General features: G+C 55.3%; 2 protein-coding genes across 6 annotated transcripts in view; both read right to left on the minus strand.

Moving 5' to 3' along the window:
* Positions 1–10,838: 10,838 nt before the first annotated feature.
* ASPG (asparaginase) lies at positions 10,839–46,989 on the minus strand. Of its 4 annotated transcripts, none has more exons than XM_074326811.1 (16): positions 46,609–46,984; positions 29,797–29,905; positions 29,020–29,131; positions 27,221–27,346; positions 25,548–25,631; positions 25,057–25,183; positions 21,205–21,317; positions 19,032–19,214; positions 18,843–18,956; positions 18,152–18,268; positions 16,680–16,772; positions 16,295–16,458; positions 13,812–13,898; positions 11,998–12,097; positions 11,572–11,652; positions 10,839–11,084 (listed from the first exon to the last, which is right to left on the minus strand). In XM_074326811.1, the coding sequence occupies exons 1-16, from the start codon at positions 46,688–46,690 to the stop codon at positions 11,064–11,066; spliced, it is 1,713 nt and encodes a 570-aa protein (XP_074182912.1). In that variant the 5' UTR covers positions 46,691–46,984; the 3' UTR covers positions 10,839–11,063. The 4 variants fall into 4 exon arrangements, 3 of the variants coding, with proteins under 3 accessions (XP_074182912.1, XP_074182911.1, XP_074182913.1); XM_074326810.1 differs by having other exon boundaries at positions 16,680–16,775; positions 46,609–46,982; XR_012494489.1 differs by lacking the exon at positions 10,839–11,084 and adding an exon at positions 12,394–12,472 and having other exon boundaries at positions 11,634–11,652; positions 16,680–16,775; positions 46,609–46,989.
* A 14,899-nt stretch (positions 46,990–61,888) lies between these two features.
* TDRD9 (tudor domain containing 9) overlaps positions 61,889–70,083 on the minus strand; it is a 92,866-nt gene continuing 84,671 nt past the window's right edge. For both annotated transcript variants that reach the window (XM_074326815.1, XM_074326814.1), the window contains exons 33-36: positions 69,013–69,151; positions 65,397–65,515; positions 64,086–64,158; positions 61,889–62,608 (exon numbers count right to left, since the gene is read on the minus strand). In XM_074326815.1, the coding sequence (XP_074182916.1) occupies positions 62,507–62,608; positions 64,086–64,158; positions 65,397–65,515; positions 69,013–69,151 (433 nt within the window). In that variant the 3' untranslated portion in view covers positions 61,889–62,506. The remainder of the gene's footprint in view (positions 62,609–64,085; positions 64,159–65,396; positions 65,516–69,012; positions 69,152–70,083) is intronic.

Here is a 70,083-nt window from a genome sequence, read left to right on the forward strand (position 1 = left end):
AGAGGAGGGGGGAGGGAAGGAAGAAATAGGTTATGCATTTGAACACATTTAGAAGAGATTTAAACTTCCATCATAGAGCATGGAGTCACAAGTATGTAGAAAACTATGCAACTAAAAAACAAGGCAATTATTTTTTGAAAAATGAAAAGCTGTGCCAGAAAGGAACTGTACTCATAGTATGCTAACCTGGAGTAGCTATGAGGCTCCTGTTTTTCTTACCAAGCCGTATAATTATTACCTGACTTTTAAATCATATCTATGATTAAACTTAATTTTTAAGGAAATTATTGGCTTAGGAATGTATATGAAAGTAAAAATATTATTCTGAATAACTCCTAGAGAAAATCCCAATGGAATTACAAAGAAAGCAGCTTGAGTGAGTACTGTGTCACCATCCATGATCAGAAGCCAAAGGGACCCCAAAGGAAAATTCTATCCTCATATGTATGTGTCATAAAACAAGAAGAGTAAAGATTAAATAGGCCAGAGTCTTCAAAACGTATGGCCAAGTGTTGCTTTGGCCACGAAGTGTCACCTTGGCTGTGGGGTGTCACCTTGGCTGTGGGGTGTCACCTTGGCTGTGGGGTGTCACCTTGGCCTATTGTGTTAGGGTGTCTTCCTAAGACACTATTCAGGCATAAGGAGGATTTGGTGAGATTTGGCCTGGAGCTAGAGGAAGGCCGAGGAGTCTCGGAGGAGGGGAAATATACCTGGAAAGTCCCCTCAGAAGGAGCCGCGCTGGCCTGACACTCAGACATCACCAAGCAGCCACCGCTGAAGGCAGCCACCTCTGTGAGGCACTTGTGCTGACCTCAGGCCTTCAGGGAAGTTGTGTGTAGATGAGAAGTGCTATACTTGGATAGGTGCTGGCTACGATGGAGGCCACATGCCCATCCCTGAGCTAGTTGGTATCTGAGCCCCCAGGAGAATCCAGCATGGGGGGTGGAGTTAGGAATCAAGCAGCGGTCCAGCTCCAAAGGAGGGCAGGGCCACAGTACCACGGTATATCTGTAACAACCCCCCAGGACTTGGGGACAGCCAGAAACATCTCCAGGAAAGGAATGTGGCAGAAGAATAGCCACCGTCCACAGGTGGAGGCTCGAGCTAGTGTTTTGGGGGGAATAAGAAGGGGGAGCCTTTCACTTTGGGCCAAGACAGAGGGACAGGCATCAGGTACACACTCCTATCAGAAGTAACTTTAAAAGTGGACAAAATACATGCGACGACAGTTCACAGACACTGGATATTGGGCAGGACAGGAGAGTGAGCCCTACACTTGCCCCGGCCCCCTGCCCACAAACAGCTGACGGGCCTCAGCACAGGGAGGAAGCACCGGGACGAGCCCTCAGGTGTCCCTGGACAGAGGGCCCACCAGGCTCCGAGCCAAGGTTGCTCAAGGCTGCAGGGCAGAGCGTCAAAGAGAACACAGCTGCTCTGACCCAGAGCTCCGGAGCTCCCCAAAGGTGTTCCCCCAAGTCTTTAGCTGAGTGCACATCAAGAACACATGAAGGAAACTCCCCAAGGCCAGAGAAGGAGCCACGTGGAAGGAGAGGACAGACAGCTGCCTTCCCAACCACACTGCGGACATGTACCTCCCACGCTCAGGGCAGCACCGTGCACAGCAGCCAGAAGGTGGCAGCAACCCAATGTCCATCCACAGATGAATGGATAAAGCAAACTGTGGTCTGTCCGTGCCGTGGAATATTGTCCAGCCTTTAAAAAGAACGAACTTCTGGCACCTGCTGCAATATGGTTGGACCTTGAGGACATTACGCTGAGTGAAATAATCCAGTCACAATAGGAAAAAGACTGTGTGATTCCACTCATATGAGTTCCTTACAGGAATCAAATCCATAGAGACAGAAGTAGATGGCGGTGCCAGGGGCTGGGGGAGCGGGTGGCGAGTGAGTATTTAATGGGGACAGTTTCATTTTTGCAGGATGAAAAGAGTTCTGGAGACAGATGGTGGTGATGGTTACACAACAATATGAGTATACTTAATGCCACAGAACTGTACATTTAAAATGGTTAAAAGAGTAAATTTTATGTATATTTTCCAATAATTAAAAAATTTTATTTAAGCATGCTGGGAATGGTGTGTTCCCACCAACGAGAAGGACTAAGCCTCATCATTCATGAGGCATGAGGTGGAGTCCTCTCAAAGGTCACCTCACTGTTGGGGAAGTAGAATAAAGTAGAATAAAATGTGAACTTGTCCTGCCTAAAAGAGAAGATAAAAGCAATCTTTTGAAGGATCAAACCCTCTACAAGAAGCTTAGCCATGACCCAGAGCAAGGCTCACATATATTTACAGGTTACAAAATTATCCAGCAAATGTTAAAGTCACAATGTTTGGCAACGAATCAAAAATGACCAGACCTACGAAGAAGTGGAAAACTACAGAATGAGGAGAAAAATCAATCAATAGAAACACAGATGATAAAACTAGTAGACAAGACAGTTAAAACTATTTCCGTAACTATATTTCAATAAGTTCAAGAGGATCTAGGAATGCTTGAACACATTCAGCAAAAATATAGACACTATGAAACAGACCCCATCAAACTTCCATATGTGGGAAATATAACGTCCAGGAGGAAAATGACACTGATGGAAGTAATAGCAAATTAGACACTGCAGAAGAAACAGTTCCTTAGATAGAATTCTTAGAAATTATCCAAAATGAAACAGAGAAAACAAAAGACTGTAAACAATGACTAGAGCTTCCGTGAGCTTCGGGTCCACGTTGGGTGGCCTAATACACACCATCTGAAGAAACTGGGAAAGAAGAGCAAACAAAACCCAACGCAAGGAGAAGGGAAACACAGAGATCAGAGTGGAAATCAATTAAACAGAAAACAGAAAAATTATAGAGAAAATCAACCAAACTAAAAGCTGTTTTTTTCGGAAGATCAGTAAAAATGATAAGCCTCAAGCCACGCTGAGAAAACACAAACCGTCAATTTTAAGAATCTGCCGCAGATTCCACAGATATCAAAAGAATAATAATAGAGTACTATGCACAACTTTATACCAATCAATCTGACAACTTAGATTAAGTAAACAAATTCCTTGAAAGATATGAAATACTAAAACTCACCTGAAAGAAAGACACCTTGAGTTGTCCTCCATCTATTAAAGATGCTGAATCAGCAGTTGAAAACCTTCCACCAAAAAAAACTCCAGGGGCAGGGGGTTTGGGAGGGGAGGGGGGGATTGCGTGAACCCGCTGGGTGGGGGCCTGCTCGTTACTAGATTGTGTGACGGCTTCATGGATGTATGCACATGTCAGTCATCACCTGCACACTTTAAACACCCACGCCTTCCTATATGTCACTTACCCTTCTATAAGCTGACAAAAACAAAGAGAAGGGTCATCGCCAAAGATTGGAGGGCTCAAGGAATGCTCGCCAGGTCATATGCCCACCTATCCGTGCCTGGGTCCCCCTGTGGCCTCTCAGAACCATGGCGGGTGCTCAGAGAGCCAGTTCCAGCCGGCCCCAGAGCCCTCCTAGAGTGGACAAATGTTTTCCCATGGGGTTCACCTAGTCACTGAGTGTGTGGAGAAAGTAAAGAACCATCATTTGTCCTTCCTTTTCTCATGGAGAGTCTCATGCAGAGGCATGTGGCATTACACTGGCAATCCCTGGTGTAAGCCCTCACGGGTTGCCCGGGTTGCCCGTGTGGTAGGGGCCCGGCAGGGGCAGCTGTGGGCTCCTCTGCTGAGGGACAGAGGGGCTGGCAGGCAATTTCTGTTCTGGGCTCCTGCTGCCCTGGGGATTAGAGACCCAGGATGTCTCCAAAAGCCACAGGCTGGGGTGTGTCTCCCCTTCTTCCAACCCTTTTCTCTGGCTGAGGTCTACTACGTAAGACCATGGGTCTCACCTAGGGCCTGTCAGTGTCACCCTGGAACTTGGCAGAGCGCATGGTGGGCCATCCTACGCTCCTGAGCCTCCATGCACCTCACCAGCTTTCCCGGTGACTCAGCCAAAGCTTGAGGAACCACTGGCTCAGAATACTGGTTTAGCTACTTTAATAGAGACCAAAATAACAATGGCTTTAAAAAGACAGACAGTTTATTTCTCTTGTGGAAAAGATAAGCTCGTGAGTGGTACAAGGAGCTAGAGCAGCGTGTCCCCTGAGCTGGTCCAGGATCCGGAAACTGCCCCAGTTTTCCCAGGATAGACAGGGCTACAGCTGGGAAGTCCCAGGCACCTGTGAGGAGTTTTCGGCCCCACCTGGGGTGGCCCTCCATCTGCATAGCCAGAGCAGGCTCTGCTCCTCGATGGCCTGGTTTGGCCCTGAAGGGGGAAGTGGAGGTGGGGGCTGGCCTGAAGTTGCAGCTGCGTCTCCTGTTCACCTCACACTGGGCAGAGCCCCACACTCGCAGCCCAGGGGACCATGTGCCCAGTTACACCCGGGGCTCCCATTACTAAAGAGAAGGGATAGTGGGGAGCCTCCCATACCCCGCAGGAGTGAGTGGGCAGAGAGCAGAGCGGCCGGCAGTGGAAGGGGGAAGGATGTCCGGAAGGACAGGGCTTGTCTTTGCAGACGCAGAAGCCACACCCCAGAGGGCCCAGGGACCAAGGGGCCTGTTGCAAGACCCTCCCCCATTGCCACCCGGAGCCTTCCCCCCACTGACCCTCCCACCATGACGTAATACCGTCCCCTGATGACTTGGAGCTTGGCCCAGACAGCACTATGAGAGTTGGGGCTCACCTCCCGTGAGCCCCATGAGGTGGGCCCTGCTGCCCTCTTTGCATAAAGGAGAAGTGCAGCTCTGAGCAGATGAGGGCCTTGCCCAGGTCACCTGCTTATAGGCAGGAGGGCTGGGGTTTGAATCACTGACTGACAGCTCTCAGTCTGTGTCATGCTGGCTGGAGGTAGGGGGTCTGCTGAGGACGGTCCTCTGTCACTCCACCCCGAGCCCTCCAACCTTGCCCAGGGCCTCCAGCTGGGCATGGGTGGGAGCAGGCCAGGGGGCAGTAGGGGCAGAGGCTGGGAGCAGGCCAGGGCTGGGGGCCCTGGGGACCAGGTCTTCTCCCCAGCCGGCTCAGAGGCAGCAGCAGCTCCAAGCAGAAGGGAAGGCCTGGCTCAGGGAGGAGGGAGGCGTCTGCTGGGTCCCAGAGTGCCCCTCCGCAGCTAGGGGAGACTGGCAGCAGGGCTGGGGGCCTCAGGGAGCCACAGTGCCAGCCAGAGGCAGGGCTGAGCCAGACCAGGGTGAGGACCATCCTCATTTCTATTCCTCTGGGATTAGAAGGAAGAGGGGAAGAGACCGCCATGATGCCTGTGGGGAGAGACAGCAGTCCCAGAACACGGTGAAGCTTTGAAACAAGTGTTTATTTTCATCAATCGTAATGTGTCTATCCACAGCGGACAAAGTGATTCCAAGCTACAGAATAGGGAACCCCATAATCCCCAGCCCGAGCCATAGCAAGGAGCCCCTCTCACTGAGTTGCAGAGGTCCAAGCAGTGGCACAGGGAGAACTCTGTAGGATGAAATCCGTACCACGTGGCTGCAGAGGCCAGGGGCAGTATCCCTGCTAAGACCCTCTGGACCCTTCAGAACACCAGGCACCAGTCCTGACATGGCTGCTCTCCCCGGAGGAGTTTGCTGGGAAAGGGAGGGTTCCAGTTAAGAATGGACACTACCCCTGGAACACAGCCCCTTCCCACCCTGATTCTGACCACAATCCTCCTGCAGCCGACAGCCAATGCTCCCCCATTCTCCAGGTACAGCTGTCCACATCAGCTCCTGTCCTCACTCCAACCTGAGACGGTGGGGCTCAGAGAGGGCAGATGACTGTCCCAAGGCCACTCAGCTGGGCAACGCCCTGATGGGCCTCACACCCAGACCTGTCTGACCTGCCCCCCAACCCCCGTAAACACTACACCAGGGAGGCAAAGACCTGAGGGGGACTCCCTTCTCCCAGAGGGTGCAGCCAGGCCAGTGGGCCATGCAGGCCCAGGGCAGGGCGTCCTCATGCGGAAGGCACAGGAGACCTCGCCCTGGCAGGAGGTGGGAATGGAATGACACCGCTGAGTCACTCCCAGGGTTTCACAGACAGGCTCCTCTGCTCCCACAGGACCTCTCGGGACCCACTTCACAGGGGAACCTGGGGCTCAAGGCAGTCCAGCAGGCACACCGGTCTCCCAGCCTCTTCCCTACCACCACCCCCGTTTCTGTCCCTGGGGTCGTTCATTCATTCAGCACGCTCTCACCACCCTCCCCACACCCCACTCCCAACCCACTGGGAAGTGACAGCTCCTACTGTACAATTCCCAGCTTTCTCCTAGCAAGCTTGAGGGGAAAGGACTAACTCCTGGCCCGGCTGCCGCATAGCCACCAAGAAGCCAACGACAAGGGGCGCGCCTTCACCCTGCGGGGCCCACTGACAGGTCCCGGCTGGGAATTCGGCAGAGTTTCCAGAAGGGTGGGGCCCACGGGGCGCAGGAGGGCGGCAGTGGCGTCTCCAGACGGGCAACATGCCAGGAGCGTGGGCCGGCCAGGCCGCCCGCACCCAGCGGTTCCCAGCGGTTCCCAGTGGTCACCGCCGCCACACCGGGTCACCTCCCGGCAGCGCAAGGTCGTCAACCCTAGCCCGTGGTCGGCCGGCGCGGCGGGAAAGGTTCGGGTGGACCGAGGTGCGCGGCTGCGGATCCGTGGACTCCTCCTAGAGTCCCTGGTGTGCCCCTGCCGCGAGCAGGGGCCGCGCGTGGGACGCCCCCTCGGTGTGGTCGCTGCGGTCGCTGCCGGGCCCGCCGGGTCTAGTGGTCCTAAACATTTCACAATTGCGCTACAGAACTGTTGAAGTGTTAAGAACCACTGGACCCAGCGCGCGAGTCCGCGGTCCGCCGCGCTGTGGGGGGGCCGGCCCCGCGGGAGCCCTGCCCCGCGCTCCGCTTGCCGCCCGCCCGGCGGTGCACCCCCACCTCCGCCGGCCCCGGACGCCCTCGCCGGCGCAGAGGGAGCACAGCCGCGCCTCCTGCCCCGCCGGCCGCACGGCGTCCACGGAGCCCCCGCGGTCCCCGAAGTCCGGCGACGCGTCCTTTCCACCCGCGGCCCCGCGTGGCCCGCGGTGCGTCTGTGCCGCCGCCGCCAGCGCCGCGGCGCCTTTTAAGCCGAAGTCCGCCCTTCCCCGCCGCCGGAATGCGCCCGCGCAGCGCCGGCCCGACCGGTTCTTCCGGGCGGGGCGGCTCCCGGCCGGCAGGTCGTGCTGCGGGTCGTCCGCGGCTGGGTACCTGTGCGGCACACCCGTGCGGGGGTGTCCCTGAGTCACCGGCCTCGCGGCCCCGCCCGGCGCCCCTGCCTCCAGCCCGGGCACACCTGGCGTCTCCGGGGTCCCGCTCCAGGTCTGGGGGCCACACCCGTACTGTCCGGCCTAGGACCCGGGCAACCACCCTCACTGCGGCGGGTGGGGAGTGTGACACCAGCCGAGTCGGTGCTCAGGACGGCCTGGGCAGGGTAGGACCCGAGCCCGCAGGAACCCAGGGCCTGGGCCCAGTCTGTGGGCGGGGGTGAGGGCCTGGGCTGCAAACACCCATCCCGGTCTGTCCACTTCAAAGGGAACGTCGTGGGAGGGGGGAGGAGGGGGAACAAAGAGAAAGTGAAAGTGGAGGGAGGGAGAACGTGCCTAGCAGGTTTCTGGGGCTCGGACCCAGTGTCTTCCCAGAGGGTAGGGTGGCAACCAGAATCGCACCCGCCCCCCAGGGCCCACACTGGAAGCCCCATCTTGCCCCCCCCACACAGAGGGGTCTCATCCTTGAAACCCCCTCCACACCAGGCAACAGCCCTTGCCCTGCCCCCATGCGTTCTGGCCTGGCCACTTAGTCACCTTGGAGATGTTGGGGCCTGACCAGCCAAGCCTCCAGCCGCCCCCTCACAACTCTGTCACAACTGAGCTGCCCATTACAGGCAAATGGGACTAGTGGGGGTTGGGGGTCAAGCTTTAGGAAAGAGAACGTTTGGAGAGAGGTGGTCTCTAAGGTCCTCAGCCCACATCTTGAGCCACTGTGGAGCCGCGTGGGTTGGGGCTGGGCTGCAGGGTCATCATCACTTAGCTAAGTCCAGGGCAACTACGCACTGGGGAAACTGAGGCTCAGAGAGCAGTGACTTCCTGGAGGTTACACCGCACCCAGTAGTGAAGCTGGGCCTCCATGCACTGAGCGTGTGTGGGGGGTCAGGTGCTGGGACAGGGTGGGGCTGTGATACGGACAGAGGTGTGTGACCAAGAACAGGAGTTTGGGAACTCCTGCCCCCCCCCACATGGGCCAGGAGACCCCCCCCCATTTATCCCCAGTTGTATGTCCTGATACAGCCCAGTTCAGGGCAGAACCCTCCCTACACAGTCACTGTCTCCAGCACGAAAGGGATTGGTGAGAGGGAAGAGGTGACAATACGTGTAGCAGGAAGTACTGAGGTGTGACCAGAAGGGGAACTTCCAAGCATGAAAGAGAAACCGGGTTACCTGTAGCTGGGGTGGGTGCATCCCTGGGGGCAGCTTGGTTTTATGATGGACAACACTGGGTAAATGTAGTGTGGCCTAAATCAGAGAGACAGAGACAGAGCGATCTCCCAGAGATAACCCTGGGATCTCAGCGATTTGAGATGAGCCAAGGCCTCACCCAAAGTGAAATGACTGGGTGTGAGCTCGTGTGTGTGCATGTGTGGGGGGGTCTGGCCCCCCTGAGACCCTGCGGGGCTCAGGCTGCCTCCCACATGTATCCAGCACTCGCCATGCCCAGTCTTGCTCCCACGTCTCACGCCAGCCCACACCATGCCTCCTGGTGGCACCACCTTCAAGTGAGGAGGCTACCTGGGTTGGTGCCAGCTGTGCCCACGGGCAGTGTGGATTGGGCCTTCGTGTCTTCAGCTATAAAGTGGGAAGGAGGATAAACCTGGGAGCTGGCAGGGGCGAATGTGCCCTAACATGGCATTGTCATCTGTGTGGCTATCCCACCTCACGTGGTACCCTTGGAGCCCAGGGTGCCAGCCTTTATCCCGTGGCTACTCGGTGATTCTCAGAGGAGCTGACCTCGCCCCAGGAACACAAAATGGCCCTGAGGAACTTTCCAGAAGTGTGCCTGCAACTTCCCAGAGCTTCAGAGACATGTGCCCGGTCTAGGAGCTGGTCACCTCAGGGCTCCACGTCCCACAGCGTGTGGAGGGGCTCAGACTGGGGGCTCGGCTGCCTAGCCCTGGTGGGGAGCTCCCTGAATCTGCCTGGCTGGCGGAAGCCTCCCCTGCAGTCAGTGACCCACTTGGGGAAAAGCCAGCTCAGCAAGTGTTCTCTGTGGGACACGCAGGACACAGTGGGTGTCTCTACGCTGGCAGGGTGTCCTCCCAGGATGCAGTATTCTGGCTGGCAGGCTGGCACCTGCTTGGGGAGGGAGGAGCCATGTGGGGTAACGTGACAGCTTTCACAATCCCCAGCTCCATGGGGCCTGGGAGAACTGCTGAGTGTGACACGGCCCTGAGCGATAGGCTGGAACAGAGCCAAAGGGGGCGGGTGCTTCCGGGGAGCACCAGACAGGACATGGGGTGCTCAGCTGTGACACATGGGAGGTGGCCTCCACCAGGCATTTGTCTGCTTGTCCCATCACCCCTCTGGCCTTCTGAGGGCCCCAACCCACCAGCCAGCAGGGGCTCCTGGCTCTCCAGCCCCATGGCCCCTCCTTCCCCCAAGTCTCCCACATCCCCCACTCATGAGGTGTGGGGCAGACTCCTGGGACCCACCATGCTCGTGTGGCGTTACCTGGTTGTGCAAGGCCCTGGCACACCCGTGTCTGGGAGAGAATCTGGAAGGCTGCCAGCCCGGGCCTGGGAACTAGGCTGAGAAGCCTGGGGGTGTGGGTGGAGCCTCCCCCAGCCTGGCCCACCTGGGAGAGGCCCCAGCTACATGGTGGGTGCCTAGGGTAAGCTCCCGTCCTTGCCCATTATCTACAGGGCACATGCCCTCAGCCCAGGGGCCAGAAGGACAGACAGACGGGAATCCTCATGTGGGCAGTTAGAGAGGTACTGAGGTGGTGGGGGACCCGGAAGGAAGCAGCCCCCAGGTTCCTCAGGCCCAGCAAGGAAGGGTCAGGGACGGCGGGACGGGGTGCGGTGGCAGGCCCCTGGCCCATCTAGGCCTAGATTCACATGGTGGGGCTGAGCCTGGGGTGTGCCCTCGCCCCACTGGGCTCTTCCCAATTTGGGCAGAGGACTATCTGGGGGACAAAACACTTGATTTCAGTCTCAGCAGGGCCTCTGATAAGGCTGTGGCTGCCCACACCCACCAGGCCTGGGCCTGCCCCACCCATTGCACACCTGTCCCCACCTGCCCAGCTGCAAGGCTGCTGCTGCACCTAGGGGGCTGCACAGGTCACTCCCTCTCTGGCTCCCTAGGCAGGTGGCCTGGACGCGCCTGGTTCACAGAGACTAGTGGGTCAGGGGCTCTGGGCGCGTCAGGGAATGAAGCGCGCCAGGAGCCAGCAAGCTGCAGAGGCCCCTGTGAAAACCAGACAGAGGGCAGGAGGGACCATGAGGACTAGAGGAGCAGAAGTGGGTGGGGGCTGCCTGGAGGAGGTGACTCCAAGCTTCAAGAATGAGAAGGATTCAGGACAGAGGAGATGGGGCAGAGGTTGTCTGGAGCCCAAGCCAGCAGGAAGGCAGGACAACGGGGTGGGGGAGGGACAGCATGCCCTCCCCACAGGGTCAGGCTCACACACTCATGCTGCTTTAGGACACACTGGCTGAGTGGCCCACACCCCTCGGCTGCCGAAGTCACGCCTTTGAGCCAGAGCCTCAGCCAGTCTCCCCACATGTATACTCACTCCTGGGGGACAGGCAGACCCACTTGAGCAGGGCTTTGGGGACCTAGGGAGGCCCGGTCCCCAGAGAGACTTTATTCACTCTGCCTGAAAGGACATTTAGGCTGTGTCCTGGAAGGAAAATGGGAAGCTGTCCCAGCAGCGGGGTACGTCACAGTCAGAGCCATGAGTGGCGGGGTGGGGGGGGCCTGCGATCCCCAGCAGGTCACGATGGGAAGGAATGGCTTATGCTGCAACCAGACAGCTTCAGGTTAGACACCAGGCAGCACTTCCTGAAAAGAGAGGTCTCCTGAGGTCCCGGTAATGTGTGGGGCAGGGCAGGCAGACAAGTCCAGGGCCCCTTCAGTGGGGCCCAGCCTTTCACAGGGGAGCTTTGAGAAGCTTCTGGAGGGCCAGATGATGGAGTGGGGCTGGAGGTGTCAGCTGGTGCCTGGCCCCCACAGCTGGGGAGGTGGTGGGTCCTGGGGTCGGTGGGGCAGGGTGGGCAGGACATGCAGTAGAGACATCTGAGGCCCGCTCTGGGCTTGAGGAACTTCAAGGGGCGGCCCAACCAGACAGAATGCAGGTCTGAGGTCGGCTCTTCCCTCAGGAAGCCCTCCCTGACTGCTGCCATCTCCCTCCAGCACTTTCAGCGTCCCCTCCACTGTGCACGCCCCGCACACAGGAGGGGCATTGGCCCTTGGACACACGCCCCCAGCCAGGGTTCAGCCACAGGGTGCGAGCTCCTGGGAGCAGTCAGCCCTGCCTGGGGGGACTTACTGGACTGCGGGCCAGGTCATCAGCCCTAGTCTGGAGGTCCTGCAGGAGAGTCACCACTTCCAGGTTCCCAGCAGCTTCTGCCTGTGGGAGGGGCACAAGGAAGGGGCTGTGTGCCACAGGAATGCTGGCCAGCCTGGCCCTGCTGACCCTTTCACTGCCCCTTCTGTCCACCAGGACGCCCTCGCTGACTCTTGCACGTGCACACAGGGCCCCATGTCTCCTCCATTCTCCTCGTGCCCAGAGCTCTGGGCCCAGAGAGGGGCCAGGACTTCCAGGGGACAGCTTCCTGGGCTGCTGAGTGTCCACCACGAGAGCGAAACCGGGCTTTCGGGGGAGGGGCAGAGAGGGGAGCTTCTGGAGCTGTCAGGGAGGCCTCCCTGCAGGACAGCACCTTGGAGAGGGCAGCAGAGCACTGGTGGCACTCACCACGAGCAGGGCACAACGGCCGTCATAGCCAGGCTGGCCCAGGTCAGCTCCCGCCTGCCACCACGCCTGCAGACCTTCGCTGTCTGCCCTGGATGCCAGCCTGGGAGGGGAGCCAAGGAGGGGGAGCCATCAGGCCTGCTGGGCACCCATCCAGTCCATCTGCCCACCTGCCTGCCTGGGGGTGCCCTTGGTGCCTTTACAAAGCCAGCCCCAAACAGCTGACCCAGCAGCGCTGGGCCCTGGGGCAGGAGTCAGGCAGCCTGGAGCCTGGTTTCACCCAATGGGGGTGACTGACTCAGGTCGAGGGTGTGCGCACACGTACACACATGCACGAGCATGCACACGCACGCATGCACACACATGAGCAAGCAGCACAGACACACGCATACACCCCACCTGCTTGGTGCTGCATGCCAGTTTCACATTTCACAACACAGCTCTCCCCGGGCGGGGCCCACAGAGGCAGCAGGAAAGTCTGAAGCAGACCAGTGGTTCAAAGAGGACACGGTGAGGGGGGACTGGGACCAGCAGGCTGCCTGGGGGGGGGGGGTCTTGGCTGGGAGCGGGGCCTGGACCTGCCTGCCCTGGGGAACAAGGTTACAGGTGGGCACAGAGCACCTCACAGGCACTTACCAGGGTCCTCCTCACCTTCCCACTCTCTCGGAAGAGCCCACTCCCCACTCTGGGACCTGGCAGGGTGTGCTGGCCGGGGATGGAGGCTGGGAAGGGAAGGGCTGCCCCCCAAAGGGACCCTAGTGACCCCACTCTAGTCAGGAAACAGCAGCAGCAGCAGCCTCCTCAGAGGCACTGGGTAACAATGGGGTGAATCACTCTGGATGGCACCTCTAGCCTTCCTGGGCCTGACCCCAGGCCTGATGCACTAGCTCCCCAACACACTTGATCTTGGGAAGGGTGGACCCCCAAATCTAGCCAAGCCCCTTAGGTTGGGCTAACCCACTTCCGTGGGATCTGGCTGTCCCCTGCCCTTTCTGCCTCAGTATCCCTATCTGTCAATGGAGCCAACAAGGCCCACCTGGGGTGCAGCCCTGAACCGAGTCACCCCAGTGGTTGTGGGCAGGCCCACAAGGTCAGCACAATCCCTCTGTGCTGGGCCCTGAGAGCCCACCTCACCCTGTATTCTCAGAACAGTGGGCAGGGGGCGGGCCAGCCAGCAGGACACTGAAGGCCAGGACTGGAGGGGCTGAGGCTAGGGGCTCGGGGTCTCTCCACCCCACCCTGTTACCTGGATTGGGTGAGGCCTTGCTGGGACCAAACCATGGAGGTGGGGTGAGGGGCCAGAGCTGCGTCTTCCCAAGTGGGCCGCTCATCCCTCCCTCACTCCCAGCCGGTCATGCTGAGATCCCTCCGTCGTCACCCACCCCATTGGGCCTGGGATGCAGACCCCGGCTACTTCTAGCACCAGCCCCGGCTACACCAGGCAGTCCTCTGCCCTCCTGTGACCACTGCCCACCTCGGTCCCTTCCTCCCGCCCAGGCTGGACACAGGAGCTGCTGGCGGGCGCAGGGGAGGCACAGAATGGGGATCAGCCAGCAGCACCATGGGCCAGGGCATGGAGGAGGGGCCTGAGCTCCGTGGTGCTGGCCCGTGGCCCACCTGGCCCCCACCAGGGCCCGCACCACCCTGGGCCTTTGTGCCGGCCTGCCTTCATGGTCACTCCAGGCAGCTGTGAGGTCAGAGCCCTGTTGGCAGCTGGAGGCCATGCCCATGAAGCCCCCACCCCGGCCCACAGTTCCTCCCTGCAGGCCTGGCTTCCCTTCTTGGAGCCCCAGCCCCATATCCCTGGAGGCCCTCACCTGCACAGCTCTGTCCCAGCGTCCTCCAGCTCCTGCGGGGACAGGCAGGCCCCAGCTGCCCGCAACAGCTCAATGACGTCCCGATGCCTGTCAGGGGGAAGGGTGAGCTGGTGGCTGCCCTGCTCAGACACCCACGGGCCCCAGTGCCAGGAGCCCACCTGCCCCAGGCTCGACTCCCGCCCCTGCACTCGGCCACAACAACCTGGGTGTGCAGAGCGGGGCCGAGCCCAGGACACCCCAGCACCTGGCCCCATTACGGGGCATCAGTCAGCCCTGGCCACGCTCCTCCATCTGCCCCACCATGGTTCCGTCCCACCCCCTGAGGGCTGCAGCACTCCCGTGGGTGCACAGGGACAGCCCACCTGGAAGACAGTCTCTGCACTGAGCCACCCAGCCCCACTACACACACCTGCCCTGACTAGGGCTGGACCTGGGGAAACTGAGTCAATCGGGCCCAGGCTCTGCCCTTGGGGGTGGGGTGGGGATGAGACACAGCAGACAAATGTGAACAGTGGGGACAGCTGGCCCAGAGCAGGGCCTGGACGTCTGCAGGTATCCAGAGGCCGTATCTCATGGGCCAAGCTGGGCTGAGCCAGCCATGGGCGCAGGTGGGGTGCAAGCGGGGCTCGGCAAAGCCAAGGAACAGAATGGGCGAGGCCAAGGCCACACTGCCCACTGCAGTGGGGGGACACCGCCCTTGCCACGTAACTACTGACCGGCCTGTCACAGTGTCAGGGTGGCCATGAATTGCATGGTCACTCTTCTTTTAGTGAGGCTGGGACCCCTAGGCTTTGCTCCTCACCCCTCCCCCAAAGAGCCCTTCTTGTGGGTTGGCCTCTCAGGGCCAGGTAGGGGAGTGAGGCTGGGAGACCGGTTTGGGGGGTGTTGTGACAGCGGGGCGGGTATGAGGGGGTGGGACCAGAATGAGGTGAGCTCATCATGCTATCCACCCACGCCCCAGGACGCACAGCCTGCAAGCTCCAGCCACATCAGCCACGGTGCCGGGGTACACCCTGCACAGCCCCTCACCCTCTGGCCAGCGCCAGACCTGTTCTGGGGACCCCACGCTCACATGAGACTGGGAAGGAAGGAGTGACCAAGGGTGAGCACCCTACTCCAAGGCTCATAGCAGACGAGGGTGCCCAGGACAGTCGGTGCCCAGCGTAGACAACCCTCGCCTCCCCAGAGTAACTCCCCAGGGCCCTGCAGGCCACGTTCCCCACCCCCTCCCCCAAGGAGAAGGGCCGGGGCGGGGCAGGGTCTGGGAGCTGCCACAGACACTGCCAAGACTGACTTTGCCTTTGGGAGCAGGAAGACTACCCAAGGATGAAGAGCAAAGCTGTGTTCCCCCAACACGCACACACGTGTTCACACATGCACGCGCACATGCACAGACTCTGGTCTGAGGCTGCTCTGGGCCTCCGGACGGGTGATGAGGCAGAGGGCCCTGCCCCACCCGGAAGGTCTCCCCAGCAAGGTCCATGCTGGGGAGAAACTAGAATGTGGGCCCTAGTCCCCGAAAGCCCTGTCCACCTTGTGTGTGGCCACCCCCTCTGCGTTTGGACTGGTGTCAGAGCAAGAGAAGCCAACCCTTAGAGAAATGCCAGGACCTGCGGAGGGCAAGGAGACGCCTCAGCAGAGGGCACACAGGTGGCCTCAGGCCCCCACGCGTGCTCCCCACACCCAGGGGCAGGAGTCGGAGTTGGGCAGGGCGGGGCCAAAAGTCTCATGGACCTCCCGCTGGATGGCAACCCCCGCTTGTCATGATTTGGTTCAACATTGATCCTCACACACACCCTCTGCAAGGTGCAGCCCCCAGCACGTATGCCTGTCACAGAAGCCCCAGCAGAAGCCTCTGAGTGACCCCAGCTGCAGGCCTGGCTGCAGGGCAGGGCGTCCCATTGCCTCTCTGCCCACTTCTCCAAGGAGACCTCAGCAGGAGCTCAGCTCTGCAAGGCGCCACTAGGCAGCCCCCACACCTCCAGCCAGGACCCTACCTGTAAGAAGCAGAGGGTGGAGCCAGCTTGGGGGCTCCCCTCCCACTACTGTGCAGGCTAAGCCTGCCCTGAGGGCACCTACCTGTGCCAGTCTCAGCCCCACGCCTGGCACTGGGCAGCCTGCTTTATGCCTCCCCCCTCCCCAGCCCTCCAGGTGCACGTAGACGACTTGCAAAACACGTGAGACCCCTGTGCTTTGTCTGTTTTCCTATTCTAGAAACTGTTCCAGGGTCTTTCTTGGCCTGCCTGGCTCAGCTTGGAGGTTCCCCTCTCCAGTAAGCCCTCCCTGACCACCCTGCCCAGAGTCCGTCCTCCCTTTGTGGGCCCAGGCACGGTCACCACTAGTACCTGGGGCCCAGGGTGGGGATGGGTGAGGCTCTCAGAAACGGATGTCCTCAGCCATCCAGCTCTGCCTGGGCAGCGGTGTGACCACAGGTAAGCCTCTGCACAGCGCTGCAGGCCCCCATGCCCCTGCCCACACGGTACCTGCCCCGTACGGCCAGCAGCAGCGGGCTGAGGCCGTCGTTGTCTCGGGCATTCGCGTCCGCCCCTCTCTGCAGCAGCATGGTGACCACCCCCGCGTGGCCCCCCCGGGCGGCCGCGTGCAGTGGAGTTTGACCGTTAAAGTCCTCTAGGCTCAGCTCACTGCCCTGAGGTGACACAAGGACATGTCCCCCACTGAGGAAGGGCTGGGCAGGGTCGAGTAGGCCATCGGGAGGGGACGGGAGGGGTCGGGGTGCACCCCCCTTTAGCTGCAGTGAGGCCGCACAAGCTGGCTGCCCAGCCTGGTGGACCCGGGCACAGGGCAGTTATCGGGCCCTCCCCGGGCCTGGCATGACTGGGGCTGGTACCTAAGGGAGTGGGGGCTTACCCGCTCTGCAAGCAGCTGCAGGGCCTCCAGGTCACCAGCATGGGCTGCAGCACAGGCCAGACTGGGCATCAGGGCGTCTTGAACAGCATCAGCCTGCTGGGTGGGGGGTGGCAGCACCCTGGGACTATGCCTTTCCCTGGGGTCCTCAGCACCCCTTCCACCCCAGCCTGGGAGCAAAGTCCAGAACGTGAGGCCACCATCTGGCTCTGTGCTCACCAGCTGTGTGACCAGGGCCTGCCACCCGCCCTCTGTGACCCATTTGTTGGTCTGTCTCCACCGCTTTCAAGGACACAGGGACACAATCTCCACAAAGAACCAATTTGGCTCAGCATGGGAAGAGGTGCCAGGCCCTCTCCCCAGGAAAGAACCCTCCCCTGCAGGTCTGCCATGTCCCCCCAGCACCAGGCCTGTGGTGGGCTGTCCAGGAGCTCCCCAAGATGCCAGAAGGTCAGGGGTCCCAGTACAGGCCCCTGCAGGTGGCCCACACTTGGCCCAGCCCCTCTCAGCCCCGCGCCCAGCACCCACGCTGGGCCTGCCGCAGGCTGCGGTGGCCTGTATCCAGGTCATTAAGGCACGACGCAGCCACCTAATGACAGGCTGCATGCATCCCGGCCTTTCATCTGACCAGCACCAGCGCCAGGCAGGCAGCAGTCACCACCACCGAGCTCTGCACAACAGGTTTGTCCCCACCCTTGCTCTGAGGAGGGGAAACTGAGGCACAGGGTGTGACCCCGGACAGCACTGGACTCAGTGCTCTGTCACCTGCTGGGGTCAAATGCCAGGCCTGGACGCTTTACCCAGAGGGCAGGTGGTTATATGATGAGGGCACCAGGAGGCCCAATCACCCCTGTGGGCCTGGTACAGCCTGGAGCGCCCACCCCAGAGCCTGAAGCATGTCCTCAGCTCCCCTGCGCCTTCCTGGCTCTGGGCACCCTGGCAGAGAAGCAGAAGGGGAGCTCAAGGCCAGCCGCTGCTCCAGGCAAGGTGTGAGGCCTGGGGCCACTGCCCTGTGAAGCCCCAGTATGCAGGGAACCCAGAGCGGGTGGCCCCTTCCTCCTGGCACCCAGGACCTGAGTGCTCCCCTCTCACAAGACAGCCCTGCACCCAGGGCAGGGCCAGCACGAATGGCCAGCCTGGCACAGCCCCCAGCTGCCCCACCGAGTGACTGGCCATGTTCTGCCCAGTCTACAAGATGCAAAGGCTCCCCTGACTGCCTGCACCTCCTCGAATGCTGCTCCAGGAACTTCTGGAAACACTCCTGCTATGGACTCAGGCTTAGAACCAGGTGGACCCAGGGCCAAAATCAGGTGGACCCAGGCCTAGAACCAGGTGGACCCAGCGCAGAACCAGGTGGACCCGGCCAGAACCAGGCTGTGCCTGGTGGCTTTTTGCTCATGCACTGGAATGCGATGGCCAAGGCTGGCACCTGGCACATCCAGCAGGCCCCCTGCTGCCCATCCACTGGGCAGTACCTGAGTCAGACTGAGGAGCTGGGCGACCCCGAGGCCCAGCGTGCTGCTCTGAAGGGAGGGCTGGCACTCGTCTGACACGGGCAGCGTCATCTCTCCCCGAAGGTCCCTGGCCAGCAGCTGGGGGAGAAGCACAGGAGAGCCAGGGCCCCAACTCAGCAGCCACTAGGCCTGGAACCTGGGTGGACATGTGACAAGGGCTGCCCCAGGCCTGGAAACCCTCTGTCCAGGCTTTACCCCATCAGGCCTGAGCATGGTCCAGACCAGGTCCCCAAAGGCCAGCCCTACCCTCCATCTCAACTAGCTCAGGGTCCCCAAGACTCCAGTGGCCGCTGCCCAGCGGAACTGGCTCTGGCTGTGTCTGAGGCCTGCCTGAGACGGGTGGGGAAGGAGGAGCTGTCTGGCAGCAGTTTGGGGACCCTAAGCATATGCCAGACCTGACACCCCCCAACAAGGTATGACAAGCCGGGCCTGGGCTTGGGGTCAGCAAAGGCGGGAGTGGGGAGCGGGCAGCCCAGGCCCCAGAACTGGCCCTTTGCATCATGGAGACCCCTAGAGCCCTGCCCCCTTTTCAAACCTAGGCACACACCCCTGGACTGGGCCCCACTGTCTGCCCGCGTCACACCCCCGCACGCCCGCAGGGTCCCACTGACACATGTTCCAAGACCATGCCCACAGCCCGAAGGGCACGCACCTCCTTCTTGCTGTGCAGGCTCAGTCTGGGCTGGCCCAGCACGTAGGACAGCTTGGCCAGGGCAGCCTCGGATGTCATGTCAAAGCCTGAGACGATGCCAGCTCCTACCGTGGCCTGTGGGGAAGGGACATGGGTGGGAAATGGGGGGTGGGGTGCCCTCCCTCTGCAGCCTCCATCCCCCACCCCTACCATGCCAGTAGCGTAGTCTGAGGTCACAGTGCCCTGCAGGCAGTGCGTGCAGTTCAGGATGATGAGGCCACGCTCAGTCGCTGCCCGCAGCTCCCACAGCAGGTCAGGCTTGGTGGGCCCATTCCCTGAGCCGAAGGTCTCCATGACCACACCCTTCAGCGGGGGCTGCAGGAAGGCCCGAACCTGGGGGCCGGGAGAGCATGGTGAGGGCCTCTGCTTCCTGCTCCAGTGACAGGGACCAACAGGCTTGCCAGAAGCAGCAGGGCCGCCCAGCGCACTCCAAGCGGGCCACGTGGAGAGCCGTAAGAGGCTGCTCCCCACCCAGTCCTCCCAGGGGAAACCCTTGTCCCTCTTAAGGATGTAAGACGGTGTCTGGTGTGGAGAGAACCAGAACACGGTGGAAACCCATCAGGGGAGGTCGTGGGGACTGGCTGGGGATGAGCAGAAAGGCCCCACCCCCGCCCGGCTGCCCCACCATCCTTTCCGGCCCAGCCCATCCGTCTGCCTCGGCTGGCACACGACACGATGCTCCTAACAGCTGGTATTTGGGGAAAGGGTCTTGCAGCTAAACATAAATGCAGGGCTCCTGTTACTGCCACAAGCCAGGGTGCTGGCCCACCCACATCCCTGGAGACTGGAAGTCTCCACTCAGAAGACAGGACGGGCTTTGGGTCCACCTCGCACAGGAGACCTGTCCCCAGCTCAGCCTTGCCCAGCTCTGTGAGGGTATAGGATGTCAGGGGGGCAGGGCTGTGGAGCCAGCTCTGTGGCCCTTCGTTTTCCAGGCTGCAGCGTGTTCTAGAAATCTCCTGAGTAACCAGGCCGTGACTTCATGGACAAGCACGGTTTTCCCTGACAGACGCTGTGCAGCTCGGTCCTACTCCACGTGGCAGCCTTGAGCGCTGACCTCTGGATACGATAAACGTAAGACCCGCCTCACAGGCCAGGGCGTGCCCGGTGGTGAGAGGCCTGTGCAGCCACCCTGCCACCAGTGTCAGCTCCTGGGAGGACCCTGTCTGCAAGGCCAGCCCCACTGTGGCTCTGGCCCATGAGCTGCTGTGACAGCGAGGCCACGGAGCCCGGCCTCAGTGCCCCAAGGACCCACCTCCTATTCTGAGGGTCTCTGCTTTGGGGAGAGCAGAGGCCATCATGGACCTCAGGCTGCAAGTGACCTGAACCTCAGAGGTGAGTGATGCCAGATGGTAGGGGACACATATGCTGGTGGGTCTGTGCCTCCATCTGCAGGGGGACAGGGCTCCTGGGTGCATGTGGCCCCACCCTGGCTCCCAGGAACAGTGTCAGGACGACCTCTGGTCCCGGCCCCGCAGGCTGTGCCTACTGCTTGAGCAATACCCCCTGCCTTCCCCACCCAGCCTTCCCCAGTGCATGGCCACACTGCATTCATTCTCCAAACGCCACGGGTCACTCGTCCTGGGCTGGGCACAAGGGTACATAGTGAACAGACTGCCCGTCTGTCCCCAGTGCCCCATGAGAGGGCTGGGGACCGGTTCACAGACTGCCGCTGGAGGTTGGCAGTGGCCCGGTACCGAGTCCTGGAGGCTGGGACTCCTGGTGCTCTGCCGGGCCACCCAGTGTGTGGGGACGCACCATGAAGCCACCTCTGTCCAGACAGAAGAGGGCCACAGTGCCTGGACAGTCACAGCCCGCCTACAGCCACAGTGCCTTCGGGTCCAGTGCCAACGTCCCTGTACTCACACCAGCAATGCCCGGAGAGGCTTTTAGCTCAGAGACCCTCTATGCCACAGACCTCATGGCATCTGAGCCCAGCTCACAAGGCAGGACAGAGGCAGGTGCTGCGGCCACCCAGTGACAGTGAGTGGCTGAGGGTCAGTGGCAGACAGCAGCCAGAGTCCTGTGTCCACGCCCCATCGTCCCCAGAGGAATCACCAGACCAGGGGCCATGAGGCCAGGGGCATCCAAAGGACAAGCCCACATCCCAGAAAAGATGAACTTGGGCCCTGAAGCTTCAGCAGAGGAGGCAGGGGTGGGGCATGCAGGGCCCTGTGACGTGTGCTGGGGCCGGGATGAGGGGCTCTAGCTACGTGACTGTCACTGTCTATGAGCCTGGTGTGGCGGAACGGGAAGCTGGTGAAGCCCCTGGGGAGCCCTGGGGGTGCTGGCTGGGCCGGGCTGGGCCGGGGCGGGTGCCTACCAGGGTGGCGGGGATCCCGGGGTAGAGACGCAGTAGGCCCACGTCTTGCTCCATGGCGCTGTGCACCACCAGCCGCAATTTCCCTCGGACCTTCCGCACCAGCTCCCGGTTGACTGTGAGGACAGATGGACCGTGTGGGCCCTGCAGGCCACCTGCCAACCAAGACCCCTGCCCAGTTCCTCCAGCCCCCTCTGTGCTGCCCGGCCTCCCTCTGGCGTTTTCAGAGCCCCGTGCCTTCGCCTGGCACAGCCTGGGCTCACTCATGCTCTGGCTTGTGAAGGACTCCACGGCGGGGCACCGGGCTTGGGGGGCAAGGAGGACCCCGCAAGGACAGAGGCCTGCCTGAGCCCACAGGCTGCATGGTGGTGCTGGAAGAAAGGCATTCAGCCAAGGGAACAGCATGTGCAAAGGCTAGGAAGCACAACAGATGCAGCACAGCTGTAGGATCGAAAGAGATGTCGGGGTGGCATTCTTAGAACAGCCAGCCTCACCGGCCCCTTACTGGGCACCTACCATGCCCACAGCTCAGTGAGCCAATGAATGAATGAATGAATGAATGAATCTATTGGACCCCTCATCTCTGGGGAAAGAAAGCCTCCGTCTGATTTAGCCCAAGGTCTCAGAGGCCTAATGTGTGCCCATCCCGCTCCCCACGACAGGGAGAATAATGGTGGGTCCCAGCCCTGTGGAAAATGGAGAGGGGCATATACTCGGGGTCAGTGCCCTTGAGCCACCATGCAGAGGAGTTCCCCAGAGGGTCAGTCTCTCCATGGTCTGAAGGCTGCTGCCCTGCCAGGCCTGAGCCCTGGGTGGTACACGGGTGGAGCTGGGCAGCAGGTCTGGCACCAGGCCCCTCTCAGCCCCTCAGCCACACAGGCAGCCTGGACGGGCAGAGGTAGGCACAATGGCCCTGGCACTGAGCGTCATTAGAGCCTGCCCAAGGCACAGGCACCATGGAGACCCAGTGCATCCCAGGGAAACGGTTGTGCCTGAGGCTGACCAGAGAATCAGGCGCAGAGCCAGGAGGGGAGGGGGCCCCAAGGGAGCTATAGGCCTGTGTCCCTGGCTGTATCTGCCAGAGCGGTTCACACGTGATAATAAACAGAAGAACATTCCAGATACATGCTGCCCTCTCCCAGGAGTTAGAGGGGGCGGGTGGGAGACGTGGGGGCTCTGGGGGGTGGGCGATGGGGAGGAGGTAGCGAGGCCCTGAGACCTCCCCCACCCACCAGCCGTGGCATTAGTCAGGCGTCCTTTGACTTAGGGCCCTGTGCCCCAGCTGGGCAAGCAGATAAGACAGTGACCGGTGAGGGTGCTGCCACTGCCCAGGAGTTACGGCTGCAGAGAGGTGTACAGACAAAGAGGGCCTGCGCCCCCAGCAGCTGGCCCATCCTCAAGAGCCCGTGGAACCCAAGTCTTCTGCCTGGGCCTGTGGAAGCCAGGGGCTGGCTGTCCTCCGGCCAGAGGGGCCAGGGGAGCAGCATGAGGCCAGGGCATCCGTACAGAAGGCACGGAGTCCTGCAGGCCCAGTGTGGACTGCACTGCCTCGGCCACTTGGGGGGCAGGGCCCGCAGGGCCAGGCCCCCAGCACCACCACCACACCCTCCTCCCATGGCTCACACTACCTTCTGAGCCCCAAGCCCCTGTCTGCAACAGTGTCTCTGAGGGAAGCCCCTGACAGGGGACCGGAGGGCTGCCGTCCCAGCTCCATCTGGTGGTGTCACCCACCAGCTGCCCTGCTTATACCCTGCTGGCCCAGGTGTCCCTCAGCCCCCCAGCCCCTCCCCAGGGCCTGTCAGCCACACCCTGGGTAGAGCTTGATGTTTCCCAATACCAGGTGCCAGAACCGGCCCGGTGCAAGTTCTCACACACCCACATGGCCCTCCTCCCCAGCCAGCAGGAAACAATGGGGTTATCGTGGGCCTGGGGGCCCAGGGAGGCTTCTTCCCTTGGGGCAGCCTCAACCTGCACCCACCAAGCTGCCGGGTCTGGCCTGTGCGGGCATCCCTATGCCCCGTGGCCTGCCCGGGCTTGGCGTGGCACAGGCAGAGGCCCTGGGAATCAGTGAACTCCTCGGCACCTGCCAGTGGGCTGGTCCCAGATAAGGTGTGACTCAGTCCCCGTGGGGGAGGGGTTGCCCACTCCTTCCTTCCTCAGGTGGCATGGGGTGGCCCATGTGGGACTGGAGGGGCTAGGCGCCACCACCTAGCACGGGTAGGAGTGCCAGGTCCTCTGCCAGTGCCAGCACATGTGCCACCTCCTTCCAGAAGCTTTCTGGACTGCTCTGACCCTCAGTGAACAAGTGGACGCTGCCCAGTCCCCAGAGCGCTGCGCATGCACTGAGGTGTCCTGACCCTTCAGTGCCCAGGAAGGCACCCTGGGGTAGGGAGGCGCAGGGTCAGGACACTGGAATGGGAGTCAGGGCTCAGAGCCAGGCTGCTCCCCTGTGTGGCCCTGCCCCTCTCCACCTGGGTTTCTCACCCTGGTGTCTCCTTCTGCCCTGGCCACCTCAGCCCCACAACCGCCTGGCACAGGGACCTGGGCCGCCAGCAGGACGCCCCCGTCACCTGCCCGTCACCACGCCTGATCCTACAGCTGTGTGTCCTAACATGGGATGGGATGGCTCTGGGGGCTTTCGGGGTCACATGAGCAGCCCACCCTGCAGGGAAAGAGCCCAGAGCCTTCAGCTGCTGCACAAGGAGACCCCCAGGGGCTCTGCCTGCACTGGCCTCCCAGGACTGGCTCTCTAGGCCCCACAGGTCCCACCTTGGCCAGACAGAAGCCCGGATGGGCAGGAAGCCACCCCCACCATCCCGAGGGCTGGACACTGCAGGCAGGCAGGCAGGCAGTCCACCACAAGAGCCGCCTGGGTCCTGTGGGTCCCCGAGAAGCAGCCCCTCCCCGAGCAAGGCTTCAAGGCCACAAACTTCCACCACAGGAAGGCCGGCTCTGCCAGGTCTGGCACTCCCCCACCCTGGAAGTGTCCCTGGGACAAGGTCCCACAGCTAGGGGATGGGGACAGGGGCTGCAGGGCCCCCAGCTGAGTGAGGAAGACACACAGGCCAGGCTGGGGGCTACCCTTTACATCCGGGGTGGGGAGGACAGCTAGGCCACTGGAGAGAATCCACACGTCACAGGAGCATGAGGGTACTCCTGCCTGTTCCGGAGGGCGGGGGGGGGGGCTTCCAAGGAGTTGGGTGGGAGGAGAGGCTGGCCATGCCCACCTCAGACCCAGAGGGGTGGGGCTGGGGAGGGGCCAGGAGACAGCGCAGGAGGGCGTGGGAGTGAGTCCCCATGGGCCATGAGGGTGGCCCTGGGTCAGAGGACGCCTGAGCTCAAGGCCCAGCAGCCTTGCCGACAAGGTCTGAGGCATCCCACACCCAGGGCAAGAGGGGTGTGCTCCCCAGGGGTTTCAGGGCAGATGACCTGCTGGACACAGGGGTGCTGGGCAGGGGACAGAGAGACGCCCTGGAAGTCCCAGGGACAAGGGTGCACTGCTAGAACCACATCACTGGGGGACCAAGCGGTGTGGCAGAGCCACAGGCAGTCACTCAGAGGGACTCTTGTGCTCAGGACCACGTGGCCAGAGGGGACACCTGTGGAGCAGACCCCCCAAATCAGCTCCTCCTGGTGGACCCCTGGCTCTGAGTTGGGGCCACCTGCTGGCGCCTCCCACCCCTGCGGCCTTGCTGCCCCCTGTCCCCCAGCAGCCACCTGGCATCCCCGGCCCAGGGCAGAACCAAGGCTGTGCTGTCCAGGCCCGCGAGTGCCCCAGGCCCACAGTCTCCCTACACAGCTCCTTGCAGGGACCCGGCAGGGACCCTCACTGCTGGCCGGGCTCACGCGGCTTACTTATGACGTCAGTGCCCACGACGGCCAGAGGCGGCAGATTAGGGGAGCAGAAGGCGGCGAACCTGCGCGTGTCCACTTTGGTCACCCGGGTGCCCCGAAACAGCTGATTCTGGAAGAACAGGCAGACCTGCAGGAGGGAGGGACGGCGGCCGTGAGACCAACCTGAATGCCCCTCCCTGGTGACAATCTGTCCTACGGAAAGTTCCACACACATAATGTAAGTACAGTAACCTGGAGGGAGACGCACCACATACTAACAGCGACGTCTCTGGGGAGTGAAATGTGGGTGACTCCTACTTTCTCTGTTTTCCAAATATTTTCTATGATTGTGCATTTCACTTGAAAGATGAAGGATGGATCTTTAAAACCCTACCCAACCCCTCACCTGCGTGTCCCACCTGAGGGCCTGGGGAACACACAGGCACCCACCTTTGGACCCTGGACCCACGCAGCCGAGCCCCCACCCACCACGCCGGGGAGGAGGGTGATACCTCAGGGATCACGTACTGGCCGGCCATGAGCAGGGCCCCCAGCAGGTTCTCGCGACCGTCATTCCACAGGGCGTGGATGGGAACCTAGGGAGAGGCCGCGCAGAATGGCTGAGGTCGAGCCCAGGAGCTTCCAGTGGGGGTCTGTGATAAAGAAGGGCCAGGGCAGGCTGGGACTGGTGGGAGAGGGGGTCTGCAGGGACGGGCACTGGGGCAGCTGCTCTTGCTGACGATACCAGCCTGCTCCCCCTGCAGGCCCCAGAGCCCACTGCTGGTGGCCAGCGGTCAGCCAGTCCCCACCCTGGGAGGAACGCACGACGGGCCTCCCGCCCGGGGACCATCCCACTGCCCAGCCTAGCTCCCTGGCCCCAAGGGCACATCGGCCTCACTCCCTCACTGCCCAAGTCAAATCATGGGCCAGGCAGAGGGTGGCCAAGGGGCGGCAGGGGAGTGGGCTGCAATGGAAAGAAAGCTCACATGGGGTGCCCGAGCCTCGGTCACAGACCTGCTCCTGTGTCTACCAGGACTCCAGGGGTGATGCTAACTAGTGGCCAGCCCCACTCCCCTGGCCAGGAGGCTGAAGAGGGGCTGGGCTACTGTGGACGTGCCTCCATAGGACACAGGAGGGGATGGCTGGGCACTGTCAGGGGGGAGAAACTGACCAGGACCTCCAGAGGGACAGAGCCTGGGCCTGGGGGCCACGGGCCTGGGACCCCGCCGAACTCTGATCCTCCTGAGGTGTGTGGCCGTGGGTGAGCAGCCCTGGGCCCCTGAGCCTCAGTTTCCCCTTGGGTATAACAGGAAGGATGCTTCATAAGGGCCAACGGGCTGCAACACCCATGTGATCCTTTCTGGGCTGCAGGGCCCGTAAACCTACCCTGCATCCCCCCAGGAGACTTGGGTCTGGGAAGAGCCAGGGTGAGCCTGGGCCCATCCCTCTCATGTGAGCTTCGAGGGGGAGGTGTGCAGCAGCTAAGGGGCATGTGCGGTGACGCCCTGAGCTTCCCCGAGTGGGCTGACACACTGTGACACCCGCTGGGGAACCAGGGACACAGAGTAGGGCAGGCAGCTGGGTCAGCACCTGGCAGGCCTGGCGAGAGGACTTCCCAGGACCCTTTCAAAGGGACACAGTTCTGGCTACCCATGAGAAGGCCTCAGCCTCCGCCCCTGGGAAAGGACCCTAAGAGATTCGTGCAGGGCTGGCCCCTATGGCCACTGACCCTGCAATGCCACCACAGGCAATGGGGACCCCATCAGCTTCTGCTGCAGGTGCTGATGGGGATCCAGACTTCCCCTGCCGCCTCCCCACAAATCCAGCAGTTTTCTAGAACATTCCACCAGCTTTGGCTTTGGGGATTGTGCTGGGTCCAGGTGAGAGAGGAGGGGGTGGCATGTGCCCGAGGATGGCATCAGCACCGCAGTGGGGAGAATGGCGAGAGGGACAAAGGCAGGGCAGCTCGACAAGGCCGACCGCAGGGTGTGGGCCCTTCCCCCCAGGATGGCAGGGCTGGCACTGGGCAGGGCCCAGGGTGCTGACCAGCACTGGTCAGATGGCACAGGCAGCGGAGGACCCGCTGTGGGACCTGCAGGACTGAACAAGAAGCCGGGGTTCCAGCTGGCTCCCCAGCAGAGCTGACTGGCCCTGTGGCCTCAGGAAGGCCAGCCTGGGATGTTACCTGAGCACCAGTAAGGATGACAGTTTTCTGCAGGTTTTCCAGCACAAAGGAGAGCACGGAGGCGGCAAAGGCCATGGTGTCGGTTCCATGGATGACCACGAAGCCGTGGTACTGCTCGTAGTGCCTCTGTGGGGAGGGGGCACGCTCAGCAGGCTGGCCCCTTGCCACTGCTGGCCCCTCCTGGAAACAGGCACCTGGTCCCCTCCACCAGCAGGAAGGGGCACCAGACGCAGCAGGAGGGACGGGGTACGGTGGCAGTGGGACCCTGGCCACTGAGGGCCCTCTCTGGAAACCAGCCGCTGCCTGGAGTCCCAGCCCCAGGCTCTCCCCACCCCACGATGGCCTCCTTCCCTGACCCCCCCCCCCCAATACCCCTCAGTACATGAGAAGACATGGGTCTGAGGACAGGCAGGGCCCCCTCCAGACTTCTGGGTAGTATCTCCCCCAGGCAAGGCCCAGTCAGGGTTCTCGAGAACACTGGTCACTGGGGGACCAGCCAGAACTCAGTTCAGTGCTCCAGAGAGTCCCTTGCTGAGTGGCCACTGCCCCCAGAGCTGCAGGAGCCAAGGGCTGAGTGAGTCACCAGCCTTGAGGTCCAGTAGGAGGGCTGGGCGTGGACCCAGCAAGGGCAGGGGGCAAAGCGGGAGCTAGGAGCTGGCAGGTGACCTGGGAGGCTGCCTGGAACTGGACCCAACAGGCAGGCAGCAGGCAGACGGGCGAACTGGGGAAGGATCCTTCCAGGAGTTAGGGTGGCTAGGCAGGGATGTCCTCCAGCCACCACCTTCCGTGGGGCAGCCAAGACTGGGCCCCAGAGTGGTTGTGAGGGGCACAGTTATGGGAGCCAAGGGGTCTATGCCCTCCTGAGGGTGCCATCCTGAGGGAACCATTCCTGGTGGCCCATTGAAAGACCAAGCCAAGCTGGCCTGAAACTGCAGAGCTGAGCCATGGGGTGGGCTGGGGCGCCCTCTGCTGGCCACATGGGGCATGGCCACAGTTAGGGCCACCGGGCTCCCAAGGCCCTCTCTGCACAGCGGGAACTGCAGACACCAGGGAGACTGCCCCAGACATGCCCACTGGCAGCTAGTGGCCCCACTTAGGAACATGAGGGCCAGCCCCGGGTCACACTGTCCCAGATGCTCACAGTGAGAGGAGACGAGGGCCAGGAAGCTGTTCTCCCCCAGGAGACAAGCATGTGGCTGGGACCCATCCCTCAGGCTGCCAGGGCCCCCAACCCGGGAGCCAGAATCACGCAGGGTCAGGGGCTGGCGACAGTGGGGTGGGGAGAACAGAGGGGAAAGCTGGCGAAGGGCACTCTGGCCGTGCAGGTAAGGCGTGCATACTTGATGCTATAAGCCACGACACCCCCTCGCAGCGTTCTGCACCCTTTCAATGGGTCCTAATTCCACTAAGACCTCAGCCCCAGGTTGTGGGGTGGACAGAAGGGAACGAGCCAGGTGTGGAGCTTGTCAGTCTTCGGGGAACTATCACACATCCCGGCCTAGGATACCAACTAGGATGAACGAATTGTACGCATAAACCAGGATGGATGTCTGGGCTATTTCCTCACCCAGGAAAGGAGGAGGCCCGCGCTGCCCACCCTCCACTCACACAGGGAAACTGCCTCAGAGGGCCCAGCACTTTCCTGAAGCTACCAGTCCGCTCAGGCCAGGCAGGCTGACCCCACCCCGGACCTCAGAGTGCTTCTGCAGTGCTGGCCCTGCCCCACCCACCTTCATAGCCCCACCCAGTACCCACAGCCCCGCCCACAACCCCAAGCCCCGCCCACAACCCCCAGCTACCTCGATGATCTGAGCAATTTGAACCCACTCGGTGATGGTCATGTCACTGGAGTCGAAGAGGGGCTGGCACTCCAGCACTGTGTAGATGACCCTCTGGCCAGGACGGGCAGGCCTGAGGGAGACAGAAGGGCAGCTCCCACTACTGTGCCCCCTCCTCCTTTGGCCTGCTCTGTTCTCTCTGCCCAGCGTGGCCCCTGCACCCGGGGCCCAGTGCCCGGGAGCCCTACACAGCCACAAGCTCTCCGCGTCCTAAGTACAGGGCCTGGCTTCCCTCCCACAGGGAGACCCCAGGAACAGGGACCACGGTCGCAGGGAGGGACCAAGGACCTGCCAGGAAGGGCTGTTCCCCAGGGAGCAGCGTCCCCTTCCCACCTCTGGCTCTGGGAGGGAGGCTGGGCTCAGCCCTGGGAGGAGGATGGCTGGCAGCAGGGAGGCCAGTGACCAGGAGGGAGAGTCCTCGCTCAGCCTGACAGCCATGAAGGGCACTGAGCAGCCTGGGTGAGCTGACTAACAAGGGACCTTCACGCTGTGGAGAGAAGGGGCCACCTGGGGCCAGCCCCCACACCCCCAAACTGGTGGGGTCCAAGGCTCACTTGAAAGGGGGCTGTGGGTCCGTTCGAAAGCCGTGAACATACAAGAGGACATTAGTGGCGGCCCCCTGCAAAGGGCTCACCACGGAAGCCCTGGGTAGCACAGCCTGCCGCCCGCACGGAGCAGCCTGTGCCATCCAGGCTCAGGAGGGCCCTCCCCCGGGACCCCAGAGGCGCCCACACTCACGGCAGCACCAGCATGTTCTCAGGGAGGCCACAGGCCTGGGCGTGTTCCTTGTCGTGGAACATGGGCAGCGTCCTCAAGACATTGGCCAGGTCCCTCCCGGGGACGAGCACTGCAGGCAGAGACGGGGGCGTGGGGAGTTGCAGCCAGTGCCAGCTCCCCCAGCTGCTGGGCCCTGTCCCCTCGCTGGGCCATTTTCCGCCCGAGCTGGGGACAGGCTCTGGCAGGGTCCCCTTGCTCCGTCTGCAAAGCTGGCAACGGCAGGTCGCATCCTCACGCTTGAAGTCTCCCATGTAAGGAGCCCGAAGCCCACTTGCCTCACCCCTGAGGGACCCCCCACCCTCAGTCCTTCCTGAGAGTCCATCTCTCCAGGGGCTGGAGTCTCTCCCCGACAGGCTCCTTTCCCGAGGGTCAGCATCTAAGCTCAGGCCGCCACCTCTCAGCCCACAGCCCCAGGCCCTCTGCAGCCATCCCCAAATGTCCCTTCTGCCCCCAGATGCCTGCTCCTGCCTGCCCTGCAGCTCCTGGCAGGGGTCTACTTCCCACCCTGGCCCTCCACTGGGTGTATCAGTTTCCTGTGGCTGCATAACCACAAACTTAGCGAACTGAAGACTTTCTCTGACTTAGCACAATGTCCGAGGGTGAGATGCCCATGTGTCCACCTGCTAAATGCCAGGCCCCAGTGCCAACACCCCTGCCAGTCCCCTGGACAGCACAGCCCCGTTGGCTCCACGGATGTTTGTGGATGTGACGCCGGCTCCCCAACCAAAGAGGGCGACCCGAGGGTAGCACACTGAACAACTACCCCTCCCCCACCCACCCTGTCCGCACAAAGCCCCCCACTCCCCTATCCTGTTGGCTGCAGGAGTGAGCCATGAGGTTGGCTGCTTGTGGCTCTGTAAGGAAACCACACTCAAGGGGCCATCCATGTGTGAATGCCAGACCGGCCACCTCCCCAAACGCTCGAAGCATGACCAGCACACGCGTCTGCCTCCATAAATGTCTGGACTCATCGGCCCTGCTGGCTTCCAGGACCCAACTTCACACTCTGGGCATGGAGGAAGGCTCAGAGCCACCCACCCAGCCAGCCGGCACTGGTGGCTCAGTTTCCCCCATCTGCAGCAGGCCAAAAAATGGCCCCCAAAGCTGTCCACGTTCTGATCCCCAGGGCCTGTGTGACCTGAATGCAAAGGTAAATTAAGGGTATTGAGATGGGGAGATGACCCTGGATTACACAGTGGCCCTGAAAGCCATGACCAGCTCCCTTGGAATAGGGAGGCAGAGCAGGTTAGACACGCAGAGGAGGAGGACACAGAAGGGCAGCAGAGAGAGACGTGCAGATGCTGGCCTGGAAGGCTCCAGGGATGCGGCCACAAGCCAAAGGACGAGGGTCAGACTTCTCTGCCTCCAGCACAGTGACAGGAGACGTTTCTGTTGCTGTAGACCACCCTGTCTGTGGTCATTTGTTATGGCAGCACCAGGACCCTCACATGGCCACTTTCCACTCCAGCTCCCCTCCTGGTGGGGGGCCCTGGGGTGTCTGTGGAAATCTGGGAATCCAGATTTCAGTTCATGGGACAAGCTCACGACATGCATGGTCCCCTCCACCCATAGCTAGGTTATTGCTGGCCAGTGGTGGGGCAGCACTGCCAGTGTAGCAGGAAGGGGCAGAGTGGGAGGTCCCCTCATGACCAGGACCTGGTGTCCCCGCTGGGGAGTGTCTGGGCCACGCTCTCTTTCTGTCCTAATCTCTGCGCAAAATGCTGCCAGCGCACTGTCATTGGAGAACAGGAAAGCTGGCTGCCAGAGAGCGGGAACAGCTACGCAGAATTGTGGGGAGTGGGGCATCTCTGTGTTCTGGGGTCCTGCACATGTGTACGTATTAAACTGGCTTATTTCCTCTTGCTAACCTGCCTCATGTCTGTTGGACTATTAGACCAGCCAGAAGAACCTTGAGGGTACAGGACAGCTTGGTCCTACCACCGCTGGCACTGGCGCTGTGCGCAGGATAATCGCACTGGCTGGAAGCCTGCTTCCCCTCAAGGTTGCCAAACACAAGGAGGCCCTGGGGTGTCTGACACCGGCACCGGCCTAAGGTCAGGATTCTTCCAGGTCAGCACCCCGCCCCCACCCGACCTCTGTCTGCGGGATCCACTGGGAGCAAAACAGTGAGAATCTTTTTATCTCTTCTAAATTTAAATGGCAGGAGAAAATATATGTAAAACTAGTTTTGTAGGCTAGACACTCGGTTATTTCATATGAGGACTCCTGGCCTTCAAAATTCTGCTTTTCTCTATCTGACGACTTACCTCTCATCTTGTAATATGTCCTGAGTGCTTGGCTTTCGTGCCCACTGGTAATATTTTCTCTGGTATCTCCACTTGGAAGGTGCACTTAGAGGGGTGTACCTAGTGGCCAGTTGAAGAGACTGGGGCTCCCAGGGTGCCCCTGTCCGGTTGTGCCAGCTCCCAAGGGAATGTGTCATGAGGCGCCCCAGCTCATAAGGGACCTTTGTCATCTCTACCTTCGTTACCTGTTACTGCTGGCAACAAAAGTCTTTGCTTTCTTTATTTTCTTGCATCCTTGGTTAAACCATAAAAGGTTAATTGGTTTGATTCACTATAAACCCTACCACCAAGGCCTGATGATGGACCCTTTTAAGTGGAAAAACTTCTAAGTTGAAAAGAAACTTTTTCTTAGAGAGCCTTCATATTGTTATAATGGCTAGTCATTAAATTCCCTTAAGAAGACGTAGGACAGAAATTAGAACAAAAGTCAAAATCCACTCAGTCCCCTTCCTGTTCGACTTCAGATAGTGTAAAAATTAGGACATTGCACTTATGAAGAAAAATGAAAGAAAAACCATGGCAAAACCTTATGGAAAGACCGCCTAGAAGTGTTTATGTTCTAAGAGCTTGGCTTGGAAACTGTCAGGTTGGAAGCTCTGAACTATGGCGAGATAGGAACATGGGCTAACGCCTTCGGCTCGGGGACTGTAGCCTAAAGTTACAACGGCAACTGTGACGAATGTTCCAGTAGATAAAATCATTTAAAAACTGCACTTGAAAGTAAGCGTTCCCAAATCGAGCCAGCAGAACAAGACAGCTATTTTCACCTGTAGGCAGAAGATTACAGAAGATTTTGTGGATGAAAAAGGGGCCACGTACTAAACCTGATGAGCTCCGGGGAGGCCAGCCTGGCAGGCCCTACAGACTCAGAGACTGAACGTGACCACACAGGATGGTCTGAACATCAAAATTCCTAACTAAAGGTGGGTCATGGCAGGTAGTCACGTCCTAGATCTGTAGCTTCCTTGACAAAGGTCATTCTTTATCTGAAGGGAGCCTGTCAGTTGTCTTTTTGCATCTAAGATAACATACCTTTGAAGTGTCAGAGGAATCTCCTTCCCTAGACCCCTCAGGGCACAACCTCCCCCCAGAGCCCAGACCACAGACCCCCTCACTGTTATTTTGTTGTTCCCATACCATCTCCACGTGCTTAAGTGTTAATTGTTGTCTGTCCTGTACCCACCCGTGTAAAGGAGTGTGTGTCTCTCCGTTTTACTTTTTATCCAACCCCAGGGATCTCCCCGCTTTGCTTTCTCCCGGGGCCTTAACCTATCACCTATAGATTCCATGTAATCCCCCTTATGTCTCCTTCTTTGATTCTAATGTATAAAATAAGCTGCAAAACTGCCGTACTCGGGAGCATTTTCTCAATCCATTGCGATCCCATTTCCTGGCAATTGTCGTCAGTCTGGCTCAAATAAACTCATAAAATTCTCTAGAGGTTGGGGCGTTTCTTGCATCGCCATTTACTTGGTGCAGTTGGCAGGCTTCCAAAGAAGCCCCCCAGGACCCCCTGCAGACCTGGCCCCGGTGCGAGGTCCGGGGGGCCCTTGTGACGTCAGGTGAAGATGGGTGAGTTTTTCTTGGAATTCCGGGCCTCCTTGTTTTACAGTAGGAGGCCCTGACTTTATTGGAGCTGTTCTAAAGATAAAAAAATAAAATCCTCGAGGTGGCATTAAAGGTTAAGGGTTGAGATAAGCCAGGGACAGGAGGGAAAACAAATGGGTGGCTGGTTTTTAATTTGGGCTTTTCAATTGGGATTGCTGACTGCGAGTCTGAACAAAAGCTTTTGCTGGATAAATGAGTCTGAACTCATTCTGCTCTGAAGACAAGGGGCATTTACTCCCTCCACCCCGAATACTGGGTATTCTTGGGTGACTAAGAATCTCTGTGCCCACCCCTCAAGACAAGCACAGCCCCACAGGGAACCCAACACCACTGTCACTAAATTTGACTCGTCTGGGGACATGCACATAAAGGCCGGTTGGTTCCCTAGACAGCTGGAGAGAGAAACCGAGAAGTAAGGGTTGGAGCCACTTGGGAGGTGACAGCCCCTTGGAGCTCAACCCATAAGCAGCACATTCCAACCCACCACACAATATCCCTAGAAGTTGGTTCAGAATCTGCTGATCTCAAAAGGAAACTAAAATTAACACGGGAAATCATGCCTCCCAGGCCAACAAGCCCCCAACCCCCATCAATATTCCTGCAGATGTACAGTTTGCAGGGAGCCTGTACTCGCAAGTACCCGTATTTACAGGAACTGGAAGATTGAACTAGAAGTGGTATCAACAGAAGATGGGCGAAATGGAGCTCTCTTGACACCTAAACTAATTACTAGAAAAAAGGTCAGCTCTAAAATCAGACGGAACGGATGGAAGCCTCACCTCAACTGGCAAACAGAAGCCTGTGGAATGGAGCCCAGAGAGACGGTCTTCTCTCCAGGAAGTTAGGAAGAGCATTGCAGGGGCTGTCTCTGAACTAAAGATTTCCGGAGCTGCTCCAGGCCAACACCCCACTTTCCCTGTTCTCCAACCGCCCGCTGTACCCTTTACTCCATTGTCTGGACTTACTGTCCTTTCCTCCTCGCCCTTCCTCTCTCTCCCCACACCTCCTCCACCACAGCACCCTCCTGACTGAGGGGAGACTCAGAATAGAAAACCAGACCAGGACAGACTAGGAACAAAACCAAATCCTGGCAGCTCCCTGTAGAGAAAGGCCAGTCTCAGGACAAGGAGAAGCAGCCGTAATCTCTCCTTGCACTAGGACAGAATTAAGGAATCTAAGTAAAGATTTCCTGACCACCCTGGTGGGTTCACAGAGGAATTTGATTTAACAGCTAGAACATATGATCCTGGCTATCGTGACCTATTCCAGTTAACACACCTACTGGCTTCTGAGAGCAAAGCAACAGAATCACTAAGTAAGGTTTGCTGGGAACTCCTGTAGAGGAGTCTGCATTTACTGCAAAAAGTCAGGTCACCTTAAGGATTGTAGAAAACTGAAGTGGGATTTGGGGAAAGAAAAGAATCAGACGCAGCCTAGGGCTGCTCCTAGGACTATCTCCTTACCGATACTTCAGGACAAAGTGAAAGGACCTAAGAGGGAAACGACTGAGGCCCTGGTAGGGACTGGGCTTCTTTGTCTGCTCTCAGCCCTACCCACCCAACTCAGTTGCCCTCTCCCTCGGAGTAAAGCTTCTGTACAAACGGTAGGGACGGCTAATCAACCAATGTCTGTTTTAAATCAGGACCTGTTTCCTTCCAGCTAGGGGACATTACAGGCCAACATGGATTTTTACTAGTCAAATCTGCCCCAACTCATCTGATAGGGCGAGACTTTCCTGAAACCCATGACACCCACATATCCCTCTCCCAGAAGGTGAACCGTATTTAGAACGAAATGAATCAGAGACTGAACCAATTGGGAACGCAATGATTTTAAAGGACCCTCCACAAGAAGAAACTCATCTTGAGACTGAACGTTTGTTACGGGACGTTCCAATGCAGCTTTGGGCCTTTTCCAGTACAGATACTGACAAGACTAAGTCAGCCACTCCTATCAGAATAACTACTGACAATATTCCCCTCTGCCTAATAGTCACCAATATCCTTTGAGGCCTGATGCACTAGCTGGAATTAGCCCATTATACGAGATCACTTAAAAAGAGGGCTTATAATTCCATGCAGGAGCCCCTGTCATTCTCCCGTCCTCCCAGTAAGGAAACCCAGTGGGAAAGGATGGAGATTTGCACAGGATCTCAGAGCTATAGATAGCCTGTGGTTCCAAACCCACACACCCTACTATCAGCTATTCCTATGTGTACTGTCATTACTTTTCAGTGATAGATTTAGGTAGTACCTTTTTCAGCATTCCTGTTAAAAAAAAAAAAAAGACAGGAAATACCTCTTTACTTTCACCTGGAAAGATCGGAGTTTACTTGGACAGTAATGCCCTGGGGTAGACAGAGAGTCCCATCTAGTTCTCTCAGATACTGAAAGCTGATTTGAATGATGTTGAATTTCCCAGAGATTCCACTCTAATCCAATATGTGGATGATTTACCTTTGTGCTCTAGGGTATATTAGACTCCCAAGAGGACACAATTTACCCATTACAACAGCCAGCCATAAAGGGACACAGGGTCCCAAAGGACAAGCTTTGATTCTGTTTACCCCAGGGAAAATACCTTGGTCATCTAATGTCTGAAGATGGGCTACTGATTAACTTGAAAGCCTCAGAGAAATCGTACCCTTTCTTTCCTCCTCCAAAAACAAACAAACAGCTTCAAGGGTTCCTGGGTCTGACTGGATGCTGTTACAAGTGGCTTCCAAATTTTTCATTAATGAAAACATGTCTTATTAAAATCAGATCGACCTGATCCAAGTCAATGGAGCCCCAAGGGAAACAAGCTGCAGAAGCTCTAGAGGAAGTATGACCTAAAGCTCCCGCCCTGGGACACCTTAACACGTTGCGTACGGATCACGAGAATCTTCCTTTTTTCTGAGCCATACGTTAAGGATGGATAACGAGAATTCTCGTTTTTACTGTTGACTCTTTTTACTTTGCATATTTTATTGAATTATTTGTGTTTCGTTAATATCTAACGGGCAAATGTCGTTAATGAATAAAGTCTGCATCATATGTACACTTTTTAGAATTCTTTTTTTTTTCTAAAAAAATAGTGATTTTGAATCGGATACATTTTTTCACCCATGAGTCATTTCACGTGTTACATTCACAACAATGGATGTACGAATAAACAGAGTTTTCCAGAACTGTAGTGATTTGTTTATAACATTTGGAACCTGAGTATCCCTTAGGCGATTTTGAATTATGTTATTTTTGGAAAAACACCGAATTATTTTATTTAACTCTTCAGTGATACCTCATGAAATACATATTGTAACCTCGTCAATGCAAAGTTATAGGAATTTGAAAGGAATTATTTTCATATTATTGGCCATAGTTACGCAACAATGCTCCCATGCATTGCTATGCAACAATGCTACCATTCGCGTTAGAATGGATTTTTTTCAAAGCCGCATTGTTCTCCATTGCCACTGCACAAGGGAAGCTGCTTTCTGCAGTATCACACCAGGAGGGATTACTAACAACATAGGTGAGTAAATCCTAAAAAATTCCATAGAAAAATAATAAATGACATAGAAGCATTTATGCTTTAAAGAGAAGAGTGCATTTTAAAGTAGTTTCTTTTAAAAACCTGCCGGAACAGAGGGGTATGAGGGATTTAAACCCCGCCGTACGCAACATGTTAATTATAAACTTTCTTCCTTTTATACATGAAAATAAAGGAAATGCCTTAGGAGTTTTAACTCAAACACGCAGAGATGACCACAGACCTGTTACAACACAGGATGTTATAGTCAGCAGTTAGACTCACAGCCAAAGGGCCCCCTCCCTGCATGACTGCCATCTGTGCTACAGCCACATTGTGCAAACAGAAGAGATAGTTATGGGCGCTCCTGTATTTAAGTTCCTCATTCTGCTGACTCTCTACTGAACTCTCATCACACTCAACACTTCTGTCAGTCGACTGGCTTCTTATGAAGCACTTCTGCTTTCTGCGCCCGATATTACTTTAACTCGAAGTGACAGTCTTAACCCAGCAACTTTTCTACTTTCTTTGCAGGATGAAGACACCATGATTGTGTTTTGCTTACTGACCACCTTCTTGTTCCTAGGAATGTTTTACAGGAAACTCCTCAGTAATGGCTGCTGGGGCCCAGGAAGTCCACTTATGAAATTTTACTGTCCTCCTGGCCTCTGGGAATTTTCAGATGGTCATTGTAATTTATACCATTGTGTTCTTATAGCCTTGACCCCAATTAAACCTGAATGTTACGGTTCCCAATTGCACAACTAGCAGGAATCAGATTAACAACGAAAGGCACTTGAGTGCTTCCAATGGGAAGTAGATGGGCCATATTAATATAATAATAATAATCAGTAAATAGGAACCCATCTGATGGTCAGATGGTGAAAACTGAAGAGGTGTATGGTGTACCCTCAAACTATAAGTGTTATACTAGACACAAAATTCAGAAAAGTGAGACAGACGGCAAAACTTGGATCATGACAGCTTGTAGTTTAGAAATGATACAGAGTGGTGTTTTTCTTAATGAAGGCGCATAGACCTGGCTGCCTCCCATGTGCCTGCCTTGCCCTTTGGAGAAAAATTCAGCCCCGACTGCCATCCAAGGTTACAGTCTTGCCCCACCCACAATGGTCCAACGTTTAGCAAGACAAATGATGACACTAAGACTTCCTAGGGAATGAGCTTTCCTAGCTCCAGAAAACCACACCATCCAACCAATGCATCCTTCACATTGAATTATGACCCAAAGGGGGAACAGTGGATGAAAAAGGGGCCACATACTAAACCTGATGAGCTCCAGGGAGGCCAGTCTGGCAGGTCCTACAAACTCAGAGACTGAAAGTAACCACACAGGATGGTCTGAACGTCAAAATTCCTAACTAAAGGTGGGTCATGGCAGGTAGTCACGTCCTAGACCTGTAGCTTCCTTGACAAAGGTCACTCTTTACCTGAAGTGAGCCTGTCTGTTGTCTTTTTGCATCTAAGATAACAGACTTTTGAAGTGTCAGAGGAATCTCCTTCCCCAGACCCCTCAGGGCACAACCTCCCACCAGAGCCCACACCACAGACCCCTCACTGTTATTTTGTTGTTCCCATACCATCTCCACGTGCTTAAGGGTTAATTGTTGTCTGTCCTGTACCCACCCGTGTAAAGGAAGCGTGTGTCTCTCCGTTTTACTTTTTATCCAACCCCAGGGATCTCCCCGCTTTGCTTCCTCCCACCCCCTTAACCTACCACCCATGGATTCCATGTAACCCCCCTTATGTCTCCTCCTTTAATTCTAATGTATAAAATAAGCTGCAAAACTGCCTTTCTCAGGAGCATTTTCTCAATCCGTTGAGATCCCGCTTCCCAGCAATTGTTATCATTTTGGCTCAAATAAACTCATAAAATTCTCTACAAGTTGGAATGTTTCTTACGTCAACAGTTTCAAAATTTCCAAGTAGCTTCACTGAAAGACTTATTGAAAAGGGCTAATGAAGAAGTAAAAAGGTCAGAGAAAAGAGTAGGACAGACCTGACTCCTGCTGCAGCCCCTGGCCTCCCTTCATTGGAGGCACATTCTACTGTCCTCTGACTGAATGGCCTTTCCACTCTGAGGAGACTGCTGAACAGTCACCGCTAAGAAATCAACCCGCGCCACTTCCACTCTGGTCATTAACCAGAGTTTCTGTCTGTGTTTCTTCTCCCACAGACAGACCTCCTGTTAAAGGCCTGCCAGCTTCACGCACCACAGTGGGAGCCACCGCACCGCTGCTTCCTGAAATGGGCACGACATCCACTGAGCTGAACTTTTCCAAGGCTAAGACCAGTTTAATGAGATAGGGAACAATCGACCAGCCCAAAGGAAGGAAATGTGAGGGTTCAGACCACGTCACCCCAAGATGTGCCTCAGTGGTACAGGGATTGTTCCGAGCTGAAGGCAGCTTTAGCTGTGGGCTCTGGAGAAGCTTGCACCCCTCCCTTAACTACCTAGAAAAACGTGAGTTAGGGGCCTTGCCCTTAATAAGAGATCATTAGCCACATCCTGCAGTGACTCTTTGAAGCCCCCAAAACCCCTTACCTCATCCCTCACTCAGGATGTCCTAAGTACCCATGTTCCCTTTCTGTCACTGCCGCGCTTGCATGTAGGGCTCTGATTCTTTCACGTGTGCAGGGTTCCCATACATATATGGACATTAAATGGGCTTATTTTCTCATGTTAAAAACAAACAAACAAAAAACAGGAGCGATCCAAGATGGCAATGTAGATAAACACTGTGCTGGCCTCGTCCCTTGAACGCATCAAAATTACAATATAGAACAATCAACCTGGAGAGCCATCTGAAGTCCGGCTGAACAGAAGCTTTGCCATGTTGACACTGGTAGGAGGCACGGAGATGCGAAACAGGCCAGCCCCAAGCCTCCATGTGGCAGCTGAGAACCAAGAGGGATATCTCGGCCATGGAGGTCCCTCCTGGAAAAGTGAGGGACCCCAGTCCCCCACAAAGGAAAAGGAGCCCCCACAACACCTGGCTGTGAAAAACAGTGCGGATTCCAGCCATCTGGGTGGGATGGAAGCCAGCAGGAAACCCAGGCATCCTCTTAAATGGCCATGCACAGACTCAGTTGCTCACAGGCACTCACCTTAGGCTCCAGCGCAGGGACGGTGACATTGGAGACATGTGGGGGGCAGACTGAGGTGTGTGGCTTCAGGCAAGAGTTGGGGGACAGTCACCATTTCCCTGAGAAGAAATCCTCCTCCTGGGCAGCCGGCAGGCGGGCGCCATCTTTCCTGTGTTGAGCCCGCCCCCTACACTTCCGGCCAAATCTGAATCTGATTGGCCTGTTAAGCTTCAAAGTTCTGCTCTGCTGACTCACTGGGACCCCGCCCCACCCAACTGCCCCAACACCAGAGGCACTTTCTCCAAGAACAACCAGCCCCATTCTCATCACACTCTTTCTGGAAAACTATCAGAGGCCATGGGCCCCAGATGGGCAGTGACTGGCCTTGGTGAGCTCTGAGGCTTTTGCTGAGTCGCTCCAGGCTCAGCACTGGGACCAAACCAGAGTCTACATTAACCTGGTGACCTGGTGACTCTTCTCACTCTAGTGACTCCCTGAGACCCTGCCTCACCCAACTTGTATACTGCACGAGGCTTTATCAGGGGCTGAACCTTAAGGGAGCCTGCAGGTGGCAGCAGGCCTCAGGGTGTCCTGGCTTTTTGCAGAGCCACCCCAGGCCCGGTACTGGTGACAGCCATTCTCAGTTAGCAGTGTGGCCTCTCCCATGTGCCTCCAGGGTTAGCACAGGTAGCAAACAAACTCAGATCACTTTGTAGCTCCTACCAGGTAGCCCCCGGCTGGTCACAGGCAGTGGCTGACCTGGGCCCCTCCCAAGAAGCCCCAGAACCAACATACTTGGAGGCTGGCTTCAGACCATAGCAGAGCACGGCCCATTTAGCCCCACAAGTGGCACACCCAAAGGGAGGTCTAACAGGCCCCAGAGCCCCCAGGGTGAATCCCACTCAGTGGGGTAAACCCCCCGCACAGCAGCCTGTGAGCTACAGACACAGCCAAACCCCACAGCCAATCAGCCTAAGGGTCAATCCCATCCACTGATATGCCAATAGCAATCAAGGCTCAACTATAACAGGAGGGCACACACAATCCACACAAGGGACACTCCAGAAGCGCCCAGAACAGGTGACCAGGGAGACTATACCAGGGCCCCACAGGACACCTACTACATAAGGTCACCTGGCCAAGAGTGGGAGACACAGCAAATCTACCTAATACATAGAAACAAACACAGGGAGGCAGCCAAAATGAGGAAACAAAGAAATATGTCCCAAATGAAAGAACAGGAGAAAATTTCAGAAAAAAGACTAAATGAAATGGAGGCAAGCAAACTACCAGACACAGAGTTTAAAACAATGGTTATAAGGATGCTCAAGGAACTTAGTGAGAACTTCAGCAGAGAGATAGCCAGCATAAAAAGAGGTATAGAAAGCATAAGAAAGAACCAGACAGAAGCGAAGAATACAGTAACTGGAATGAAGAATACACTAGAAGGAATCACCAGCCGACTAGATGAACCAGAGGATCGAATCAGCAATTTGCAAGACAAGGCTAAACACCCAATCAGAACAGCAAAAAGAAAAAAGAATAAAGAAAAATGAGGAAGTTCAAGAGACCTCTGGGGCAACATCAAACATGACAACATTCGCATCATAGGGGGACCAGAAGGAGAAGAGAGAAAGCAAAGGACTGATTTCTCAACGGAGACTTTGCAGGCCAGAAGGGACTGGCACAAAATACTCAACATGATGAAAAGCAAGGACCTACAACCAAGATTACTCGGCCCAGCAAGGCTGTCATTTAGAATCGAAGGACAGATAAAGAGCTTCCCAGACAAAAAATACCAAACCAGTATTACAAGGAATGTTAGAGGAACTTTTTTAAGATGAAAAAAAAAAATCTAAATTATGAATAATAAAATGGCAATAACTACATACCTATCAACAATTGCTTTTAGTGTAAGTGGACAAAATGCTCCACTCAAAAGATACAGGGTGGGTGAATGGATAAGAAAACAAACCCCTTACATCTGCTGCCTACGAGAGACACACTTCAGATTGAAAGACTCATACAGACTGAAAGTAAAGGGAAACATATTCCACGAAAATAGAAACGAAAAGAAGGAAAAAAGGTGTGGTAGCAAGACTTAGACCACACAAAATACACTTTAAAACAAATTCTATAATAAGAGACAAAGAAGGACCTAGTAATCCCACTTCTGGGTATTTGTCTAAAGAAACCCAAAACATTAATTCAAGGGGATGTATGCCTCCATATGTTCATTACAGCACTGTTTATAATGGCCAAGATGTGGAGGCAGCCTGGTGTCCGTCCATGGAAGAACGGATAACGTGGAGGTGGGACATATACAATGGGCTATTGCTCGGCCAGGGAAGGGACTGGGTTCTTGCCATCAGTGGCAGCATGGATGGACCTGGAGGGTATTGTGCTGAGTGGAGTATGTCAGACAGAGAAAGATGATGCAATGAGATTTCACTTATATGTGGAATCTAAAGAACAAAATAAACAGACAAATAAAACAGAAACAAACTCATAGATACAGAGAACATTTTGATGGTTGTCAGATGAGAAGGAGGTTGAGAGGGTGGGTGAAAAAGATGAAGGGATTAAGAAATACAACTTGGTAGTTACAAAATAGTCACGGGGATGTTAAGTACAGCATAGGGAATATAGTCAATAATATGGTAATAACTATGTGTGGTGCCAGGTGGGTACTAGATTAGTCAGGGGGGGTCACTTCTTAAATTATATAAATGTCTAACCACTAAAAAAACCACAAAACAATATTTTTCTGGGTTTTGTGATAGTCTTGGCTTTACGTGACTTCCTTCATCATTCTACATAAATACCCACTTTCAAACCTAACTGATTTTGTAAATTGGATGATTTTCCTTACCCAGGGCTGCCAAGGCTTCAGGCCCTACAAAACCAGGGCCTGCCCTTCCGCACAGGCAGGGAGCCGGGTTTGCTGGCAGCCGGATGCTTCTGGGCTCCAATACCTTCCTCTGTAAGGGATGGTTCACTGCTAGGACAGCAGCCCCCTCACCCCCAAAACTCAGGCCATAAAAATGTAAAGTTGTGAGCACATGGAACCATACTGAGGAAGAAGTCCAGGCTGGGGGCACAGATGCCATATTGCTGTGACCGAGAAGCCATGGACGTCACCCAGACCAACAAGCCTTGGCTTCCAGGACCACATAAGCCCCCCCCCCCACCAGCCGTTGGGCACCTTTGGCTGCCTGGCCCCAAAGCTCTGCTCACTGAGCTGTGCCTGCAAGGAGCTGGGCTCACGGGGGCCACTCGGCAGGTGGGGACCAAGGCAGGTAGGGCTGCAGTTTGGCGCCCAGGCCTCTGAGTTCCTCAGCCTCTGGTACTGCCCAGCTTGCGGCAGGGGTTATTGGCTGTTTCTGGATTCATGATGTCCCTTGACCTGTGACACCTTCAATGAACTCAGGGAAGGGGTGGGCCAAGGGGTGTCCCTAGCTGTCACCATCTCTGCCCTCCCCTCGCTGTCCTGACCTTTGTTTGGCAGGACTTGGATGTACAGCCGTGTGCCCTGCAGGCCACTGTTTACCAGCAGGCGCAGAAATGCTCTCAATAGCGACAATCCAAACAGCTTTGCTGTGGCAGCGCCCACTTTCCTCACCACCCCCTCGCTCACCAGCGGTCGGAGCCGCGTCAGCAGTGCCAGGCCCGTTAATCATTGACACTGACACCGTCCCAATGAGGACTCCAGGACAGGCAGGGCCTGGAGGCCCGAGGCCATGATGCCTCACTGGGCTGGCGGGGGGCAGGGGCTCCCTGAGGCCCCCAGGCCTGGCTCCTGAGTCTGTCCCCATTGTGCTCCTTCCCTGGCCTGGATGTCGCTCCCATCCCTGGACACAAGGGTCAGTACAACCTGTGTGTCCCTGAAGACTGAGCGCCTGACGGCCCTTCCTGGTGTCCCTCGGGGTCAGGGGTCACACAGCCCTGGTATCCCAGTTCCCCAGCTGCTCCTCCTCTCAGGGGGACAGCAGGGCCCATCTCAGGTCTGGTCCCCTGAGGATTAACCCCTGGGCTCCCGAGAGCCTTCCAGAAATGGGGAAGGCTCTGACAGTGGCATCAGATTACAGAAAGCCTGGTGCCCAGCGGCTGGTTCCTTCTAGAGGGAGCCGGGAGACACGGCGTGCTCCCAGTGGATAAGGAGGCCCCTGTCCTGGAATGGAAGCATCTTCTCTGAGAAAGCAGGGCTCAGAAAACTGGCATCCCATCCAGCTGGCATAGGCTGGCTGCTCTGAGCTTGAGGGCCGGGCCCCCGGCCTCCCCCAGCTAACACTGGCTTCAGGGTGGGCACCTACTGATCTCATCTACACGGGGCCTAAAGACCCCAGTGCCCAGAGCAGGCTCCGAGGGATCTGGAAGGCTCTTCCTTGCCTGCACATTGACCCCAACAGCCCTGCTTTCTCACACCAAGTTTCACCTTCCAGACGTGTGACCTTTGCTGCTTCTTTGGGAAATGCAGTGTATGTGAGAGTGAGCCAGGGCAGGGCATGACGCCATGCATGTGGGATCAGGGCCACAGTCCACCCTGTCCCAGCCTCCCAGACCCTCAGGAACTATGTGTTGAGCTCAGTGGAATTACAGTTGGATATGTGCCAAGCCTAGGGGGGGCAGTGTCAGGGTGGGCAGGATCCCAGACAGAGTGTCCGGGCCAGCCCACTGCCCTGGCCCTGCCTGTAGGCTCTCCCCCCATGTCAGCCCTCGCTGACACAGGTGCTGGTACTAGCCCTGTCAGGTGCCCACAGCTGTGTATCCCCTCAGCAGATGGCCTCTGTGACCGGCTCCTTAATTGTGTGCCACTGTTGGGTAAATGTCAGCCCTGCTCTGGCTGAGGGACCCAGCATTCACCAACACGCAAACTGTCCAGGTTGGAGGGGAGGAGGGCACAGCAGCAGACAGGCCCCAGCAACCCCCAGAAAGCAATTGGCGGGGTGTGGACAACCCAGTAGCCAGTGCCTGACCCCCTCCAGAAAAGGGCTCTGCGCGGGTCTGACTCCTGGAGCCCAGCATGAAATGAGCCTCAAGAATGTTGAGGCACTGACCACTGGGTTGTAACGGATAGAGTAACAGGGACCCAGGACCAAGAAGCAGCTGTGGGGTGGGGGTCGTTTGAGTAGCTGGTTCAGTGGAAAGGGTGGCCAGGAGAGGTTGGGAAGGAGGGAGGGAGGGATGGGAAGTGGCTGACAAGGGCAAAGAAGAGTATTCTCTGTGAGATGGGGGTGTTCGGGTGGGGGGGACAGGGGACAGAATTGGTTCTGAGGGAGGGAGAGGCCCCTGGAAGGGGAGCTGGGAGAGGGTCCGAGTGGGAGTACACAGAGGGCCAGGTGTCAGGGCTGTCCCAGGTGTGACAGGCGCCTGGGACAGCAGGGAGGGGCAGCTGGCTGTGGAGAAAGAAGGCGGAGAGGGACCAGTGCCCAGGGGAAATGGACTCCTTAGGGACAGTTAATTTGTGGACACAAGAGAGGCAAGGGGGTTCAGAATGAGGCCTGGGAGGGGGCACCCCGCCAATGACAAAACCAAGGACTTCCTGGGCACTCTGTGCAGCTGCCCCCCTCCGCCCCCCTCTATGGCTCCCCAGGACCCCAAACTGGGTGCCTCCCTGCCGGTCTCAGCCATGCAGGTGGCACCCCTGCCCAGGTGGCCTGCAGAGCTGGGTGCCCTGGCCCCGACCCTCACCCCCACGTGGAGCAGTCACCCCTGCAATGGCCAATCAGGCCAATACCACAGAGAAAGAAAAACCAAAATGCCACAACTCCCCAAAGCCACATCCTGCGTGTGAGCATGTCCCCAAAGGTGTCAGATCCCTATTGTGGGGCCAGGGACCCAGGACACTTAGAACAAATGTGTGTGGAGCCCCAGGACAGACGCCCGCCCGGTGGTCCTAGTGAGGGGGCTCGCAGCCCCTAAACACCTGCCCACCGCCTTGTTTGGCCAGGGAAGAGGGCAGACATGCTCGGGGAGGCCTCGCCACCCCACACCCCCGGTTCCAGGTGCTGGCCCTGACAGCTGCCAGCCACACACAGCCTGGGCGCGCTGACCGCTGACCGCACCACCGAGGTCCAGTCCCATCCTCCTCTCTTCTGTCCAGGAGCAGGCACGTCGGGGGCCAGGACTCGGTGTGTGGGGCCTGTGTGGGGCCGATGGCCTCTGGAATGCGGGACAGCACCCAGACGACCCCATCCCACCCCAACCCCCGAGGCTGCCCCCTCTGGGGCCGTCGCTGACTCACCGCCGCGCTCACTCCGCATGCCGATGGTGCCGCCGGTGTAGATGGCCAGGAGCCGCCGCTCCGGCTCTGCCGCGCGTGCCATGCCGGGCCAGGGGACAGAGGGGACCGAGGGGACCGAGGGGACCGAGGGACCAGAGAGGATGGGGGGGCACTGTAAGGAGCTGGGATACCAGGAGTGACCACGGAAGACTGCGGGGCACTCCAGGGGACCTCGGGGGAGTTGTGAGGAGCTAGGGGACGAGGGACTGAGGAAAAGCGGCAGCGAGCGCCAGGGCAGCCCGGGCGGGGCCTGGAGGGGAGGGGCGGGGTCTGCTGGGGTGGGGCTCTGCCCGGCTGAGGGCAGTGCTTGCGGGGCACGCGTGCTGCGGGGGAAGGTGGCGAGGCCGGCAGAGATCCGGCCTGTCCGAGGGTTGGGACCTGCGGGGCTGCGGAGGCACCTGCCCTGGGGCGGGGGAAATACTCTCCCGGGGAGCGGGGAGCGGGGCCTGTCGGGGCCAGGGGCGGGGCGGGACCGAAGCCTCCCAGGATCCTATTTCAGACTTTGGCAGTGGCCTTGGGTATTTAGGTATCTGTGACAAGGGTGCAAAGCCACGTGCCTCACAGACGGTGGTGCCAGAAAACCCCCACGCGGAGTGGAGTCTCCCTCCTGTCCCAGGCAGCCCCACGGACCCTGGTGCCCAGCGGTTCATACTTACGGGAAGCCCTCCCTTCACAACCCACTGACCCTCTTAAGTCCCAGAAAACTGAGTTTGGGGCCCAGGCAGGCCTCTCTGGTGCCATCCTCACAGTGGCCTCTCTTCCAGGGGTGTGTGAGCCAGAACCACGGTTGGCAGCGTCTCTGCAGATGCCAGCCGGTCTATGGGCAGCCCAACTGTCTAGCAGCCTTTTCCTGCTCTGCTGACTAGTTTTGCTTACTGCCACCTATGGCATAGATGTCTCTGAACCACTTTTGTGACACGTGTGTTAGCGCCTGCTGTTTGCCAGGTGCTTCTCTAGGCCCTGGGGGACTCTACCCGGTCCTCCTGCAGCTTACCTTCTAGTGGGGGATGGGGGGCAGCAATAGACACTTACCCCGCCCCCAGTGTCTGGTGACAACAAGTACTGTGAGAAACAACAGGGAGCAAAGGGAAGGATGGCACTGTTTCCCACACGGTGGGGAGGGATGGGCACTCTCAGGGGCTGGCATTTGAGTAGAGGCTAAACAGAAAGAAGAGGGTGGGTAGAGCTGCCTGGCAGAGGGAAGCAGGCGCCAAGGTTCCAGGCAGGACTGAACTTGGTGAGTCTGCACAAGGCCCAGGAGTTCAGTGGGGTGTGAGCCCTCAGAGGGAGGGGCTGATGGCTAAGGGGCTTTGGGGCCAGGTAAGGACTTTGGATTTAGCCCTAAATGTGACTGTCAGCCCCAGAGGGCTGGCTGGTTTGTCTTATGCTCTGCCACTGGAAGGAAGCGGACAGGAGGATTCAGAAGGGCAGCTGGGAGCCGTGCGGTTTGGGTCCCACTGAGGGCTGGCAGCGGCTGGGGAGGGAGGGAGAGGTGGTCATGCTGGGAACACACTCCGAAGCTTGCGCGTTGCGACGCAGTCAGGGACAAATCAAATTTTGGCCAGAGCAGCACGTTTGATGGGGGTGTTCTTCACCAAGTCGGGGAAACCTGGGGCAGGAACTGGGTTTGGGGCCAGGCAGGAGGGAGGCGGGGTGTGTTGGATGTATTTATGTTTGAGATGCCACCTGGACAGCCCAGAGGAAACAGTTCATCTAAAGGCACAGTTAAAAAATGTATAGTTCATATGTAAATATTAACTCAAAATGGATTAAAGACCTAAATATAAGACCTGAAACTATAAAACTCCTAGAAGAAAACACAGGGCCAAAGCTTCATGACACTGGACTTGGCAGATTTCCTGCATGTGACACCAAACGCACAGGCAACATAAGCAACAAGAGCAAGTGGGACACATCAAACTTAAAAACTTTTGTGCATCAAAGGACACAACCAACAGAGTGAAGCAGCAACGTACGGAATCAGAGAAAATATCTGCAAATTGCATATATGATAAAGGGTTAATATCCCGAATACATAAAGAACTCTTACAACTCAACAATAAAAAATCAAATAACTCTAGAAATTGGCAAAGGACTTGAATGCACATTTCTCCAAAGATTATACACACATGCCCAATAAGCACGTGAAAAGGTGTCCAACGTCACTGGTCATCAGAGAAATGCAAATCCAAACCACATGAAAACCACAGTGAGATGTCACCACACCCCCATTAGGACGGCTACTAGCAAAACAACGAAACAGAAAACACGTGTTGGCAAGGATGTAGAGAAACTGGACTCCCTGTGCACTGTTGGTGGGATTAAAAATTGGTACAGCCGCTGTGGGAAAGTGTGGAGGTGCCTGGAAAAGTCAAACAGAGGGCTGGCTGCTGTCACTCAGCAATCCCGCTCCTGGGTATTTACCCCAAAGGACTGAGAGCAGGGTGTTGAGGACATATTTGCACCCGTGTTCGCAGCAACACGAGTCACAACAGCCATGAGGTGGAAGTCACCAGTGTCCTTGAAGGATGGATGGAGAAGTGAGAGGTGGCCCATCATACAATAAAATATTTACTCCACCTCAAAAAGGAGGGACACTGACACCTGCTACAACATGGAGGGACTGTGCTGAGGGAAATGAGCCCGTCAAAAGGACAAATACTGCGTGATTCTATTTACATGAGGGACTGAGAGCAGTCACAATCATAGAGACGGAAAGAGAGTGGTGGGTGCCAGGGCTGGTGGAGGGGGCGGTGTTGTTCAACGGGGACAGAGCTCCCGACTTGCAAGATAAAAAAGGTCTGGAGATCTGTCTCAACAATGTGAATATACACAACACTTAAAAATGGTAAATTGTACTTTTTTTTACCACAATAAAATGAATCAGCAAGGACAGACTAGGAGAAAATGTTCACAAGGTATGTCTGACACAGGACTTACACCCTAAATGAATAGAGAAGCCCTATAACTCAACACCAGAGATACAGACAACCCGGGAGGTGGGGCAGAGACTCAAGCGGGCACTGCAGCGAGGGAGACACAGGTGAAACCAATGTGAGGCATGATTAACCAGCCAAAGGGGCAGGGCTACCAGTGGGGTCAACAGAGCACTAAGAACAGGAGTGCAGTGTGGGGCTGAGGACAAAGAGCGAGGAAGGAACAGACTTGGAAGAACCCTGCATCTGCCAGGACAAGACTCCGACCTCTGGATGGGGTGTGGCGGAGGCCACTGGCCAGCCGGAAGTTCACAGGCTGGGCTCAGTGGGCAGAGCACCACCAGCTGGGACGCCACCTGCTGGCAGAAAAGCAGCAGAAGCAGCAAGGCAAGTCCCCTCCTTCTTGCAGTCCCTCCAGTGCCCTCTGCTGGCAAGGCCTAGCATTGCATCAGCTGGGACAGGAGAAATGTTTGCAGGGTCCGGCGTCTGTATGACCAGACAGCAAAGAAGGCTGGGTTGGGGGCAAGAGCAAAAGGCTCCAGCGCGCAAAGAGTGTCAGTGCTACAGTCACTTTGGAAAATGCGGTTATTTCTGCTAAACTTAACTACCTGCTTGATGGCCCAGTAATTCCACACTCTTAGGTATTTAACTAAGGGAGATGAAAACACGTATCTATAAAGACTTGTTAACAGTAGCTTTTCCCCTAATGGGCCAAACTGAAAACACTTCAAATGCCCATTGGTAAGAGAGCAGATAAAGAAACTGGTAGGGCGGCCAGTTAGCTCAGTTGGTTACAGCGTGGTGCTGATAACACCAAGGTTGCTGGTTCGATCCCCACACGGGGCACTGTGAGCTGCGCCCACCTCAAAAAAAAAAAAGAAAACTGGTAAGTTTATGCAATGGGAAATAAAAGAACAAATTACTGACTTACACAACATGAATGAATCTCAAAACCATTGTGAGCAAAAGCAGCCCGACACAAAAGAACAGGCTGTAGGATCTCATTTACATGAATGTGTAGGGCAGTCAAAACAAATCCGAAGTGAAAAGGGTCAGAAAGGTGGCTGCCATGTATGTGAGAGCTCACTGTGGTGAGGGAAACAGTATCGCAAGAGACGTGTGGTCGCAGGGCGTGTGAATTTGTGGGAATTCAGCCGGTGCGCACCCCACTGTGTGAATTAGACCTCAGACGACTCGTAAAGGGGGGAAAGAGCCTCTGATTGAGAGCTACATGAAAAACGGAGGAACACAGAAATACAGGTGATGTCTTTTAGTTTTACATTAAACCAAATCAAAAGTTATTTTGGAATAAAACTAGACAACCAGCAACACACAAAAATTACAACTCTCCAAATTGCTCGTAAAAAATGCTTCCGCAAAATTGGAGGTTCTTCCTTCTCGTCAGAATTCCTCATCCATATTTCTGACGTCTTTTTCACTATTTCCTACTATTAATAGTTTGCAAGCTAATACTGAGAAACGCTTCGTTTTTTGTCGACAAACAGCCCGAGGCAAAACCTGCAGTTCTACGAGAAGTACACTAGATGGCAGTGTTGGTCCTCTCACAGACATTTCTCAATTAAGAACAAATGTTGCTCCCTGCACTTGAACTGGTTTACAGAAACCCCAGCAGCTCATTCTTAAACGCGATTCAAGGAAGAAAGTATTATGTAAGAGATGGTATGTGGTTTCCAATCACAGGTCTTCAAAAGCACAGCCTAATTTAAGACTCCCCTAAAGTCTGCCTATCCTCTTTCCACATTGTGTGGCTGCTTCTGTTTATAATGACATTTTTCTTTTTTGCTTAAACATGCCTTCTTCCCAAGTCAATGCTCTAAGATACAAAGCGAGTCCAGGGCACAGCTAAAGCACCCGGCCTGCCCATGGTGCTCTGGCTCCCTAGTGAGGCTTCCCCTACGGGCGGGCAGGGCTAGGTCAAGGCACCTTTCGTGTTCCTTAAGGCAGGAACTTTCTGGAGAGAGGCGAGGCTTAGTGACACCAACCTGACTGCTGATCTGGAAACCGTCAGTGCTTCCAGGGGACCCAGGCCCGAGCACACAGGCGGAGACATAGCCACTCACCTGAGGCGCCTCGTGATTTTCACGCTCCTTCTGCACTTTAGCACTTTGATGACTGAGTGTGTACTTTCACTTTTTACGACTTTTTGTTCTTTTTAGTATATTCTGTATCAAACAGGAACTATGTTGGGTTGCTTGTAACACAGACCAAAAATAAGAGGCTTTAAAAAGTGCATTTCTCTCTCACATAAAAGAAGTCTGGAGTTAGGCAGTCCAGGGCTAGTGGGACAGCGCTGGGGTCGACAGGAGCCCAGATTCTGCCACTGTTCAAGGGTGGCTTCACTGACAAGGTCATTTCAAGGCTGAAGATGGCTGCTGGAGCCCCAGTCATCTGGTGTGTGTTCCAGGAAAACAGCAGGAAGGACTCTGTAGGAAAGGGCCCACCCCCCGCCCGCACCCCCGATGACGAAGGTCACTATGGAGAACGGGTCCCCCCATTTTCCTCTGTACTCCCCCTCCTGACAAGCACACGCACAGATGCACTTACAAATGGACGCGTGTGGGGGTGCCTGCTGATTTTCCAGTGAGATGTTATGCACGTCTCCACATCTTTCTGTCCCCAGCTGCCACGCCTGTGGAAATCCCTGCAGGGTGACGGGGCTTTTCCCTCCTTCACACACTGACACTGCCCCGTGTCCACGGCCCTCGTTTCCAAAGCCTTCCCCCGGGCAGGCATCACTACTCCTAGCATTTGGCCAGTACACTGCACAGACGTCCTGACATCCTGGCCAGAAGGGAGGCCTGCTTTCAATGTTCCCAGATGTTCCCAAGAAGCTGCCCCGCCCCCACAAGTTTACCAGCAACATGTAAGGACTTTTCCCGCTGCGTCCCCAGTAACGACACAACTCTTTCTAAACTCTGCCAGCCAGTCTGCCGGCACAAAGCCACCGGTTTCTAGTTCCCTTACTGCTAACTGGAGTATCTCACGTTTCATGGCCGCTCGGGTTTGTTCTTTTGTGGACCATCTATTCATTAACTGTCCTGTTATTTGCTCCTTCCAAATTTTTAAAAAGCTTTCTGTACAGTATTCATTAACCCTTTGTCATCTACATCACAAGTCTTTTTTCCCATCTACCTCTTGACTGGTTCCGGCATCCTTTGCCATAGTGTTCTCTTAAGTGCAGTCACTGTGTGCGTATCTCCTCATATAGCTTCTGGCTTTCAGATCCATGTGACGGGCTCCCCTAGACCCACAGCGGCATTCTGTCCTTGGGCCTTTAGTCATCCAGATAAGTTTTAGGATATTTTTGTCCAATTCCAAAAAGATGCATCACTGGGGTTCTAACTGGAATTGTCTTCGTTTACAGAGACTTTTTTATGGTGGCCAGTCTTCCCAAGGACACTTTTTCATGTTTGGATTCTGTTTATGTCTTCCAGTTGGAGCTCAGGAAGTTTTCCCCGTGTGGGTATTGACCCTACACCTTTACTCTGAAACGCACGGAGTTTTTTAGGTTATTGCCACAGTGGAAAAAGCTGGTGACTTTTGCATCTTTAGCTTGTACTCAGGAGCCTTACCAGCTGACTAATGTGGGGGTTGGGGCACTGACCCCACACGCAGTCAAAAATCTGCATGTAACTGTGACTCCCCCAAAACACAGTTGTCCCTTGGCATCTGAGGGGCATGGGTTCCAGGACCCCTGCCGATACCAAATCCCGTGGGTGCTCATACAGCACACGGCAACCCACACGATCAGCCCTTGGCACACGCAGCCTCCCAGCCACAGATGGAGAACAAACAGAGGTATTTATTGAAAAATCCACACATAGAAACCACCCTGATCTGCACATTTTGGGGGATGACGCCGGGCAGCCAGTCAGAGGGGGCCCAACTTTACCTGGGGGGAGGCTGCGTGCTCGGGAAGTGGCCCCCCACACGTCAGTTGGACGGTGGACGGAATGCGTGAGTGGTTGTGAGAGGAAGGGTTGCATCCTTGGCTGAGGGGCCGGTTGTCCAGGGACCCCAGCCTGCTGGCCCAAGTGCAAGTTGGGGTTGCCGTGGGGAGCCCGGGTGGGGGTACGGCCCTGGGCACTGTCTGATCCATGGTGAGGGTGCCCACAGATGAGGCTTGACCCCAGTGGAATGTGCTTGAGAGGACTGCTGGCCAATGGGCTGCATGCTCTGGGAGAGGCCCTTTCACATCCACCCTTACTGATGGCAGAGCTCACCTGGTCAGGGGGGCCCGTGAGCTTAATAATAAAGGTTGAACATGCCAATTTCATACGCAGAAAAAGAAAAATGTGCATATAAAAGGACCTGTGTAGTTTAAGCCCGTGTCATCCAGGGGCAGCTGAACCTTATGATACAGTGGGTCCCGCAGCAGGCCCAACACTGGGTCCTTCGAAAAGCCTGCTTGCAAGGTGGGCCCTTGGCTGGCACCCGGGAGCCTGGGTGTCAGCAGGGCTCCCGCATTCTCTGATTGTGGCTCTCTGTGCCTAAACTGCTTGTACAATGTGGTGTGTGAACTCGGAGTCTAGAATTTTGGTACCTGCGGTACAGAGTGCCTACGTCACTGGCCTCTAATACATGTCGCGCACCGAGATAGATGAGCTCCCCTGGTGGACACTTCACGTTGTCACAACTCATTGCCAGACAAATTACACACATCCTGTACGACCCCACTGGGAACAGACTGGTGGAAGTGTGCGTGTTTCTTTCTGGACTTCACCCCCTTCTCCGCACTAATTTTACTTTCCATCATTTCGCTGTATTAAATCTTAGCTGGGAGTACACTAGGCTGGGTGAATTATCCAGCCGGGAAGTGGGCTTGGGCACCCGGCCACGCAGCTGTACACACCAGCAAAAGAGCTCTGGCTTCATGTGGTGCTGTCTCCCCTCCTAGCCTTGCTGCATTTGCTGCAGCCTCCGAGTCACTGGCAAGGAGCAGTGATGGTGGCCATCCCGTCGGTTCCTATTTTAACGGACATGGCTTCAACGTTGTGCATTTGAGAGAACATTTATTGTTGATTTTTGGTTTTCGAGTCTCTCAACAGCACCATTCCAATGCCCATCACTGCTCACGGTCACTGCGCAGAACACACACTGTGCTGCCAGCACAGTGGCCCAGTCATGTGAGTGACAGCTGTGCGCTGTGATCCTTTCTCCTGAAGTCCAAGGTCACCGCCCACTGCACACCTGGCACTCGTTCCCACACAATCTGGAGCCGTGCTGTCGCTTGTGAAGAACTCACTTAGCTTCTGACAAAAATACATCGTGGAAATAGGGAAGTGGCCAGTGGAGGTGAAAAGCAGCCAAGATAGGAAAAGCGATCGCGCCAGAAGCGATACTTGAGTAGAACAGTCATGGAGTCGTAGAGAGAGCTGCCAGAGGGAATGTGGACCCAGGCCTTGCTCCTGACGCTGAGAAGGGCAGCCAGAAGGGCCCAGTGGGGGTGACTTGTCGACATTAAGTGAGGAAGGCGGGGGTGATGGGGATGAAGGTGTCCCGAGCAAGTGGTGGCAGCAAAAACGTCACGTTAAGCAACTCTGAGACGTTTCACATCATTGAAATACAAGTAAAATGTATATTCACATAAGCACAAAAACATAAGATGTTGGACGCTGACCCAAACCAGAAAGGGCTCCGATAGCTCACCTCAGCGCAGAACACCTGCTCGCTCCGTGTCCACCCTGCAATGGCGAGAGGCAGGCACGGCCCCCTTCCTGGAGCCCAACCTACTTCTCAGTGCTTCTAATGCCGTAAATCAGTGTCCTGAATAAAGGAGGCTTACTGTTCTTGTCATGACTCTACATACTCGTAATCGGCAGTGAGTGTGTTCAGTCTTGACAAAATGTTTAGAGGTCACAGGACAATCCTCGTTAAGACCGCTGCACAGCTACGGCTCCCACTCCGCGCCCGTGGTCACCACCCTGCCTCGCCAGGGACAGCAGAACTGCCTGCTTCTTCCTGCTTCTGCTCTTCATGGTCTTCTCTGAACTTGGGAATGGGTGCTAACTGTCCTGAAATGCCCCTGCAGCACCCACTGAATAGAATCGTGCATGTGTCCTGCCATATTCACGGTGGACTTACACACAGCTCTTGGCAGGAAACCGATCACATTCCTGGAACAGACCCTGCTTTGTCACTTGTGTTTTGAACATCACTGGATTCTATTTGTAGGGACTGATTTTTCCCACCTATGTGCAGAAGTGAGTGTTGTGTGTACTTTTCCACTACTGACGCGTCCCTTCCACAGATCCTGACACTAAAGCTGTGCGCCAGCTCCTTAATATGAATTTGGGTGCTTTATTCTGGTGCTTGGGACAGATACACAGCATTCGAACTGTTCTCTAGAAGCTGGGAGCCGAGACTTTTGGGGCCGTGCAGTTGTAATCCATTTAGTCTGTTTTGCTCTGTCTTGTTTGTGGGGTTTTTTTCTAGATTTTTTATTGGGGAAGGGGAACAGGACTTTATTGGGGAACAGTGTGGACTTCCAGGACTTTTTTCCAAGTCAAGTTGTTGTCCTTTCAGTCTTAGTTGTGGAGGGTGCCGTTCAGCTACAAGTTGTTGTCCTTTCAGTCTTAGTTGTGGAGGGCGCAGCTCAGCTCCAGGTCCAGTTGCCGTTGCTAGTTGCAGGGGGTGCAGCCCACCATCCCTTGTGGGAGTTGAACTGGCAACCTTGTGGTTGAGAGCCCACTGGCCCATGTGGGAATCGAACCGGCAGCCTTCGGAGTTAGGAGCACAGAGCTCTAACCGCCTGAGCCACCGGGCCGGCCCTATTTTTAAGGAACCAGCTTTTGGATTTATTTCTCCTGGTTAATTTCTATTCCTTGACTTTACATCTTTGATACATTTCTCTTCCTAGCAACGGTTTTTCTGGGCCTAATTTCTTCTTAGTTCCCTTGTCTTTTCACACGAGCACCCCACAGGTTTTGTATCTTTTCATTGCTCTCTCGGGAGTTTGCATTTATTCTTTTAATTTCCTCTTTGATCCAAGAGTTATCTAGGAGCATTTTGTTTTCTAATTTCCAAGCAGTTAAAACTTGGAAAGGAGGGGGCCTCTTTCATTATTTATATCCAATTTTAATCAATCATGACCCAAAATATGGCCTTTAAAATCCCCACTTAAAAGCTACGCCATCTCCACGCCCGTCCGTTTTCATCTGACCCTCCTTCCTTCAAAGCTCAGCAGAAAGGCCGCATCTCTGAGGTAATGCCCAGCCTGTGTCGCCAGACGCCCACCTGGCCCAGGTGCAGGCTCCTGCATGACAAGGGCACCCACGGCGCTCCTTCCGGGGTCGGATCGGCTGTCCCCACGGGACTGCGGGCTCTCCTAGGCGGAAACCCACCTACCTACCTATACTATCGTCTCTAGCACCCCTACCTGGCACCGTAGGTAATCACCGTTTAGAAAGTTGTCTTTTCCTAAAATTATTTACGTCAATAATAATTAATTTCCACACTTCTCCGTGTTGTGAACTGCTGATTCCATAATCCAGTTTACATTTATCAAGTCTTACACCGGATGCTTGGACGTCTCCCTGGCAATGAGCCCTGTGAGGAGGAGGTGGCCTTGCCACCCCGCCTAGGCGTGTGATGTGAGGCACTCGGGTCAGAGCCACCAGGGTTTCCGGGAGAGGGGGAGGGGAGCCCCGCCTGCACCGCCTGGTCTGTGTCTGTGTCTGTGGCTTTCACCGTCCTCGCAGGCCCTGGGGTCCTCCTGCTCCCCAAACTCAAGGGCTCTCTGGAAGCCTGAGTCCCTAGGCAGGCCCTCCCCGGTTGCGGGGGCTTCTGTTCTAACCGTGTTTCAATATCCACCAGGTGTCAGGTATTTCAGACTCAGGTGTTAATAAAATACAGATTCCACCCTCAAGCGGCCTATAATACAATGAATGGCTTAAGCCCTTCCTGAGGCGCAGAGTGGAATAAATTTAGCTACAAACTCCCCAAAGTGCTGGGGAATAAATTAACTGCTGAACTCCCGTAGCACAAGCACATTTTGGGGACACAGGCAGAGAGACACTTACTTCCGCCCAGAGACTTAGGACAGCTTTGCAGAAGCGCCAACTTTGGGGGTGAACAGAGGAAAAGGAGGATTGCACTGAGGGCCGAGCAGCTGCAGACTCAGTCCACGTGGAGGGAAGTGTACAGGAGACAAAAACGAAAGCACGTGAGATATTCAGGAAATGATGAGAAAGCCCCAGGGCCGGGGACCAGGCTGCCAGGTGAGGCAGTGACAGGCCTCGCACAAGGCATCCTTCTTCTCCTCGGTGCTCTGACTCGGTTCTCCGGGGTTTTGCTGAGGGGGCTGCACGTGTATTCATACGTGTATTGGCTGGGTTTTCTGGTGCTGGCTTTGTCTGGTGTTTGCATTCTGGCAATGCCGTCCTCACAGAATGTGTTTGGGGATCGTCCCTCCTCTTCACTTGTTGAAAAAATTTGAGTAGAATTAGTGTTAATTCTTCATTAATGCTTCATAGAAAGAACATTTGGTAGTAGAGCCATGTGTTCCCAAACTTTTCTTTTTGGAGAGGTTCTGGATTACTCATTTAATCTCTTTCCTTGTTATTCATCTGCTGAGATTTCCTATTTCTTCTTGAGTCAGTTTCGTCAATTTGTGTGTTTCTAGGAAGTTGTCCATTTCATCTAGATTACCTAATTTGTTGGTGTGTGCCAGTTCACAGTATTGTCTTATAATACTCTCAAATTCTGTAAGGTTGGTAGTAAGGTCTTCGTTTTTATTTCTGGTTGTAGTTATCTGTCTCTTCTGTTTTTCTTAGTCTAGTTCAAGGTTGGACCCTTCCCTGACTCCATATACAAAAATCATCTTACAATGGACTGATGACTTAACATAATAGCTAAAACTATAGAACTATTAGGAGAAGACACAGGAGTAAATCTGCATGATTGCAATCTGGCAGTAGATTCTTTAACACCAAAAGCATGAGCCACAGAATAGATGAATTTGTCCTCATCAAAATTAAACCCTTTTGTGCAAAGCACATTATCAAGAATTTAAAGAGACAACCTACAGAATGGGAGAAAATATTCGCAAAGCGCATATCTGATAGGGTTTAACCTCCAGAATATATAAGGAACTCCTGCAACTCAACAACAACAAAAAAATCCAATTCAAAAATATGCAAATGACCTGAATACACATTTCTCCAAAGAAGAGACACAAGTGGCCAAAAAGTACACAGCTAACAGCATACTCAATGGTGAAAGACTGGAAGCTTTCCCGCTAAGACCAGGAACCAGGCAGGGATCTCACCACTCCTGTTCAAGAGTATACTGGAAATCCTACTTAATGCAATAAGAAAAGTATTAGGTTGGTGCAAAAGTAATTGCGGTTTAAAAGGTTAAAAATAATTGCAAAAACCGCAATTACCTTTGCACCAAGCTAATAAATAAAGGCATATAGCTTGGGAAGAAACAAATTAAATTCCCTTTGTTCACAGATGACATGATTATATAGAAAATGCCAAAGAATTGATTTTAAAAAAAAGAAAAGCCTCTGGACTAATAAGCAATTAGAGCAAGGTTGCAGAACACAACGTCAATATGTAAGTCAACTGCCTGCGAACAATAGGAATTAAAAACACGATGCCACTTTCATTAGCACCAAAAAGGAAAAGAAGAATTAGCTATAAATCTAACAAAATATGTACCCGATCTGTATGTGGAAAACTCTTGCGAGAACTTAACAAAGAAGATCTAACTAGATGGAGAGACATCCATGTATTTGGACAGGAAGACGTCATATTGTTAAGATGTCAGTTTTTCCCAACGTTATTTATAGACCCAACACAAGCCCCACCAAAATCCCAGCAAGCCATTTTATGGACATCAACAAACTGGCTCTGAAGTTTTCATAGGAAGAGGCAGGAGACCCAGAACGGCCAGCACAGTCGTGGAGAAGAAAGACAAAGCCGCAGGACTGACTCTCTCCAACTTCAAGACCCACAGCTACAGCAGTGGAGACAGTATGGTATTGAATCAAGAAGACACAAAACAGACCAACAGAACAGAACAGAGGCCCAAAAACAGACCCACAAAATTACAGGCAACTGATCTTTAAAGGAGTAACGCCAATTCAATGGAGAAGGAACAATCTTTTCAACAAATATTGCTTAAACAACTGGATGTCTATATGGAAAAATACAAACCTCAACCCCACATTACCACCTCTATCCTGAAAACAAAACAAACAAAAATTAAAACTTTAAAATGAATCACAGACTTCAAGTTAAAACTATAAAACTTCTAGATGAACCTTTGCAATCTTGAGTTAGTCAAAGAGTTCTTATATAGGATACACATACTGAAAACACCATTAAAACATAACTAAATTAAATGTTACTAAAATGAAGAATTTTACTTTTCAAAATACTCCATTAAAACCACACAGGCAAGCAGACTGGGAGAAAATACTTGCAGTGTGAATCTCTGACAGAGAACTGTGCCCAGACTAACAAACTCATTCAACTCAAGAAGAACACAGCCGACCCCAATAAAAAGAGGGGAAAAGATTTGGAACAGATACCTCACAAAAAGACATAAAAATAATAGTCACACAAAAAGATGTTGAACACCAGTATTCACAAGGAAACGCGTCACCACGGGACACCATCCCCCATGGACCAAGTGCCAGACGCCCTTCACTGGGGCAGGAGTGCAGAATGGCGCAGCCACTGCAAAACACTTCGCTTGCCTGAGGAACGTCTTTAAAAAGGTACATACACACGTGACCCAGCAGTGCCACTCCTAGGTGTCTACCCTACAGAAACGGGACAGATTAACACACACAGCCGTTCACAGTCTCTTTATTCGCAATTAACCCAAACCTGAGAACAACCCAAATAACCATCCAGGTAAACCGAACAATAAAATGCATGACAAGAAATGAACTACTAAACACAGTTACATGGATGGACCTGAAAACATGCACAGCAAAGGAATGCAGACACAGACTAAATCCTGTGTGAGTCCATCAACGTGGAATTCTGGACGGGGGAGACCTGTTCTCTAGCGTGGTTCTCAACCAGTGTGCTGTCTAGAGAGCCTGTGGCTGGCGTAACTGGAGAGGGTCGTGACTGGCTTTGGTGGCTAGAGGCCGTGGTGCTGCTCGACATGCACAGAGCGCGCGCGCAAGAGAGAGAAGCAGTGAGAGCCCAGTCCCCGCAGCAGAGGGCAGACCCGCAGTGCTGGGAGCTGACTATAGTGAGCACAGGGGACTTTTGGGGTAATGGAAATTTCATCCTCTTCACTGGGGTGCTGGTCTCAGAATGTGCACACCTGTCAGAACTCACACTGAACCCTTAAAATGGGTGTGTTTTACTGTATGTAAAACTTACCTCAACAACGTAGTTTTACAAACTAAACCAGTGAGAGGAACAGAAGTAACAAAAGTCGTAGTCAACGCTGAGCGAGATGGAGGCTACTCCAGAAACAATCAGGAAAGAGCAGGAGAGGTTTTCTCTGAGGGTCAGAAGCAGGGGGATCCGGGTCCTGGATTGTTTTTTAACAAGCCTTTTGCCACTCGTGAATTTTGTAACCACTCATGTAGTTGTTTCAGAAACAGCCCCACCGAGCACGCCGAGTACTCTGGCCTGCCCTGTGCCGCTCCCCCACTGGCCACTCCACGTGCCAGGGACCCAGGGACCTGCAAAGCCAAGGGCCAGCCGCAGTCAAACCCCAGCTCCCTCCTGACATGGCAGGCGAGGCCTGAACCGTGACGCCAGACACAGCTCTGGCTGCTGCTGCTGCTGCCACCCTGGTAGCAGCTCCTCCTGCCAAGCTTGGGATGCCCACTCCCCAGCACCCCCGACGGGAATGCTGGCGCTCAGCTCAGAGCTGTCCCAGAAGGTCTTGACGGCGACACCGTGACAGACACACAGTGCTGCCTGGCACGCTTGGCATCCTGAGGGCTTCCTGAGTGCTGCCCAGCCGCCAGCTGGGGCCCGGTTACAGAAGCCCCCCAGATGTGGCGGGTCCCAAGACCTCCACACAAGCACCTGGGCACGTCCCCACACTGTGACCCAATATGTGCACTTGTCCTATTTCCTCGCCAGGGAACTGTGACCCTCGGGCTCGGGCCCCACGCCGTCACCTGGCCGCCCGCGCCGTCACCTGGCCGCCTGCGGGCACTCAGTGCACCGTCCCAGGCGGTTTTCAGCAGCCCTGACCAATGGGAGCGGCTGGTAATAACAGGTCTGTGTTCCTTCATTTGGGTTTCTTAGGACGAAATACATTTCAGTCTCCCGACCAGACACTGTTAGAAACAGAAATGCAGTCTAATGCTTTTATTGTCTTAAGAAATATACTCATTACCGGGCAATCTCTCTGATTTCCAAACTGTGAACTAAAAATTGTAACTTAAGTAAAAATCTAAAATATACAAAACTGAAGTTAGTTTTACCAAAATTAGATATTTTCCCTCATGGAAAACAACTTAGAAAGTTCCACATGGTTTTGAAAAAGGACACAGCTTTTGCCTGTGGTAATGTGGGAGTCCTGGTTTCTCCTATGGCCCAGGTTTAAATCACTGTAACAAAACAGAACATACAAGCACATTCTGGAACTTTCCGTGCAAGAGTAGACGCTGAGATTTACCTGAGTGAATTTAAAGCAAAACACGGCTCTCTTTTCAAACGCAGTCTTCTTTAGGAACCATTTTCCCCCAAGCGTTTAACACAGTGGTTTTCTGTTTCTGGAAAAGACGGGGCTTTCCAACCTTCCCACAGGAAAAGAAATAGTGCTCTCCGGCCACCACCAAAGAGAAAGGTAGCAGGTGGAAGCCCCACTTGTTTGGGTGCTGGGGTACAGGACGGTGGGTCTGCAGAAGGAGCTGGTATCCAGGGGGGGGGGGGCGCCTCCAGGAGTCGGTGGGCGCACCTGCCCGACACCTAGGAACTGAGGACGATGAGCTTGTGGAGCTGGTAGAGGAAGGTGTTCCTCCCTCTGCTGCCCTTGGGGTCCGCCTGTTCCATGACCAGCTTCGGATCAACCTGACAGGGCAGACAAAAGGCCAGTCAGGCTCGGCAGTGGGACTTTGCTGGACGTAAAGCAAATAATGGGAATAAGTAAAATCATACACACGGACACACAGACATGGATGGTAGCAGAAAGCATTCTAGTTTTCAAAGGGTATTTATAGAATGCTTCTCTATCCATAACATGCAAGTCTATATCCTGATAATTCACCTTTAAGGTCATCTTGCATAGCACGGACCTTTACGCAGAGAGCCCCACATGCTCCCTCCTATGTGGTTGCTTCAAAGCCTGCAACCTCTCCAAAGCTCATCAGCCTCAAAACGAAATCTGCTTTCAAAGTGAGTCCTGTTATTGGCTTCCAATGCACGGCCAGTCTGCGGGCCCGAGGGTGGGGGCAACTGCCCTCCAGTCACCCCAGCAGAGTTCTGTGCAGGATGAACTGTTCCTGAGGGCTCTGGAGACGAGGCCAGTCAGGGAGTGTGTGGAGCAGCCTCTAGACTCAGACTCAGGTGGGACGATGCCACGTCTGGGACAGTCTCTCTCTTAAACTGCCAGAGAAAGGATGAACTTCCGCCCCAGCTGGGTTTTTTTGCTTTGTTTGTTCTGTTTGTTTGTTTAAGGAGGGCGCAGCTCACAGTGGCCCATGCGGGGATTGATCCGGCAACCTTGGTGTTATTAGCACCACGCTCTAACCAACTGAGCTAACCGGCCACCCCCGAACTGGTTTGTTTATAAAGACGGCCCTGGCTCTAGCATTCAAGGTTAAATTCCTCCCTGGGTTCTTTCCCCTGAAATCATTTTATTCCATTTCCTAAACTGTGCAGATTGTAAAGGTCAAGGTGCCCCAAATGGGACGTGACCTACTGCATGGCTGCTGTGGTCTGAATTGTGTCCCCTGGTCCATATGCTGAAGCTGTGAGCCACAGGGAGGTGCTTAAGAGGCAGGGCCTTTGGGAGGGATGCGGGTAGACCCGGTCATGAGGGTGGGGCCCCCAATGGGGTTAGTGCCCCTAGTGAAGAAGAGACCAGACCCTGGGGGGACACAGCGAGAAGGTGGCCATGTACAAAGCCAGGAAGAAGTCCTCAGCAGAAGCCCGCTGTGTGGGCCCCTCATCAACTTCCAGCCTCTCAAACTGAGAGAAAATAAACGTCTGCTGTGTAAGCCACCCAGGTGACGGAATACTGCTGTGATAGCCCGAGCAGACAAGGACAATGCCAGTGTACCCTAAAAGCTGCTGCAGACATTCCTGTTTTACCGAAATCACAGGATAAGCAGCCTGGGTCTGACTCTTCACCAAGGTATTCCACAGTGCTGTCTGGACACCGCCTGTCTGGACTGTGACATACCCCAGTAACCAGAGAGCCACCCCCGCCTCCAGACTCCGCTCTCGGCCCCTCCATGCCGCTGTGCGAGCCCTGGGTCCCTCAAGGAGCCTGTTTCCATCGATCCTGGCGGCAGGCTGCCCCCCCTGTGCCCCATTTCTCACTCACCTGATTCCACTCGTATGGCTTTTCGTGCCACTTAGGAACAGCTCTCTCTCTTGGTTTCACCCGACAGAACAAACTAAAATTTAAATACGAGAATTAAGTCATCTTAGTGATACATTAGTAACTGAAAACACTACTGTAATCTTTCTAAAAAGATCTACATCCTCCGTACTTTCCCTCATAATTGTAACCAAGTATAACAGAATTATAACCACAACAAGTTTCAAAAGGTCAAGTTTATGGTCATGACCAGAGAAACCCCGAGCCCATTGAACAGTCACAGCAGAACAGACAAGGGGCTGAAGCAGCTATAAGACCACCCAGTCCCTTGTCCCTCCACAACCATGGGGGCCGCCCCACTCCTGGGCAGAGGCTGTGCGCCCCCTGCTTGGAAGCAGCCACGGGAAATGGGGACATCGTCAGCTCAAGCGCATTTAATGTTTCACCACATGGATTCTGACCAGTGCCGGTCGCTCAAGCACGTTATGTTCACTTTGTGCAAATGCACTGACATGACCTGTGTGCACTTGATGTAGGAGCAACTTCAACACAAAGTCTGTGTAACAATATTTTATGGAAAAAAGTGAGGACAGAAAACTAAAATTAGCCTTTCTCACAACTGCTAAGATAGCTGTGTGTATTTCACACCTTTTAAAGTGCTTGTACAGCTAAGCGAAGTCCACTCGAGACATAGATGGGAAGTGGCGGAAAGCCACCATCCTATCAGATGCCACAAGTCAACCCCAGCAGCACAGACGCTCTCTCGGGCCAGAAAGGACTTGCCAGCAGCCTGGGAGAGCTGTGTGAGGTGGGAAGGCAGGACTGGATGTGTTGGAAGCTGCTGCTTCTCTGCGACCCACTGCCTGCTCCCAGCCTCCTCCAAGCCGGCCAGGCTGCAGTGCCACTGGGTTTGGCCAGTGCGGGACAGTTCAGACGGCGCTGAAGGAAGGGGAGGTCAGGGTGCATATCCCTAGACCCCATTCCCCGGGGACACTCCATGGAGGGTCTCCCCACACAGCCTCAGCCTCCAGGCCCCCAAGGCACCGCTGCTAACACCCCCGGCTGTGGCTTCCCTCCACCCTGCCCGTTGGTCTGAAAGGGTCCCTTACTATACTGTCCTCTGCTTTGTGCCTGGGTCGTGACCGACGCACAGGACGAGGGGGCTGCTGGCCAGGGAGTCGGGCCTACGGCTGGCACTGGACTCTCACTGCAGAGGACCAGGCTGTGACCTCTCCTGAACAACTCCAGCGTTCACGTCCAGACAGCTAGGAAAGCTGACGGGGAGGGAAGCTGCCATGTCATCATGTGACTCACCCTAAAAGCTTCTGACGTGCACTGTCCTGTAACTGCGCGATTCGCTCTGGCCCGAGACACTTCGACCTGTTTGGTCCATCACACACCAGCTTGTTAATGGCAGCCCTGAGAATATTGATCTGTAAGTAAATGGCAACATAAGTACTCCTATGAGTCCACAGCGACTGAGTGTCATCCCACACTTAGGTGATTCAGAAACGCTCAGAGCCCAAATTCTATGACTCTCATCAACGTGCTTTCCGAGCAAATACTAAATAAAACAACACGAAGAACATCAGTAACTACCACCATAATTTAAGGAGCAATGACAAAAGAAGAAATTAAAAACCAGCAAGAACGGTTCTGACTTTTCAATGTAAGCACACTTTTCAAACTTCCATCTTAAAATTTACCATCGTTTAACTCCTGGCATCACACAGCTAAAGTTCACGTGCATCATGCACATCCGTCACTCGTCTGTAATGTGTGTACGGAGCCTAAGGAGGCACAACACGCCCTGTGTGCTACCAGCTTTTGTGGCGGTTCCTAAACTAGCTTCCCATTTTGAGCAGCTGACAGCTAAGCACGCCGGAGCCCAGCCTGTGCCAGCCCTCGCGTCTCCTCAGCGCACCTGTCAGGACGGGCTCCGGCTTTGGTGCGTTACTAGAACTGAACTCCAGGCCGACCTGACCTGGATGGACCAGCCCAGGAGCCGATGCAGGGCCCACACTGCCCTGTACTCATGTCTCCCCAGTCTCCTCTGCTCTGGGGCAGCTTCTTAGGCTTTTCCTGTTTTTCAAGACCTTAGCAGTTCTGAGCTGTGGTCAGGTATTTTGTGGGAGGCCCCCATTTGGGTTTGTGCCGTTTTTCTCATGATCAGATTGGGGTGATGTGTGTTGGGGAAATCCCACAGAGCTGGGGTGCCCTTCTCTTATTGTCTCAGGATGTGTGTGCCGTGACCATGACATTGGCCTTGAGCACCTCGCTGAGTGGGTCTGCAACTTGCCCACTCTAACGCCTCTCTTCCCTTCCCCACTCTACTGTCTGAGGACGGCACTAAGTCTAGTCAGCCCTCCAGGCACTGTGTGGGGGAGGGCAGCTCAGCTCCACTTCCGGGGGCAGGATCTGCGGGGGATTCTTCTGTCCCTGAGAGTTCTCTCCTCTTCCCGTCTGTTCACTTATAGCCAATGGACACACGGATACTTACTTCACACTCTGAATTACAACCTAATACTAATTATCTGTGTTGCCCCTGCTCTTTCGGATTAGCTCCCGAGTCCTTGTGACCCGCCCCTTTTTGCCACTTCCTTACTTTCTGGCACTAGGGATGCTCCGGGCTCATCCTGTGTTCTCCTTGCCCAGCCCTAGAACCAGCCATTAACCCCAGGAACCCTGGTTCCTTTGGCTGGAAAGCCCTATCGGAAACCACAATCGGGGCCTGGGTCTGTCCATGGCTTGAGGTATCAGGGTGCACACCCCAGACCGCTCTGCGCGGTGCTGACTTAGTACTGCCTGGGCCTCGGGCTGACCGCACCCCTGGGGGCCTTCCAGCGGTGCTGCAGCCCCGTCCAATGACACCTGGTCCCACACCCACATGCTTCTTCAACCACAGGCGCACGGAGAGCGGCCTCAGAGTTAACTTGTCGTCCACGAGCAGCAGCTTCGCCAAGCAGACCACTGCTCTGTGACGCTTTTGTCGGCAGCCTCACTGTTTCCAGTCAGAACCAGTTTCCAAAGCGCCTTTTCCTCCCCCTTCATGCAAAACTCCCCGGTGTCCTATCTGGTGTGTGTGTGTCAGTGGAGGTGTATACATACGAGTGTGTGTGGGTGTCTGTGTACGAGTATTTGTGGGGGTGTGGGTTTATGTGTGTGGGTAAGTGTGTGTGAGGATGTGCATGTGAGTGTGGGTGTAAGTATGTGCATGTGTGTGTGGGTGTGCATATGGGATGTGTAAGTGAGGCTGGGTAAGTGTACGTGTGTGTGTGTGTGTGTGTGTGTGAGCACACGAGTCCCAGTCTCACGAGGGACCGTGGGGGGTCTGACAAGCACACTCGTGCGTCCGCGCCCAGCAGCAGGCTGAGCAGCTCCTGGCCTGCTGCCCTGGGTGCCCTTCGCAGGCCTGTCCTGCACCCTGGTCCACTCATCTGTGTTCTCACCCTGGAGCTGAGCCTGTGCCAGATGTCATGTGGACAGAACCACACAAGGCGTGGTGACACGTGAGCACCTGAGAGCCATCCCCTCTTGCTGAAGCAGACCCCGCCGAGCGAGCAGCCGGCCCCAGCGTGCTGTCCACTGCCCTGCTGACACCTTCCAGACTGCACCCAGCGGTGAGCGACTGTGCACTGCCAACATTCGAGTTCTACAGGAGGGCAGTTCCCAAACAGCCTGGATAAGTGCTTCGAGGTGGGATGGCGGTGTCTCGTGGCAGGTGGGTGTCTAACTTTGAAGAACCTTGTCTTTTTAAGTCGTTCCATTCCGCACCCACCGACAACAATGAGCAGACCTCCTGCCCATGCCCCCGGGCACTGTTCCTGCCAGGCCTTAGACTTCAGCCATTCTCACCGGTCTGAGTGCTGTCGCTGCGGTTTCACTGACAATTTCCTGATGACCCAGGACGCTGAGCACCTTTCATTTTCTCACTGCCATCCATCTTTGAATTTAGTTGCTGGCTTTATTACTGGTTTTAAAAGTTCTTTATAGATTGTGGTCTCCTGGTGTGTGGTTTCTTTCTCGTCCTCTTGAAGGGTCTTTTGCTGAGCAAGATTTTAATTCTGATAAAGTCCAACTCACCATTTCCCCACAGATCATGCTCTTGGTGCTGCGTCTACAACTTCCTTGCCAAATCCAAGGTTGTGTAGATTTTCTCCTATATTTACGTCTACATTTTCCAGTTAGATCTGTGACCTAAGGAATATTCTAGAAGTCCCTTGATGAGAAAAGACCCATGCCGAGGACCTCACCAGCAGGGCTCTGGGAGTCGGGACCTCAGCCTTCCTCCCACTGCCTTCTCTGCGGCTCTGCCCACCTCACCTGCAGCGTGGGGCTCGGGGACAGAAAGGAGTCCGAGTGCTCAGACTACCTGCTCAGGACCAGCGTTCCCCTCACTTTGTAAAATGCAACTCAATGGAGTTATTAGAACAATGAGACATGGAAACAAAAGCACACAGAATACAAGCCCAAATTTCACATTACACTCCAAAGCTGGAGCATTGCTGTGTCAAGTGCTCCACCCACCTGAGTGCTTCACCTTCACATCCATGTCACCCCCCAGACAGTGCAGAGGTCATGGCTGCACACCTGTCAGCTCTGCGAGCCAACCTGTGCCAGGAGAGGATGCAGCGGGCCGAGCCTCGCTGTCCTCACTTCCCACCACATCAGGCCAGCTGGTCAGCTAGGCGTGGCGCGGGGGCGGTTCACAGCAGCCCTTCCGCCCTGGGGCTCGATCCATCGCCCAGAAAAGCCTCCCGAGCCAAAGCACCATCTCGGTCAGGAAGAGGGCAGTAATGGGCACCTGAGGGACAGGAGCATCTCCAGGCCGGAGCGCATGTCTGTGTTTCACGCACTGTGTCAGACCCCATGCTCACTGTTAAACGGGCACCGAGCAGAGCTAGCAAACCAGGCGAACGGGCGGCCTTACCTCTACGATGTCCTCCACGCTGAACTGGACGTCAAATGCTAGCTCGATGTCATGCTCTGGCAGGATGGGGGCCCCCGTGGTTGGGCTGCACCCCAGGCCACAGAGGACTCCAGTGTAGCACTTTCCATCCCCATCAACCCTATGAGAAGTTTGGAGAAGAGTTAGTATTCCAAAATTGGCAAGCCACGGTTTTAGTGTTAAAGGACCTGACCGAAAAAGTTCTGCCAACCTAGTAAGGAACTAATTTCATTTCTGCATTTCCTCTGCCAGTTTTTATACCAGAAAGAATAAACTATATATAGTTGTAAGTTAAATCTTTTAAATTAACCCATTAGTTAGAGTTCTAATTCTCACTGCAACAGAAAAGACAACATAAGGAATATTTCTATCACATACAGTTTTGTCCCCTTTTTGAATCATTCCATGGGTTAATTCTTAGTGAGATTTCTGGAGAAAAGGTTACACGCATATTTCTGACTTGGAAAAGAAGTCTAGCACTTAGTACAAGATGTCTGGTCCACCTTCCCGTCCTAAACCAACCGTCCCCACTTCTAAACAAAGCGTGACATCCCAGAGTTCTCAATCTGCTGTCCTCTCCATGTGTACTGCCACCAGCGTGGTCCAGGCCAGTGCTGCTTCACACCTAGACTGGTGCCATCACTTTGTGACCAACTCCCCACATCTGCTCCTGCTTCTTCCATCCATTTCCACCCAGCAGACGTCTCACTTCCTTGCTCTGGGGCTTCCTTCTTGTATTTTGAACACCAGGACCTACAAGCCATGGTACAGTCCAGTTTCTGCTGAGCTCCTGCACGTCATTTCCCCTCCCCCGCCAGGCTCCAGCTTCTCTGGCTTCCCTATGAACCCCTCCAGCGGGGACCGCCACACCCCCAGAGCCCTTTGGCCTGCCAGGCTCCTTCTTGTGTTCAGGAATGAACTTAAATGCCAGTGCCACAGCTCACAGTTATAAAATATTATAGTAACACATTAGTTTGAATACATTTGAAAATATTCCAATTTTCTTTGACTCTTAATCAACTCAGACAGTTTCCCATCATCTAGATCAATAAA

Source organism: Rhinolophus sinicus, linkage group LG03 (assembly GCF_036562045.2).
Source record: "Rhinolophus sinicus isolate RSC01 linkage group LG03, ASM3656204v1, whole genome shotgun sequence".
NCBI classification, from domain to species: domain Eukaryota; kingdom Metazoa; phylum Chordata; class Mammalia; order Chiroptera; family Rhinolophidae; genus Rhinolophus; species Rhinolophus sinicus.

Bases quoted from the DNA above. Each gene is read 5' to 3' on its own strand.
- ASPG (XM_074326810.1), bottom strand. From the start codon at position 46,690: ATGGCACGCGCGGCAGAGCCGGAGCGGCGGCTCCTGGCCATCTACACC. The intron at 25,184-25,547 runs GTATCACCCTCC...TCCCTCCTGCAG, and splicing joins GCCAGTACGTGATCCCTGAG to GTCTGCCTGTTCTTCCAGAA. The intron at 13,899-16,294 runs GTACCGTGTGGG...TCCCCCTGACAG, and splicing joins CTGCTGGCCGTACGGGGCAG to GCATCGGGACGTCATTGAGC.